The sequence below is a fragment of the Rana temporaria genome, chromosome 6 (assembly GCF_905171775.1).
Source record: "Rana temporaria chromosome 6, aRanTem1.1, whole genome shotgun sequence".
Lineage (NCBI taxonomy): Eukaryota > Metazoa > Chordata > Amphibia > Anura > Ranidae > Rana > Rana temporaria.
Genome location: NC_053494.1, coordinates 14,483,378 through 14,555,466, shown reverse-complemented (window position 1 = coordinate 14,555,466; position 72,089 = coordinate 14,483,378). Strand labels below are relative to the sequence as shown.

At 47.0% G+C, this 72,089-nt stretch overlaps 1 protein-coding gene across 1 annotated transcript; it reads left to right on the top strand.

Moving 5' to 3' along the window:
- Positions 1 to 18,809: 18,809 nt before the first annotated feature.
- FBXL16 (F-box and leucine rich repeat protein 16) lies at positions 18,810 to 65,148 on the top strand. Its single transcript, XM_040356296.1, has 6 exons — positions 18,810 to 19,465; positions 50,653 to 51,347; positions 58,551 to 59,059; positions 60,003 to 60,087; positions 61,552 to 61,615; positions 63,947 to 65,148. The coding sequence occupies exons 2-6, from the start codon at positions 50,661 to 50,663 to the stop codon at positions 64,093 to 64,095; spliced, it is 1,494 nt and encodes a 497-aa protein (XP_040212230.1). The 5' UTR covers positions 18,810 to 19,465; positions 50,653 to 50,660; the 3' UTR covers positions 64,096 to 65,148.
- The last annotated feature ends 6,941 nt before the right edge of the window (positions 65,149 to 72,089 follow it).

The following is a 72,089-nucleotide window of genomic DNA, read 5'->3' as shown; positions in this document are numbered from 1 at the left end:
GTAGAAACATAGCCCCCCTGCCTTAGTCCCGCCTCATGTAGAAACGTAGCCACCCTGACTTAGTCCCACTACACCTGCCTTAGTCCCACTGTATGTAGGAACGTAGCCACCCTCACTTAGTCCCACCTTATGTAGGAACGTAGCCCCCCTGCCTTAGTCCCGCCTCATGTAGAAATGTAGCCACCCTGCCTTAGTCCCACTGTATCTAGGAACGTAGCCCCCCGCCTTAGTCCCACTTTATGTAGGAAAGTAGCCCCACGCCTTAGTCCCACTTTATGTAGAAACGTAGCCCCCCTGCCTTAGTCCCACTTTATGTAGGAACGTAGCCACCTGCCTTAGTCCCACTGTATGTAGGAACGTAGCCCCCCTGCCTTAGTCCCACCTCATGTAGGAACGTAGCCCCCCTGCTTTAGTCCCACCTCATGTAGAAACGTAGCCCCCCTGCCTTAGTCCTACCTTATGTAAAAACGCAGCCCCCCTGCCTTAGTCCCGCCTCATGTAGAAACGCAGCCCCCCTGCCTTAGTCCCACCTTATGTAGAAACATAGCCCCCCTGCCTTAGTCCCGCCTCATGTAGAAACGTAGCCACCCTGACTTAGTCCCACCACACCTGCCTTAGTCCCACTGTATGTAGGAACGTAGCCACCCTGCCTTAGTCCCACTGTATGTAGGAACGTTGCTACCCTGCCTTAGTCCCACTGTATGTAGGAACGTAGCCACCCTGACTTAGTCCCACTGTATGTAGGAACGTAGCCACCATGCCTTAGTCCCACTGTATGTAGGAACGTAGCCACCCTGCCTTAGTCCCACTGTATGTAGGAACGTAGCCACCCTGCCTTAGTCCCACTGTATGTAGGAACGTAGCCCCCCTGCCTTAGTCCTGCCTCATGTAGAAACGTAGCCACCCTGCCTTAGTCCCACTGTATGTAGGAACGTAGCCCCCCTGCCTTAGTCCCGCCTCATGTAGAAACGTAGCCACCCTGCCTTAGTCCCACTGTATGTAGGAACGTAGCCACCCTGCCTTAGTCCCACTGTATGTAGGAACGTAGCCACCCTGCCTTAGTCCCACTGTATGTAGGAACATAGCCACCCTGCCTTAGTCCCACTGTATGTAGGAACGTAGCCACCCTGCCTTAGTCCCACTGTATGTAGGAACGTAGCCCCCCTGCCTTAGTCCCGCCTCATGTAGAAACGTAGCCACCCTGCCTTAGTCCCACTGTATGTAGGAACGTAGCCCCCCTGCCTTAGTCCCGCCTCATGTAGAAACGTAGCCACCCTGCCTTAGTCCCACTGTATGTAGGAACGTAGCCACCCTGCCTTAGTCCCACTGTATGTAGGAACGTAGCCACCCTGCCTTAGTCCCACTGTATGTAGGAACGTAGCCACCCTGCCTTAGTCCCACTGTATGTAGGAACGTAGCCACCCTGCCTTAGTCCCACTGTATGTAGGAACGTAGCCCCCCTGCCTTAGTCCCGCCTCATGTAGAAACGTAGCCCCCCTGACTTAGTCCCACTGTATGTAGGAACGTAGCCACCCTGCCTTAGTCCCACTGTATGTAGGAATGTAGCCCCCCGGCCTTATTCCCAGTGTATGTAGGAACGTAGCCCCCCTGCCTTAGTCCCACCTCATTTAGAAGCGTAGCCACCCTGTTTTAGTCCCACTGTATGTAGGAACGTAGCCCCCCTGCCTTAGTCCCACTGTATGTAGGAACGTAGCCACCCTGCCTTAGTCCCACTGTATGTAGGAACGAAGCCCCCCTGCCTTAGTCCCACTGTATGTAGGAACGTAGCCCCCCTGCCTTAGTCCCGCCTCATGTAGAAACGTAGCCACCCTGCCTTAGTCCCACTGTATGTAGGAACGTAGCCACCCTGCCTTAGTCCCACTGTATGTAGGAACATAGCCACCCTGCCTTAGTCCCACTGTATGTAGGAACGTAGCCACCCTGCCTTAGTCCCACTGTATGTAGGAACGTAGCCCCCCTGCCTTAGTCCCACTGTATGTAGCAACGTAGCCACCCTGCCTTAGTCCCACTGTATGTAGGAACGAAGCCCCCCTGCCTTAGTCCCGCCTCATGTAGAAACGTAGCCACCCTGCCTTAGTCCCACTGTATGTAGGAACGTAGCCACCCTGCCTTAGTCCCACTGTATGTAGGAACGAAGCCCCCCCTGCCTTAGTCCCACTGTATGTGGAGGTAGAAGGACACAGTGGGTGTGTATGGATTGTTTTTGGAGAATAAAGAAGATTCCGTTTCAGCATCACTTGAACTTTGCAGCTTTCTCTGGTGATCCTGCCTGTGAGTTTCCTGTTATGGGGTGACAACCGTCTCCCAATTGGTCTCCTGTGTTGTCACCCTGTGTCCTGTATCCTTGGTGCAGCCTGTGTACTGCCAGGAAGAGGTCCCTGTGATGGTGGGGAATAGATGTAATGAATGTGAGGGACCACAGGGGCCGCTAGTTGGCCAGCTGCATGGCGGCGGTCCCATCTCTGTTGGTAAACATGTCACACGGACACCTGTTTTGGCGTCTCCGGCGCTCCAGTCACTTCTCTGCGTATGAAATCATCCACCTGTCTGCCGTCAGTTAAATAAACAGGATTTTACCTTCCCGTCAACAGAGGCCTCCGCTAAAGAGACCCGACGGAGTCACAGAACCAGTTCTGGTGTGATGTCGCCCCCCCCCCCCCCCCCCGGGCCCCATCTTTAACCCCTTTTTCTCTTCGATCTCCACACCCCTTATGGACCAGAGACATTTTTTAGGCTCCAGGATCTACATAACGGGGTCATCTCTGATCCGGAATCTCAGGCCTGGAAGTAGATGGTGACCCTGGATGATGCCCGAACAACGACGGTGCCGTCCTTCTGGAGGTAAACGTAGATGAAGGCATTGTCAGGGGGAGTGGTCGCCCGGCGCATTTTTTTTTATGTCGTTTGCGTTCGGCTTTTTCCGGCGGAAAGTTACCCCTGCTATATGAGGGGTATGTGCGGCGTATCCTATGTTAAGTATGGCCGTCGTTCCCGCGCCGAGTTTTGAAATTTTTACGTCGTTTGCGTAAGTCGTTCGGACATAATTCACGTTAACATCGAAACCAATGACGTCCTTGCGACGTCATTTGGAGCAATGCACGCTGGGAAATTTTGTGGACTGCGCATGCGCAGTTCGCTCGGCGCGGGGACGCGCCTGATTTAAATATTATACGCCCCCTACCCGCCGAATTTGAATTTGGCCGGGGGATTTACGCTACGCCGCCGCAACTATACAGGCAAGTGCTTTCTGAATAAAGCACTTGCCTCAAAAACTTGCGGCGGCGTAACGTAAATCAGATAGGTTACGCGGATCTAAAGATCCGCCAGCCTATCTGAATCCGGCCCACGGTATTTAAGGAGGCCTAGCCCCCTGCTGACAATCCAGGTTGGGGATTGGTCAGGGCACCTTAGAACACTCCAGACAGCTCCACCTCTCTTCCGCACCTTCCTTCTAGAAGCCTCTAGAAGCAGAAGGGAGGTAACTGAAAGGTGAAACTAGCTGTGAGTCACCAGCCTACTCTAGGGTGACCACATTTCAAAACTGCCATTCAGGGACACACCCCCACCCCCCTTCCAAAAAAATCAGCTTGCGCTGTAACGTGATTGGACATAAGAGGTGGGATTTATGATTTCTCCAATCACAATCAGGGGGCGGGGATTGTGCTCCTCCAGGCATTCCCGGCCAGGACAAGTACTGTCAGTGACTAAAGTGGTGATGTGGTGGCTTAGGGGGGTAATCATACAGATTAGTGCTCGATTTTTATTTGGGGGGGGTGGGATTTTTGCTGCTAAATAATGCTCATACATCGTGGGGGGGCATAATTTGGTGTTTTCGCCGCAGGCTCTAGATGACCGTGTCCCGCCACTGGTTGGGGGGAAGATAGAAAAAGAGGGCGGTACGAGACAAAAAGCTGTATATGTGAGAGATGGCCGTCTATGTTTATGCCAGCGCATGGGGGCAGGGTTGGCCTATTAAAAGGACCGATGGCGACTGGACTGGATTTTTCATCCGGTCCGCCAGTTCCCTGTCCAATCACAGGGTGCCGCTGTGACATCATCATGATGGTCAGAAAACATGGTTCATAAAATAAGTCAAAGCACCATTGGCCATGATCCTGGGCAGCCAATCAGAATTCATCATTTCACCGATCGGTCATCGCCATGGCTCCTGGCGCTGCCTCGCAGAATAAGCCCCTTTTTTTTATATCATCCCATACTTCCCCCTCCTCCACCTCCTGTGGATTAATTCCATATATTTCACCCATCTCATTCCCGTCACGTCGTGCGCCGAAGCTCGCCGCTCGGAAAGGAAAATCACATGGACCGCGTCCAACGCGCAGAAAGGGGGGATCCGATTTTATGTTTATTTAATGGCACGCCGAGGAGCCGGGGATGAAAATAGAAACGCGATTAGCATCATTACAGGGGAAACCTGCGAGCCGCGGTGCTGTCGCCGTCCCCCGGGCACGCGGAGGGTTAAACCCGGCGAATTGTTCCTGCTGGTGACCTGTATATTTTATATAGACACCCATTTTATTTATCCCGGAGAGAACGGCTAAAAATAGACACAGACTCTGCTCCCCTCCCCCTCCTCCCTCCCTCCCTCCCCGCTCTTCTTCTCCATCCCGGGAGCCAGGGAAATATCCCGTTGCCAGGAGACCGCTGTTACTGGGGGAGACAGCCATCGCTAGGCGACAGTGGTTGCCTGGGTGACGGCAGGGGTCTGAATCATCCGCACTGCAGTTGGACGGAGCGTTGTGTACATCCAATGAGGAGGCCGTCCCCAGATAACGACTCCATCTTCCCTGGATGTACATCAGAGATATATATATATATATATATATATATATACTGTATACAGAGATAGACCCTTCCCTGGATGTACATCAGAGATATATATATATATATACTGTATACAGAGATAGACTCTTCCCTATATATATATATATACTGTATACAGAGATAGACCCTTCCCTATATATATATATATACTGTATACAGAGATAGACCCTTCCCTATATATATATATATATACTGTATACAGAGATAGACCCTTGCCTGGATGGACATCAGAGATATATATATATATATACTGTATACAGAGATAGACCCTTTCCTATATATATATATATATATATATACTGTATATAGAGATAGACCCTTCCCTATATATATATATATATATATATATACTGTATACAGAGATAGACCCTTCCCTGGATGTACATCAGAGATATATATATATACTGTATACAGAGATAGACCCTTCCCTGGATGGACATCAGATATATATATATATATACTGTATACAGAGATAGACCCTTCCCTGGATGGACATCAGATATATATATATATATACTGTATACAGAGATAGACCCTTCCCTGGTTATACATCTCCCCTCATACCAGGAGGAGGCACAGGGATCATATATTATATATATATACTGGTATGATATAGATGGATAAATAGATAGAGATACAAAAGATACACGGATAATTATAAGAACGTTTAATAGATAGATAGAGGACGGGTAGATGATTATGAAATGGATAGATTAGATACATAGACTAGACTAAAAAATTATACACAGATAATTATTAGATAGATAGATAGATATACAGATAATTATGATAGTTAGATACATAGATAATAAAGAGACTAATAGATAATGGATGGATAGAACGAGGATAGATAGATACATAGATAAATAAATAGATACTGTTGATAGATAGATAGATAGATAGATAGATAGATAGATAGATAGATAGATAGATAGATAGATAGATAGATAGATAGATTATGAAATGGATTGAGTATGTACATACCGTAGAATAGATTAAAAATGATACACAGATAATTATAAGATAGATAAATAAAAGGATATACAGTATATGAGATAGTTAGATACATAGATAATTAAGAGACTAATAGATAATGGATACATAGATAAATAAATAAAAAGATACACAGATAATTAATAGATAGATAGATAGATAGATAGATATAGAGATAGATAGATAGATAGATAGATAGATAGATAGATAGATAGATAGATAGATAGATAGATAGACAGATAGATAGATAGATAGATAGATAGATAGATAGATAGATAGATAGATAGATAGAGAGATAGATAGATAGATAGATAGATAGATAGATATAGAGATAGATAGATAGATAGATAGAGAGATAGATAGATAGATAGATAGATAGATAGATAGATAGATAGATAGATAGATAGATAGAGAGATAGATAGATAGATAGATAGATAGATAGATAGATAGATAGATAGATAGATAGATAGATAGATGAGTAGATAGATAGAGAGATAGATAGATAGATAGATAGATAGATAGATAGATAGATAGATAGATAGATAGAGGAAGGGTAGATAATTATGAAATGGATTGAGTAAATACACAGAATAGATTAAAAAAGATACACATATAGGGCCAGATTCACAGACAGCGGCATATCTTTGAGCGGGCGTAGCTCATCTCATATGCGATACGCCGACGTAACATAGAGAGGCAAGACCAGTATTCACAAAGCACTTTCTCCGTAAGTTACGGCGGCGTAGCGTAAATGGGCCGGCGTAAGCCCGCCTAATTCAAATTTGGAAGGTAGTGGGCGTGTTGTATTAAAATTAACCGTGACCCCATGTAAATGAATGGCCAAACGAACGGCGCATGTGTGCGCATGCTCAGAATCACGTTGCATATACTCCCTAAGATACGACGGCTCAATGCGTACGACGTGAACGTAACCTACGCCCAGCCCCATTCACGTACGACTTACGCAAACTACGTAAAATCCGACGGCTGTTCCGCCGTCCATACCCTAACATGACTTACCCCTGCTTTATGAGGGATAACTTTACACCGGACATACGCCTTACGTAAACGGCGTAGCTTACTGCGACGGGCGCAAGTACGTTCGTGAATCGGCGTATCTAGGTCATTTACATATTCGACGCGTAAATCAATGGAAGCGCCCCTTGCGGCCAGCGTAAATATGTGCCCAAGATACGAAGGCGTAGGATGAAGCCACATTTCAGGCGTATCTTGTATTAAGAGTCAGGCGCATAGATACGACGACGCATCTGTGCACTTACGCTGCGTATCTCAATATACGTCAGCGTAAGTGTTTTTCTGAATCTGGGCCATAGACTAGACTAAAAAATGATACACAGATAGATACACAGATAGATAGATAGATAGATAGATAGATAGATAGATAGATAGATAGATAGATAGATAGATAGATAGATAGATAGATAGATAGATAGATAGATAGATACCGTGTTTCCCCGAAAATTAGCCTGGGTCTTATATTAATTATGCCAACAAAAAGACACAGTAGGGCTTATTTTCGGGGTAGGTCTTACCAAGTAATGTGCTGTCTTCTCTCCCCCTCTCCCTCCCTGCCTGCCTGTCAGGAATCCCAAGTGTGAACCGAGTTAAAATGCTTGTACAATCCTATAATCCACTCTATTACAGTAGTATATCATGTACAATGTGTGTGTTTCTGTAATATAATTGTGCCAAATACATTTGTTATAGCGCCACACTTCTGTTACCCGCCGGAGCTCTCTTCCCTGCAATTATATTACAGAAACACACACATTGTACATTATATACTACTGTATTATAGTGGATTAGAGGATTTTACAAGCATTTTTAACTAGGGCTTATTTTCGGGGTAGGGCTTATATTGCAGCCCTCCTGGAAAATAACGCTAGGTCTTATTTTCAGGGTAGGTCTTATTTTTGGGGAAACAGGGTAGATAGATAGATAGATAGATAGATAGATAGATAGATAGATAGATAGATAGATAGATAGATAGATAGATAGATAGAAAAGATACACAGATAATTATGAGAACGTTTGATAGATAAAATTGGATAGATAGCTAGACAGATTATTATCATATAAATAGATAAAAAAGATACATGGATAATTATGAGATAGCTTGATACATAGAATATTATGAGACTAATAGATAGTTAGATACATAGAGAATTATGAAATAGATACATTAGATACATACATAGATTTAAGAAAAAACACAGATAATTATGAGACAGATAGAAAAAAAGAAATGCTAGTTTCCTGGCTGTTCTGGTCAGTGACCGGCGGAAAGAGACGTTCTTCTGACTTTTCTCTGGTTTCTATGATCTGTATCTTGTCCCGGGTCAATGACTCAGAAGAACAGAAGGTCCCCACATGTCCCAGGTCTCAGAGGTTTCATTGCTCCATGGAGACCCTTGTATTGTCCTCAGGCTGTGGGCGGGATCCATGGATGATTGACATCCACTGACACTTCCTGCCTACAGCAGCTTGGCTGGGGGGGTGACTCCAAGACTACATGAACACCCAGGACTGGCATGGTGCTTTGTAGCTCCAGTAAGAAGGAGGGACACAAACAGATCGGGCAAGGGCAGGTGTAATTCCATGCCTAGTGTGGTCAGTTAAAAACAGTAAGGGGTGGTATCTGAGGACAACTGGCAGGATCATCGGGTAATGATCTCCTGGAATCCTTAACCACTTCCATACAGGGCACTTACGCACCTTCCCGCCCAAGCCAATTTTCAGCTTTCAGCGCTGTCGCAATTTGAATGACAATTGCGCGGTCATGCTACACTGTACTCAAATTTTTATCATTTTGTTCCCACAAATAGAGCTTTCTTTTGGTGGTATTTCATCACCTCTGCGATTTTTATTTTTTGCGCAACAACTAAAAAAAGACTCTGCCCGTTCTGACACGATCGGTTATTTAACTGATGGTGTGTGGGCGCGACGGACCATCAGTCAGCTTCATCGGTTAACCTATGACAACGGTCCTTCAGACCGTTGTCCTCTGGTTAACCTATCGTGTGTACGAGGCTTGAGAGGCTGTTCAGTGTTAGGAAATCAAATTTTTCATTTGCTTTCCTAACACAACGCTGAGTGAAATGTGAGCGCCCAGCATGGTGCCCGCTGTTCACCTTTTTGGAAGCCTATTAAAGCCTATGGCTCTAATCAGGTGCTTCCAAAAAATACCTTGCTACTGTAATTCACCTGAAAAGGGGGCAATGTATTAATCTATCTATGGTGATAGACAGGTGGCAGGAGAGAAGGGTCGGCGCCCGTGCGACCCTTATGGATGCACCGCCACGGTCTGCTGTAAGTAATCAGTCAGGGGCATAATAATGTGGATCAGCCACCTGTTTTTACCATCCTATGTGTAAATGAGGCCCATCATAGCTGACATCAATCTGGTCCCTGCCCGACCAGTCGTGTGCGATGACGGAGTCGCCATCTTCCCAGAGTCCTTTGCTTCTGTTTGGTTCTCTGTGAACGTGGCTGCATACTGGATGGCAATAACAATACAGGGGAGGGGAGGGGAGAGGCAGGCAGAGCGGGAAAGCGTGCCGTGTGAGTTTGTTGCTATTTTGGGACGCGCGCTCATTTCCCCCTTCCCATCACCTTACACCAGAGAAACCTGACCAGACTCTTAAATAATCGAGCAGGGAAGATCGGGAGACAGACAGCTACAAAGCAAAGGCTTTCACAAGGTGTCTGCACAGCACGAGAGCAGATGATGCCGGGGTCATTGTGATGCCGGGGTCATTGTGATGCCGGGGTCATTGTGACCTCCTGGCGCTCCCAGGTGGGATTTTGGGGAGACGGGGGAATTGAAATTAAAAATATGTATTCAGGAGCCGGGGCAACGAATAAAAGCGGCACAGCGAGAGGGGGAGCGGCACGCTGCTATTCTAGGGAATGGAAACAATAATATGTGTCCTGCTAAAGAGAACCTGTTAGCGGGACAAAAGAATGCGTTGAAGAAAATTAGTTATAGGAATGACAAGATGGCGGCTGGATGGGCAGGGGTGAGCCAACAGCCAAATTGATAGGGGGGGCGATCCGACAACCAAATAGATGGGGGTGATCCAATGATCCGACAGCCAAATGGATGGGTGGGGGCAAACCGACAGCCACATGGATGGGTGGGGGCGATCTGACAGCCAAATGGATGGGTGGGGACGATCCGACAGCCAAATGGATGGGTGGGGGCGATCCGACAGCCACATGGATGGGTGGGGGCGATCCGACAGCCACATGGATGGGTGGGGACGATCCGACAGCCAAATGGATGGGTGGGGGCGATCTGACAGCTAAATGGATGGGTGGGGACGATCCGACAGCCAAATGGATGGGTGGGGGCGATCCGACAGCCAAATGGATGGGTGGGGGCGATCCGACAGCCACATGGATGGGTGGGGGCGATCCGACAGCCACATGGATGGGTGGGGGCGATCCGACAGCCAAATGGATGGGTGGGGGCGATCTGACAGCTAAATGGATGGGTGGGGACGATCCGACAGCCAAATGGATGGGTGGGGGCGATCCGACAGCCACATGGATGGATGGGGGCGATCCGACAGCCACATGGATGGGTGGGGGCGATCCGACAGCCACATGGATGGGTGGGGGCAATCCGACAGCCACATGGATGGGTGGGGGCGATCCGACAGCCACATGGATGGGTGGGGGCGATTCGGCAGCCAAATAGATGGGTGGGGACGATCCGACAGCCAAATGGATGGGTGGGGACGATCCGACAGCCAAATGGATGGGTGGGGGCGATCCGACAGCCAAATGGATGGGTGGGGGCAATCCGACAGCCAAATAGATGGGTGGGGGCGATCCGACAGCCACATGGATGGGTGGGGGCGATTCGGCAGCCAAATAGATGGGTGGGGGCGATCCGACAGCCAAATGGATGGACGGGGCCACTGTGCCCATCAAACGCAGCCACTGTACCCATCAAACGCCCCCGCCCGGCACTTACTTTTCTCGGGTCAGCGCCGTCCTCTACGCTCCCTCCTCGATGTCTTCTCCCCATCCTCTTCTGCTATGATTGGACACCTGATAGGCGTCCAATCACAGCGCCTGTTGCTTCAGCCAATCAGGTGACAGGTAACCAGACCCAGTGCACCTGATTGGCTGAGAGGCGGGTCAGTGTTAGGGAGGCGATTTGTTTGATTTCCTAACACAACACAACGAGTAAACAACAAACGCACAGCATTGCGCCCGCTGTTTACCAATTTGGAAGCCTATTGGAGCCCACGGCTCTAATCAGGCACTACCAAAAACACCTGCGCCGCTGTAATTCAGGGGGGGACACCTGAATAGGGGGCGGCAGCGGCGACAATAGATAGATTCGTGCAATGCATAAATCTATCTATTGGAGATTGACGGGTGCAGGAGAGAGGGGGCGTCGCTCCTGCGCCCTCTATGGATGCACCGCCACTGCATGTTAGTGGAGAAGGTGTGCGTCTGTCTTCCTTCCTGTCCTAAAATTTGAGAAATGTCGGAGCGGCTCCTTAGTCATTTATTGGTCATTAAGGGAATTAGGATCCAACTATTATCTGCACATTAGGAAGCAGTAATTATCCTGAGCGGGGGCAGGGAGGTGGGTATACGTCCCATTAATTCTAACCACCAGGTATCTGTGACAGCCGTAAATCTTGGCGTGTTTTAATAGGCATTTTACAAGCATCGGGGCCTCGTCCCAGTGACATGACCTTGTATCTGTCATCAGTCATCATCCACACTGCGTCTTCTCTGATCTGAAAGGGGAACGCCGGGCACAAACCCCCCCCATCACTTAAATCTATTCCTGGGCCACAAAGGATAGAAATACGCCCGGGGTGCACCAAATTCATTTACAAACCCAGGTATAAATTCGCGAAAGTAGCGATGACATCATCATTGTGCTGTACATAGCCTGTGCACAGAGAGGAGAGCTGTGGGAGGGGCCCATCAGACCACACCCACTATAAAATGTCTGCAGAAAACTACAGGAGGGGGGCGGAGACAAGACCAGTCACTGTGAACAAGGAGAGAGAGCGCAGAGCTGTGGGAGGGACCAAACAGGCTCCACCCTCTACAAGCTGCCTGCAGAAAACTACAGGAGGGGGCGGAGACAAGACCAGTCACTCTGAACAAGGAGAGAGAGCGCAGAGCTGTGGGAGGGACCAAACAGGCTCCACCCTCTACAAGCTGCCTGCAAAAAACTACAGGAGGGGGCGGAGACAAGACCAGTCACTGTGCACAAGGAGAGAGAGCGCAGAGCTGTGGGAGGGACCAAACAGGCTCCACCCTCTACAAGCTGCTTGCAGGAAACTACAGGAGGGGGCAGAGACAAGACCAGTCATTGTGCACAAGGAGAGAGAGCAGAGCTGTGGGAGGGGCCCATCAGGCTCCACCCACTACAAGCTGCCTGCAGGAAACTACAGGAGGTGGGCGGAGACAAGACCAGTCATTGTGCACAAGGAGAGAGAGCAGAGCTGTGGGAGGGGCCCATCAGGCTCCACCCACTACAAGCTGCCTGCAGGAAACTACAGGAGGTGGGCGGAGACAAGACCAGTCACCGTGCACAAGGAGAGAAAGCAGAGCTGTCAAACAGGCTCCACCCACTAAAAGCTGCCTGCAGGAAACTACAGGAGGGGGCGGAGACAAGACCAGTCACTGTGCACAAGGAGAGAGAGCGCAGAGCTGTGGGAGGGACCAAACAGGCTCCACCCTCTACAAGCTGCCTGCAGGAAACTACAGGAGGGGGCAGAGACAAGACCAGTCATTGTGCACAAGGAGAGAGAGCAGAGCTGTGGGAGGGGCCCATCAGGCTCCACCCACTACAAGCTGCCTGCAGGAAACTACAGGAGGTGGGCGGAGACAAGACCAGTCATTGTGCACAAGGAGAGAGAGCAGAGCTGTGGGAGGGGCCCATCAGGCTCCACCCACTACAAGCTGCCTGCAGGAAACTACAGGAGGTGGGCGGAGACAAGACCAGTCACCGTGCACAAGGAGAGAAAGCAGAGCTGTCAAACAGGCTCCACCCACTAAAAGCTGCCTGCAGGAAACTACAGGAGGGGGGCGGAGACAAAACCAGTCACCCTGCACAAGGAGAGAGAGCAGAGCTGTGGGAGGGGCCCATCAGGACACACCCACTAAAATCTGCCTGCAGGAAACTATAGGAGGGGCCGGAGACAAAACCAGTCACTGTGAACAAGGAGAGAGAGCGCAGAGCTGTGGGAGGGACCAAACAGGCTCCACCCTCTACAAGCTGCTTGCAGGAAACTACAGGAGGGGGCGGCGACAAGACCAGTCACTCTGCACAAGGAGAGAGAGCAGAGCTGTGGGAGGGACCAAACAGGCTCCACCCTCTACAAGCTGCCTGCAGGCAAGTACAGGAGGGGCGGAGACAAGACCAGTCTTTGTGCACAAGGAGAGAGAGCAGAGCTGTGGGAGGGGCCCATAAGTATGGACGTCGGGACAGCGTCGAATTTTCCTTAGTTTACGTTGTTTGCGTAAAACGTTCGCGAATAGGGCTTTGCGTAAATTGCGTTCACGTCGAAAGCATTGACTATTTGCGACGTGATTTCGAGCATGCGCACTGGGATACCTCCACGTATGGCGCATGCGCCGTTAAAAAAAAATGTCATTTACGTGGGGTCAAGATGAATTAACATAAAACACGCCCACATCTTAGTCATTTGAATTTCGCGCCCTTACGCCGACACATTTACACTACGCCGCCGTAACTTACGGCGCAAATTCTTTATGGATACGGAAATTACGCTCTAAGTTACGGCGACGTAGTCTATCTGAGATACGCTACGCCTGCCTAAAGATAGGCAGATCTTTGTGGATCTGGCCCTATAACTTTTGCGCAAACCAATCAATATACACTTATTGTGATTTTTTATCAAAAATATGTAGAATACATATCGGCCTAAACTGATGAATACATTTGTTTTATATATTTTTTTTTTTTGGATATGTAACATATATAGCAAAAAGTAATATTACATTTTTTTTTGGGTCTTTTCTTGTTTCTAGCGCAAAAAAATAAAAACCGCAGAGGTGATCAAATATCACCAAAAGAAAGCTCTATTTGTGGGGGGGAAAAAAGGACGTCAATTTTATTTGGGTGCAACGTCGCACGACCGTGCAATTGTCAGTTAAAATAACACAGTGTCGCAAAAAATGGCCCGGTCATTAACCTCTTGACCACTGGGCACTTAAACCCCCTTCCTAACCAGACCAATTTTCAGCTTTCGGTGCTCTCACAATTTGAATGACAATAACTCAGTCATACAACATTGTACCCATTTGAAATTTTTGTCCTTTTTTTCACACAAATAGAGCTTTCTTTTGGTGGTATTTGATCACCTCTGCGGTTTTTATTTTTTGCGCTATAAAAGAAAAACGACAGAAAATTCTGTAAAAAAACAAACAAAAAAACTTGTTTCTGTCATATTCGCAGGTTATTTCTCACACACAGCATATGCTTACCACGAATTACACCCCAAAACACATTCTGCTATTCCTCCCGAGTATGGCGATACCCCATGTGTGCGACTTTTACACGGCGTGGCCACATAGAGAGGCCCAACATGCAGGGAGCGCCATCAGGCGTTCTGGAACACCCAGACCAATTCTTACAATTACATAGAACCCCAAAACATTATATATGCAGAGTATTGGGGTATTGCAGAGTATTGGGGTATTGCGGAGTATTGGGGTATTGCGGAGTATTGGGGTATTGCGGAGTATTGGGGTATTGCGGGGTATTGGAGTATTGCGGGGTATTGGAGTATTGCGGGGTATTGGAGTATTGCGGGGTATTGGAGTATTGCGGGGTATTGGAGTATTGCGGGGTATTGGAGTATTGCGGGGTATTGGAGTATTGCGGAGTATTGGAGTATTGCGGGGTATTGGAGTATTGCGGGGTATTGGAGTATTGCGGGGTATTGGAGTATTGCGGGGTATTGGGCATGGGGGGTATTGCCAGAGCATGGGGTATTTGCAGAGTATTGCGCAGGGATAGCTGAGCTGGGATGGATCTGTGACTGCAGTTGTCCAGTCACAGCAGTGCTGACACCCCGCGTTCCCCCCCCCCCCTCTCCTCTCGCACTGTACCGAACGGTACAGAGAGGGGAGGGAGGAACCGGCGTCATCAAATGACGCCGGTTTGTTGACAAGTGATCGCTCCGTCATTTGACGGAGCGATCACGTGGTAAACGGCCGCTATCAGCGGCAATTTACCGTGATCCGTGATGCGCCGGGTCTTCTAGACCCGGTGAGCACGGACACTTCCGCGAGCGCGCCCCAGGGGACGCGCAAACGCGGAAGTGCACGAGGACGTCCCAGGGACGTCCTGTCACAGTAACTCGACCGCGCTGTAGCAGTATTTTTGCTATAGCGCGGTCGGCAAGAGGTTAAATAAAAAATTCCAGTATATATACACACTATAGTTTCTAGATGCTATACAGTAACTTTTGTGAAAACCAATCAATATACACTTATTGGGATTTTTGTTTTACAAAAAATATGTAGCAGAATAAATATTGGCCTAAATTGATGAATAAATTTGATTTAAAAAAAAAAAAAAAAAAAATTATTGAATGTGTTTTATGGCAGAAAGTACTTTTTTTTTTTTTTTTTTTTTTTTATTGTCCGGGGTTTCTGTTGTTTATAGCACAAAAATAAAAACCGCAGAGGTGATCAAATACCACCAAAAGAAAGCTCTATTTGTGGGGGGGAAAAGGATGCCATATTTTTTTGGACAGTATCGCATCACCGCGCTGTTAAAGTAGCGCAGTGCTTTATAGCAAAAAATGGCCTGGTCATGAAGGGGGGTAAATCTTCCACAGGTCAAGTGGGTAATCCCATAAAGTAAATAAGAAAGGAATGTGGGACTTTGGGGAATCCAATAAGAAATGTAAACAATTTGTGTGATTTAAAAATAAATAAAAAACGTAAGTGAAATTCAAGAGTCCCAACATAATAAATCAAGAGGATCTTCTTTCTTCCACCACCCCATGTACTAAACCAACTCCCCACAGTGATATCCACCACCCCATGTACTAAACAAGCTCACCACAGTGATATATCCACCACCCCATGTACTAAACCAACTCACCACAGTGATATCCACCACCCCATGTAATAAAGGAGCTCACCACAGGCAAATGCTGGAAATGTTATAAACCAGCTAACAGCACATTCCCCTCTGGGAGTGATGATCTGCAGACTCTCATTTCCATGTGTCTCCACTCACACAAGTATAATTGGCCTAAACATAGAACGTGTTTTTTTCGCTTTGACCACGATTCCTGGCCACGAGCGCAAACCCGGTGTGTGGTGACGTCACGTCCAAGCCCCCGCCCTACGGGTTTCGTCATCCGACGTCTTCCATGGGTTAACAGTTTGTATAGTGTATTCATTTCTACATTGTATTGGTTCGTAAAATTTAGCATTTTTTAAGATTATCAATTTGTCTGATGTATCAATTTTTCTTTCAACGCATCAATCTGTACAAGATATCAGTTGGTGTGATGTATCTTTTTTTTTACTGGCCAGAAACCAAATATGCAACCGTATGTATCAATATGTCTAATTTATTGATTTCTTTGATGTATCGGTTTGTATGATGTATTGATTATTATGATATATATCAGTTTCTAAGATGTATTGATTTCTGTGATGTATCGTTTTTTTACAATGTATCAGTTTGTACGATGTATTGATTTCTATGATGTATCCATTTGTATGATGTTTTGATTTTTATGATGTATCGGTTTCTACAATTTATCGGTTTGTATGGTGTTTTGATTTCTATGATGTACCGGTTTAAACTGTGTATTGATTTATATCATGTATCAATTTGAACGATGTATTGATCTCTATGATGTATCGGTTTAAACTGTGTATTGATTTATATGATGTATCAGTTTGTACAATGTATGGATTTCTATGATGTATTGGTTTCTATGATGTATCAGTTTCTACAATGTATCAGTTTGTACGATGTATTGATTACTATGATGTATCCATTTGTATGATGTTTTGTTTTTTATGATGTATCGGTTTTTTACAATGTATCGGTTTGTGCGATGTATTGATTTCTATGATATATTGGTTTGTACGGTGATTTGATTTCTATGATGTATCCATTTGTATGATGTATTGATCTCTACGATGTACCGGTTTCTATGATGTATTGATTTCTATGATGTATCGGTTTAAGCTGTATATTGATTTCTATGATGTATCAGTTTGTACGATATATACGTTTTTTTTATGTATCAGTGCATACAATGTATTTATTTCTATGATTTATCAGTTTGTACAATGTTATAACTTCTATAATGTATTGATTCGTATGTTGTATTGATTTCTACAATGTATCAATTTGAACAATGTATTGATTTTTATGATGTATCGGTTTCTATGATGTATTGGTTTGTTTGATATATTGATTTCTATGATGTATCCATTTGTATGATGTATGATGTATCTCTACGATGTACCAGTTTCTATGATATATTGATTTCTATGATGTATCGGTTTAAGCTGTATATTGATTAATATCATGTATCAATTTGAACGATGTATTGATTTCTACGATGTATCAGTTTCTATGATGTATTGATTTGTATGATGTATCGGTTTCTACAATGTATTGATTTCTATGATGTATTGATTTCTATGATGTATTGGTTTCTATGATGTATTGATTTCTATGATGTATTGGTTTCTATGATGTATTGATTTCTATGATGTATTGATTTCTATGATGTATCGGTTTGCACGATGTATCGGTTTCTATGATGTATTGATTTCTATGATGTATCGGTTTCTATGATGTATTGATTTCTATGATGTATCGGTTTCTACAATGTATTGATTTCTATGATGTATTGATTTCTATGATGTATTGGTTTCTATGATGTATTGATTTCTATGATGTATTGGTTTCTATGATGTATTGATTTCTATGATGTATTGATTTCTATGATGTATTGATTTCTATGATGTATTGATTTCTATGATGTATCGGTTTCTATGATGTATTGATTTCTATGATGTATCGGTTTCTATGATGTATTGATTTCTATGATGTATCGGTTTCTACGATGTATTGATTTCTATGATGTATTGATTTCTATGATGTATCTGTTTGAACGATATATACAAATTTTTATTTATCAGTGCATGTATCAGTGCATACAATGTACTGATTTCTATTATTTATCAGTTTGTACAATGTTATAACTTCTATAATGTATTGATTCGTAGGATTCGTAGGATGTATTGATTTCTATGCTGTATTCGTTTGTACGATGTATTGATTTCTATGATGTATTGCTTTGTATGACGTATTGATTTTTTGGATATATTGATTTGTACGATGATTTGATCTGATTGTGCAATGTATAAATTTGTATGATGTATCGATTTTATGATGTATTATTTATTTTTTTATGATGTAGCAGTTTGTGCGATGTCTCTTTTTATATATTAACCAAATATGCAACCACATTTAACAATTTGTCCGATTTCGTATTTTTGTTTATCCTTTTTCATCCACCAGTTGCAGAGATTCTCCGCCACCCTGCAAAAATTTGCGCATTTGAAGAACGCAAACGCTCATTCTCGCTCTCGCCCTGACGCGCAATGCCGGCGCCGCGTCCCAATCGTTTTGCAAATATTGGCCCGCGGTTGCTTTTGGTGCTGCCTTATTAAATAAACCTCTCGATTTGTTTTATTTCTGAGGAGCAATCCGCTCACCGTCTGCCTCTCTGGAGGAGAAGAGAAGGGGGGGTGGGGGGGGGCGCAGATCGGCATGTAATAGGCACCTTACTTTCCGATTTTTCTGTATTGCTAAGGAGGAGGAGGAGGAGGGACAGTGACAGAGGAGAGGAGGGGGTGGAGGGGAATGACAGAAAGGGAGGAGGCCAGCCTGGAGTCATGTATTATTGATAATGATGGTGATGTCTCTTTAACCAGAGCGCTGTTTGACACCCTGTGTGTGTGTGTATGTGTGTGCGTGTGTGACAGAGGGTGGGGAGTCCTCGGCGTTTCATGTCGGCTTTTACCCATCGCTGCCCGTGACGCCACCGCTGCCTGCTGGGTGAGGAGATCTGGTTCCCCTCCAAGCCATTATTTAAAGGATTGTGTTTTTTTTTATCCTCCTCTTCCTTGGATTGGCTCCATCTTGTGTCTTTGCACCTGCAAGTATCTCCAGCTGTCGCCCCCCCTCCCCCCTCCTCCTCCTCCTGCGTTTGGGTGAATGGGACCCCCAGGCTGAGCCGGGATCCCTGTGGATTTCCAGCGTCTCGGGCTGTCATCTCTGCCGTTCTGGGATTCGGGATGTTGGCGTGACCTATTTCGGAGGCTGATGGTCTAGTGTGGAGATCGGGGGAATTGTCGTCTTCGGACCCCCCCTCCTCCCTCTTTTTCTTACAAGGCCGGGACCCCCCTTCTTCATACAAGGCTGGGGGGGGCTTCCAGGAAGGAAGGTGTGTGCGGCCCCCATCGGTACCTGGTGACCCCCCCGGAGTCCGTAGAGGAATGATGCCGTGAGCTGAGCCGGCGCTGTTGACGGTAAGATTTGGTGATTGTACGTGCCATCCATATTGTCTTCACTCATCTGCCTTATATACAGGCCATACACCTCCCTAACTACAGCTAGACCTATCCCTAATATACAGAGCCACCTACCTCCAGACCTATCCCTAATATACACAGTCACCTACCTCTAGACCTATCCCTAATATACAGAGCCACCTACCTCTAGACCTATCCCTAATATACACAGTCACCTACCTCTAGACCTATCCCTAATATACAGAGCCACCTACCTCTAGACCTATCCCTAATATTCAGAGCCACCTACCTACATCCCTATCCCTAATATGCAGAGCCACCTACCTACACACCTATACCTAATATACAGAGCCACCTACCTACACCCCTATCCCTAATATACAGAGCCACCTACCTACACACCTATCCCCAATATACAGAGCCACCTACCTCTAGACCTATCCCTAATATACAATCACCTACCTACCTCTAGACCTATCCCTAATATACAGAGCCACCTACCTCTAGACCTATCCCTAATATACAGTCACCTACCTACACCACTATCCCCAATATACAGAGCCACCTACCTCTAGACCTATCCCTAATATACAGAGCCACCTACCTCTAGACCTATCCCTAATATACAGAGCCACCTACCTCTAGACCTATCTCTAATATACAGAGCCACCTACCTCTAATCCTATCCCTAATATACAGAGCCACCTACCTCTAGACCTATCCCTAATATTCAGAGCCACCTACCCCTAGACCTATCCCTAATATACAGAGCCACCTACATCTAATCCTATCCCTAATATACAGAGCCACCTACCTCTAGACCTATCCCTAATATCCAGAGCCACTCACCTCTAGACCTATCCCTAATATACAGAGCCACCTACCTCTAGACCTATCCCTAATATACAGAGCCACCTACCTCTAGACCTATCCCTAATATACAGTCACCTACCTACACCCCTATCCCTAATATACAGAGCCACCTACCTACATCCCTATCCCTAATATGCAGAGCCACCTACCTACACCCCTATCCCTAATATACAGAGCCACCTACCTCTAGACCTATCCCTAATATACACAGTCATCTACCTACACACCTATCTCTAATATACAGATCTACCTACATTAGATCTATCCCTAATATACAAAGTCACCTACCTACACACCTATCCCTAATATACAGAGTCACCTACCTCTAGACCTATCCCTATTAGATTGTAAGCTCTTCTGAGCAGGGCCCTCTTAATCCTCTTGTATTTTATTGTATTGTAACTGTATTGTCTCCCTTGTATATTGTAAAGTGCTGCGTAAACTGTTGGCGCTATATAAATCCTGTATAATAATAATAATAATATACAGAGCCACCTACCTACACACCTATCCCTAATATACAGAGCCACCTACCACTAGACCTATCCCTAATATACAGAGCCACCTACCTCTAGACCTATCCCTAATATACAGAGTCACCTACACACCTATCCCTAATATACAGAGTCACCTATCCCTAATATACAGAGTCACCTACCTCTAGACCTATCCCTAATATACAGAGTCACCTACCTCTAGACCTATCCCTAATATACAGAGCCACCTACCTCTAATCCTATCCCTAATATACAGAGCCACCTACCTCTAGACCTATCCCTAATATCCAGAGCCACTCACCTCTAGACCTATCCCTAATATACAGAGCCACCTACCTCTAGACCTATCCCTAATATACAGCGTCACCTACCTACACCCCTATCCCTAATATACAGAGTCACCTACTTACACACCTATCCCTAATATACAGAGTCACCTATCCCTAATATACAGAGTCACCTACTTACACACCTATCCCTAATATACAGAGTCACCTATCCCTAATATACAGAGTCACCTACCTACACACATCCCTAATATACTGAGTCACCTACCTCTAGACCTATCCCTAATATACAGCGTCACCTACCTACACACCTATCCCTAATATACAGAGTCACCTACTTACACACCTATCCCTAATATACAGAGCCACCTACCACTAGACCTATCCCTAATATACAGCGTCACCTACCTACACACCTATCCCTAATATACAGAGTCACCTACCTCTAGACCTATCCCTAATATACAGAGTCACCTACCTACACACCTATCCCTAGTATACAGAGTCACCTACCTCCTAGACCTATCCCTAATATACAGAGTCACCTACCTACACACCTATCCCTAATATACAGAATCTCAATCACCTAGCTCTAGACTTATCCCTAATATACAGAGACGCCTACCACTGAATATATTCCTAATATACAGAGTCACCTACCTACAGACATATCCCTAATATAGAGCGTTACCTAGAGACCTATCCCCATTATACAGAATCACCTAGCTAGGTCTAGACCTATCCCTAATATACAGAGTCAGGTATCAGGACACAGAACCCTCCTCCTAATATACAGGTATAAGGGCACAGACCTCTTCTCCTATTACACAGGTATCAGGAAACAGACCCCCCCCCCCCTTACCATTAATCTACACTAGAAGGATTTAAATGTCAGGTTCTGTGTGTGGGAGCTCCCAGGGTTTTCTATGGCACAGGTAATCGGGTCATGTGCTCTGTAGATGTACAGGTTACTCTTTGCAGGTCACGAACACTCCTGAGCACCTATAGACTTCTATAGATTGTCTCCAATCATATTTGGCTGTGGGACACAGTCCTGTAGTCTTCAATGGGACCATCTCCCCTATTGGGACACAGTCCTATAGTCTTTAATGGGACCATCTCCCACCTTGGGATACAGTCCTATAGTCTTCAATGGGACCATCTCCCATCTTGGGACACAGTCCTATAATCTTCAATGGGACCATCTCACACCTTGGGACACAGTCCTATAGTCTTCAATGGGACCATCTCCCACCTTGTGACACAGTCCTATAGTCTTCAATGGGACCATCTCCTATCTTGGGACACAGTCCTATAGTCTTCAATGGGACCATCTCCTATCTTGGGATACAGTCCTATAGTCTTCAATGGGACCATCTCCTATCTTGGGACACAGTCCTATAGTCTTCAATGGGACCATCTCCCATCTTGGGACACAGTCCTATAGTCTTCAATGGGACCATCTCCCACCTTGGGATACAGTCCTATAGTCTTTAATGGGACCATCTCCCACCTTGGGACACAGTCCTATAGTCTTCAATGGGACCATCTCCCACCTTGGGATACAGTCCTATAGTCTTCAATGGGACCATCTCCCATCTTGGGATACAGTCCTAAAGTCTTCAATAGGACAATCTCCCACCTTGGGACACAGTCCTGTAGCCTTCTATGGGATCGGCTCCAATCACCTCCGGTCTTAGGACACAATACTATAGACTTCGATGACATCATCTTCTGCCTTCGGACACAGTACTAAGGACTTTGTCTATCGTGTTTGTCTCCGGCATTGGACATAGTCCTGGAGACTTCTATGGGATCGGCTGCAATCATTAATTTCTGGCCTTCAGACAGAGTAATGTAATCTTCTCCTCTTTGAACTTCTTTGGCCTGGGGGACACAGTATTATAGGGATCTATGAGATCATCTCAGGTCTTGGGTCACAGTCCTATAGGCTTCTATGCAATCATTGTTGATCATCTCCAACTTTAGGGCAGAGTACCATAGACTATTATGGGATTGTCTCCAGCCTTTGGATACAATCCTATAGACTTCTAGAGGATTGTTTCCTGCCTTGAGACACAGTACTATAGACTTTTTTGGGATTGTCCTTATTCTTCTCTGACCTTCGAAAAACAGTATTATAGGACTTCTATGGGATCTTGTTTGATTGTTTCCAGCCTTATTACACATTCCTATAGAATTCTATGCAATCATATCTGGCTTTAGGACACAGACCTATAAACGTCTATCGGATTGTTTCCAATCAACTCTGGCCTTGGGACACAGTACGATAGAGGATTGTTTCCTGCCTTCAGAGATAAGCCTGTAGACTTCTATGGATCGTCTTCGATCATCTCTGGCCTTTGGACACAGTCCTGTAGACTTCTATAGATTGTTTCTGATCATCTCTGGGACATAGTACTAAAGACTTGTATGGGATCATCTTTAATCATCTCCAGCCTTTGGACACAGTCTTATAAACCTCTATTGATTGCCTCTGATCACCCCTATCCTCGGGAAACAGTAATATAATCTATGGGGTCCTCTTTGAACCTCTTTGGACTCGGGGACACAGCATTATATACTTCTATGGGCTTGCCTTGGGTCACAGTCCTATAGGCTTCTATGGGATCGTCTTTGATCATCTCCAACCCTCACAGTACTATAGACCAGTGTTTCTCAAATGCAGTCCTCAAGGTGCCCCAACAGGTCATATTTTCAGGATTTCCCTCAGGTGAAACGGCTGTGGTAATTACTAAGGCAGTGAAACTGATCAAACCACCTGTTCAAAATAATGGACAGCCTGAAAACATGATCTTCTGGGGCGCCTTGAGGACTGGAGTTGAGAAACACTGCTATAGACTATTATAGGATTGTCTTCAGCCTTTGGACGCAATCCTATAAACTTCTATGGAATTGTTTCTGGCCTTGGGACACAGTCCTATAAACTTCCGTGGGATTGTTTCTGATCATCTCTGGCCTTGGGACACAGTACTATAGACTTCTAGGGGGTTGCTTCCTACCTTCAGACACAGTCTTGTAGACTTCTTTGAGATCTTTTTCAGCCTTCAGACACAGTCCTGTAGACTTCTATGAGATCATCTCTGGCCTTGGGTCCTATAAACTTCTATGGCCCTGTACACACATCGTTTTGCTCGTCGAGTTCCTTGTGAAGCCGCCGAGGATCTCGGCGAGCCAAGTTTCCCCATTGACTAACGAGGAAATAAAGAACATGTTCTCTATTTGGCCCGATGAGATCCTCGTCGGTTTCCTCGGCCAAAAGTGTACACACGACCGGTTTCCTCGGCAGAATACGGCTCCGATCGAGTTTCTGGCTGAATTCTGCCGAGAAACTCGGTCGTGTGTACGGGGCCTATGGGATTTTTCAATCATCTCTGGGGCACATTACTTTAGACTTCTAGAGGATTGTCTCCTGCCTTTAGACACAGTCCTGTAGACTTCTGAGGATCGTCTTCGACCATCTCTGGCCTTTAGACATATCACTGAAGATTTCTATGGATTGTTTCTGATCATCTCTGGCCTTGGGACATACCGGTAGTACTGAAGACTTGTATGGGATCGTCTTTGATCATCTCCAGCCTTGGGACAGTTTTATATACTTCTATGGGATTGCCTCCTGCCTTGGGAAACAGTCTTGTAGACTTCTAGGGTATAGTCTTTGATTGTCTCCGGCCTCGGGACACAATCCTATAGATTTATATGGGACTGTCTTTGCCTCTGTACACAGGTGTGGCCAGGACAGTGAAGACTTGCGACGATGGATGTAAACAAACAGTGTGGTCGCAGCTGTCGGTAGAAGGTAAGTGGAGGGGGAGGGGGGGTACGTTAGGTCAGGGGAAGGGGGCAAATTGAATCAATGCACCTTATTTTAAAGCTCACTTGTCCTTGAAGGTGATCATATTTAAATCTAATTGAAAAATACAGTCAATAGAGTTGATTGACTTACAGGAGACCTGTACTATATCATTCCACCATCTGCTGGTTTTGAATAGAGTGAGAAAGTCTTAGGCCGCGTACACTCGGTCGTTCCAAACCGATGAGAATGGACCGAGGTTCAGTTTCATCGGTCCAAACCGACGGTGTGTATAGCCCATCGGTCTGTTGTCCTTCGGTCCAAAATTTTAAAACATGCTTCAAAATCGAACCGATGGCCCGCTGCCCGATCGGTCCAAACCGATGGTTAGTACAGAAAGCATCGGTTCAAAACCGCGCATGCTCAGAATCAAGTCGACGCATGTTTGGAAGCATTGAACTTCGTTTTATTCAGCAAGTCGTGTGTTTGACGTCACCGCGTTCTGACCCGATCGGTTTTTGGAACGATGGTGTGTACGCACATCAGGCCACTTCACACGCCCGCCAAGGAACTCGGCGGGCGAAACACATCGTTTTCCTCGTCGAGTTCTTGTTAGGCTTGTCGAGGAACTCGACAAGCCAATTTTCTCCATTCCCGGTCAAGGAAAAAGAGAACATGCTCTCTTTTTGGCTCGTCGAGTTCCTCGACAGTTTCCTCGCTGAAAAACGATTCTTGATGGATTCTGCCGAGGAAACCGGTCGTGTGTACGAGGCCTGAGGCCCAGATTCACAGAGAGCAAGGCGCACATTACGCCGCCGTAGAGCAAACACCATACGTCACACCAATGTAGCGCGGAGAGGCAAGCATTGCATTCAGCAAGCCAGTGCTCCCAACGCTTCGCCAGCGTGGTGTGGGTTTCGAAGGCGCACGGCGGCGTAGGTGGAAGTGGGCGTGACCCCATGCAAATGATGGGCTGAGCGCCAGACAGGTACATATCACGAACTGCGCATACGCCGTGACGTGGATGTATCTATTGATACGCGGCGTAAGTTCAAAGATGCGCCGTCGTATCTATGCCCCTTATTCACAAAACTAGATACGCCTGAAATATGGCTTCAGCCAACCGACGTAAGTTGCCGTACGCCATCGTATCTTGGGTGCATATTTACGCTGGCCGCAAGGGGCGCTCCCATTGATTTACGATTCGAATTTGCAAATGAGTGAGATACGCCGATTCACGAACGTACTTGCGCCCGGCGCATTAAATGCCCCACTGCCGCTTACGACGAGTTACGCCGAGGGAACCCAGCGTCGGATGAAGCCTTGTTTCAGGCGTATCTTGCTTTCAGAGTCAGGCGCATAGATACGACGGCGCATATGTGCACTTACGCAGCGTATCTGGAGATATGTCGGCGTAAGTGCTACGTGAATCCGGGCCTTTGAGTCTATGGGATTTTGCTATGCATGTAGGGCTTTTGGGTCTATGGGGGTTCTACTACACATGTCATGAAGGCGCTTAATGCCAGGCTGGTGCTAGAAAGCCGGTGTGAAGTCGGAAGGAATTGAGGCAATGCCCATGCTGCAGTCATGACAGGTTCTCCCCTGATGGCAGTTTTGGACAGGAGCAGAACCTGCTCCCTCCGACCTTTCCACCGCAGACGATTTACCTTCCACCATACATATTGTATAAGAGGTTACGTACGTCAGGCATTCTTTGAATAATTTAAAGCACAAAAATCCCCTGAAGAATATCAGAATGTGGTTTTCTCACCTGCCAGACGTGTTCAACAAGTGTCCTCTTTATTTACTAGCATCACCCCATAGGTGTCAGGAGGGGGATGAGGAGGGCTTATAAAATGTATGCAAATCCTAACAATGATCATCTCTTATTTGCGCCTTTATGGTCACATCATTGAAAGAATTTTGTTTTTTTTCTGCTCCAAACGCCCTGGTCCCGCGTTTTTTTTACAGCTCAAAAACGCCTATGCCATTTGCAGCTCAAAAACACCTATGTGGGCATGATGCCATAGAATAACATGGACAGGCGTTTTTAAGCTGTAAAAAACGCTCAGAAAAGTGGCTGTAAAAACGCCAGTGGAAATGAAGCCTTATGCGGCGTACACACCATCACTTTATGTGATGAAAAAAAACGACGTTTCTAAAAACGTCACTTTAAATGACCGTGTGTGGGGGAAAACGTCATTTTATGTCTTGTGAAAAACGTAAAAAAAAAATTGAAGAATGCTTCAATTTTATGTGTCGTTTTTCAAAACGTCGTTTTTTACTTCACAGAAATGTGTAGCAAAAAACGACGTTTAAAACAACGTTTTTACACCCGCGCATGCCCAGAAGCTAGTTATGAAGCGAGCTTCAATGGAAAAACGTGGTGGAACGTAACCTCGCTTTGCTAGAGCATTGTGAAAAAACAATGGTGTGTAGGCAACGTCGTTTTTGAAAATTGAAGTTTCAAAAACGTCGTTTTTTACTTCACAGAAAATGTCGTTTTTTTTCATCACATAAAGTGATGGTGTGTACGCGGCATTAGGCTTCATTTCCACTGGCGTTTTTACAGCCACTTTTCTGAGCGTTTTTTACAGCTTAAAAACGCCTGTCCATGTTATTCTATGGCATCATGCCCACATAGGCGTTTTTGAGCTGTAAACAAAACGTGGGACCAGGGCGTTCTGTGGCTCCAGCAATAGAGCTGTAAAAACGCCAGACATTAAAAACGTGCAAAAAACGCAAATTTTTTTTTTTACAAAATAAACATGGACAGGCGTTTTTAAGCTGTAAAAAAGACTAAATAAAGTGGCTGTAAAAACGCCAGTGGAAATGAAGCCTTATCAGTTGCATTGTTCCCAGGTCTCTATTGAGATTACAAACACCTCCTCTGTGTTATGGAGCAGAGGATTGGGGGAGGTGTTCTGTAGTCCTGTCCTAAAGTGACAGCACTGCTTCTTGTTTAGCCAGTGCGTTGAAGGAGGAACCCCCTTCATCTGGACATTGTATTTTGACAGCAGGACCCTGGTGCTGTCGGAATACACAGATCAGCGGCTGCAGCTGTTTGCTGGCAGTACAGGGGAACGACATGCTGTCAGTTAATTTAATGATTTTTTTATAGGTGGCAAGGTGGTATGACTTGAATGTGTGAGTTAGTGGCCTTCGTGGCTGGAGCCCAAATGACTGCACCGGGCCGCACACTGCGAGGAGAACATCTTTTCACTTGCCAGTGACCCAGCGCTGAGTCATTTTGAGGGAAATAGCGTTGAATATTGATTTTCCTCCACCAGTTCTTTAACCACTTCAATACCGGGCTTTTATACACGTATCAATACCGCGCCTAATCTGGCACTTCTCTCCTACATGTACAAATCATCATTCTTGTGCTAGAAAATTACGCAGAACCCCCAAACATTATGGGCTAGATTCAGATAGCCCGCCGTAAGTTTGTGCGGGCACGCTACGCCGCCGTAACTTAGTGAGGCTGGAGCTGGATTCACAAAGAACCTGCGCCCTAAGTTACGGCGGCGTAGCGTAAATCTGCCGGCGTAAGCGCGCCGAATTCAAATTCTGAAGAGGTGGGCGTGTTTTATGTAAATAAAACATGACCCCACGCAAATGACGTCTCTAACGAACGGCGCATGCGCCGTCCGTGAACGTATTCCAGTGCGCATGCTCCTAATCACGTCGCAAATAGTCAATGCTTTCGACGTGAACGTAATTTACGCAAAGCCCTATTCGCGAACGACTTACGCAAACGACGCAAAATTTAACGCTGTCCCGAGGTCCATACTTAACATTGGATACTCCTCATATAGCAGGAGTAAACTTACGCCGGAAAAAGCCTTACGTAAACGACGTAAAAAAATCCGCCGGGCGCACGTACCTTTCTGAATCGGCGTATCTAGCTCATTTGCATATTCTATGCCGAAATCAACGGAAGCGCCACCTAGCGGCCAGTGTAAATATGCACCCTAAGATACGACGGCGTAGGAGACTTACGCCGCTCGTATCTTAGCCTAATTTAAGCGTATCTGGTTTCCAGAATATGCTTAAATTTACGACGGCGTAGATTCAGAGTTACGACGGCGTATCTACTGATACGCCGGCGTAACTCTCTCTGATTCTAGCCCTATATATGTTTTTTTAGCAGACACCCTAGGGAATAAAATAGCGGTCATTGCAACGTTTTATCTTGCACGGTATTTGCGCAATCATTTTTCAAACGCCTTTTTTTTGGAAAAAAATTGTTTCATGAATTAAAAAAAAATAACAAAACAGTAAAGTTAGCCCAATTTTTTTGTAAAATATGAAAGATTATGTTACACCGAGTAAATAGATACCTAACATGTCACGCTTTAAAATTGCGCACACTCATGGAATGGCGCCAAACTTCGGTACTTAAAAATCTCCATAGGCAACGCTTTGAATTTTTTTTACAGGTTACTATTTTAGATTTACAGAGGAGATCTAGTGCTAGAATTGTTGCTGGCACTCTAACGCACGCGGCAATACCTCACATATGTGGTTTAAACAGCATTTACATATGTCGGCAGGACTTACGTGTGCGTTCGCTTCTGCGCGCGAGCTACCGGGCACAGGGCGTTTTATTTTTATTTATTTTTTACCAATTTTTTTTTTTGCCCTTTTTTTTTTTTTTTTATCACTTTTATTCCTATTACAAGGAATGTAAACATCCCTTGTAATAGGAAATGTGTGTGACAGGTCCTCTTTATGGAGAGATGCGGGGTCAATAAGACCCCACATCTCTCCTCGGGGCTGGAAAGCATGAAATCGGTGAAAAAAATTTCACCGATCTCATGATCAGTGTTGTTCACTAGCCGCAAACGCGGCTTTGTTTACTTACGGGTACCCGGGCATGACGTCATCACATCACGCCCGGGCCTACGACGGTCATAGAGATGACTGGTGACCATCTCTATGCTTCCTGCCTGCACCGGACGATTCCTTCTCCGGGCACCCGATGGCACGGTAGAGCCCGGAGAAGCACCGGATGGTGGTGGGAGTGGGGGGATGTCCCCTCCCGCCACCTATAAGAACGATCAAGCGTCGGAACCGCCGCTATGATTGTTCTTATGGTGTGCAGGATCGCCGGCTGAAGACATGGATATCTGAATGATGCCTCTAGCTGCAGGCATCATTCAGATATCCCCGCGCAAAGCCAGGACATCATATGACGTCCACCCAGGATGGGAGATCCCCTCTGTGGACGTCATATGACGATTGGCCGGTATTGAAGTGGTTAAACATATTACACTTTACTTGCTTCAGTTTCGAAGACATAAAGGGAAGCTGCTGTATACTTTGCGGGGCCTCGCACACCGGTGGTCTAGGCTCAGTCCATAGGAAGGTTCTGTTAGGCAGCAGGCACTGACATAGGGGTCCCTGCCACTTAGAAGGTTAGACCATATAGCCACCATTTCACCCTCATGAGAGGGCCTCCATCACCAGCTCCTCTTCCGAACGGGCTGCTCCTCCCTCCTTTTTTTACTATCCATCAGACATGATCCAGTCCATAAGCTCCCTGCCACTATGACAGGTAGTCCATACATCCTCCCAACAGAATCTCCTCCTCAATGTAAAAATATAAACTTAGCCTACCTGAAAAGTGGACAGAGTCAGTCAGTAGAGCTGTGGACAGTATCAGTAGGGCAATGGAAGGTGTGTGGACAGTGTCAGTAGGGCAGAGGATGGTGTCAGTAGGGCAGTGGACTGTGTCAGTAGAGCAATGCATGTGTTAGTAGGGCAGTGGAATGTGTCAGTAGGGCAGAGGTTGGTGTCAGTATGGCAGAGGTTGGTGACAGTAGGGCAGTGGACGATTATCGGTAGAGAATTGGAAGGTGTCAGTTGGGCAGTGGATGGTGTCAGTAAAGCAGTGGATGTGTCAGTAGGGCAGAGGTCGGTGTCAGTTGGGCAGTGGACGGTGTCAGTAGAATAGTGGACGGTATCGGTAGGGCAGCAGGGAGAGTGGGGGACTCAACTTCTGATGGTGGGGTGGCTCTTGACATCTAATGTAAAGGGGAGGGGATGCGCTGGACATCTAATCTTACAGATACAACCGACCCTTTTGAGGGCAATCATAATGTTGATGCGGCCCACAATGAAATTGAGATTGACACCCCTGCTCTATTGGATTGAGATCTGGAGTCAACAAACCAAAGACACCTTCTTTCATTGCCCCGTGGTCCAGTTCTAATGTTCGTGTGCCCATTGTAGGTGCATTCGCATGAAAAACAAAATCCAGCACATTCCCACCGACCGGGGCGGAGCTCTGCCTTGTTCACATAGGCATAGTCCCATCCAGTATGTCTCCTCTTAGATCAGCGTGTGCCGGCCGACATCCATTGGCCCACACCTGCTGATTGGCTTCTGCTGTGACTAATCACAGCACAGATGGTGCGGCCTCTACCCTAGGGTGACCAGACATCCCCAGTTTCAGAGGACAGTCCCCTGATTGAGGACACTCCCCGGACCAAGTCTGTCCCTGGTTTTGTCCCCAGTTTGGATTTAATAGGGGGCAGGGGCAGTTTCAAAGACAGTCAGTGCAGAATTAAAATAACATTTTTTGAATATCACACCCCTGCTCCGCCACTCCTACTAGCATAGGGGGGTGTATTTTTCCCATTATCTGTGCCCCTTTCTGATGATCATGTGCTGGTCGGGGGGCGGGGGGGAATATTTCTTCAGTTTCGGGCGCATGCCTATTCAGCTCCGCCCACATGTTCTTCTGCCTTGGCTCAAATCCTGGCCAGCCATCTGCCTATCTCCTTGCCTTCCCTGGCGGAGTGATCTTCCTCCGCTCCCCATCCAGAAGTAGGCGGGGCCCGGAGAGTGAGACTTGAGAGGCTGTGAGGTGGGCGGCGACGGGCAGAGAGTCGCTGGTTGCCACCATTACTAGTAAAGAAAAAATATGTCCCCGGATTTAATTTTAAAGATCTGGTCACCTTACTCTACCCGGGAAGCGCTGGATCATGTATCTAGTATGTGATCGAGCGCTGGAGAGACAATTTGCTGCCGTACGCCTACGTGAGGCGGTCGGCAAGCAGTTAACTCCACCGGAGAACAGGAACCTGGAAATGCTGTTTGGCAGACGTGTCTGGGTCGCAAGGCTATGCTGAACAGAATTACAAATCTTTTGGCAGCTCAAACATTTCCGATATGAATTTTGAATGTGTATTTTGCCGTTCCCCCAGCGATGAGCTGTAAGTTCCCCAGCAATGTAATTAGATGGCCCTTTTCTATTTCCTCCCCTTTAGTCCCCGGACAATACTCCGGCATGGAGGCAGCGGGGCGCCATAGTGTATCGGCCCTGTTCAGGGATTAGGAATGATGGAGCTGTACTATGACCTCACCTCCGCTCTCTACTCACTCCCGTCACTCCATTCATCTCAGCACAGGAAGTGTGTCATTACCATAAAACATGGCACCGTCAGGTCCTTCTCATTTAAAATGACTAATTATAACACAGGCTCACTCAATCCGCCCTCCCGGGGAAAGGCAGGATGGATGGTAAACCATCACTAGACGAAGCTTCTCTGGATGGTGACTCTTCTCCATCCATCCCCCTCGGCTCTTCACATCGGCTCGATATCTCCATCAATTTATTTTCAGCTATTGCTTGTTATTGTTTTACATCTGACATCGTGCCGTATCTAGGGGGTGGCGGCCCAAGTGAAAGTCACAGTGAACATAGCGATGAGCGAAATGATCTCAGCTAAATTGATTTTGCAGCGAAATTGCCGAGTCTGCTGAAGTGGACTGAAATTAGAAATGCAGGGTAGAGCTCAGCCCTGAGGTCGGGGAGGTTGAGCCTCTAGTGATTAACAATTCCAACTGTCATGGACTGGGGTCCATATGTACTGAGAGATGGACAGGCCAAGTGATTGAAAGAGCTTTCCACAGGCTGTGTCCAGACACAGGTGTCATGGAGATGCACAGGGGAGGCACAGAGGCACACTAGGGTGACCACGTGTCCCGGATTGCCCGGGACAGTCCCGCATTTTGCAGGTCTGTCCCGGGGCACCTTCATTCCAGGACAATACAGTGTCCCGGAATGAAACTGACACAGCCACCCCCCGGGCCAATCTGATGCCCCCCAAAAAAGGGCGCCACATCACCGCTTTACTCACTGACAGTACTTGTCCTGGCCGGGAATGGCTGGAGGAGCACAGTCCCCGCCCCCTGCTTGTCATTGGAGAAATCCTAAATCCCGCCTCTTGTGTCCAATCACTGTGCTGTGATTCGTTACAGCCCAAGCTGATTTTTGGGAAGGGGGGGTGTCCCTGAATGGTAGTTTGGAAATGTGGTCACCCTAAGGCACACTGGGGCATACCCAAAAGCTTGGGGGGTGCACGAGGGCACTTGGAGTCACAGGAGTGCACAGGAGCACACTTGCATACAACGGGGTGTGCAGGAGCACAGAGGAAACATGGGGACTCATGGGAGACACCGGGGTGCCTTTTGAAGTACAGCGTCACGCAGGGGTGCATTAGGAGACACAGGGGTGCACAGAGAAACTTTTGGAGGCACAGGGTCACACAGGGGTACATTTGGAGACTTGGGGATGCACAGAGTTATGAGTGAGGGGGGGAGGGTGCACAGAAACACACTGGAGACAGGGGGGCACACTTGAAGATACAGGGTCACAAAGGGGTGGACTTGAAGGCAATGGGGCAGAGGGTGCACTTGGAGATACAGGGGGTGCACAGTGGAAAACTGGAAACATGGGGGCACACTTTGAGGTACAGGGTTACCCAGGGGTGCATTTGAAGAAATTGTGGTGCACAAGGCACATTCAGAGACACTGGGGCACATTTGGAGACACAGGGGCACACTGGAGACATGCAAATTGCACTTGGAGGCATAGGGTTGACTATGCACCCCCATGTCTCCAGTGTGTTCCTGTGCAGCCCTGTGTTTCCAAGTGCACCCCAGAGTGACACTCCTAGTGTGCACCCATATCTCCATTGCGCCTCTGTGTATCCTCATGTCTACGAGTGCACCATGTGCTCCTCGTGCCTCCAAATGCACCCCTGTGTCACACTGTGCCTCAAAATGCACCTTTATGTCTCCAGTAAGCCCCCATGTCTTCTATCAGGACCTTCAGTAAGTCAACCCCAAGTAAGTGGATGACTCCACCACAATTCCTTTTTCCCCTGCTGTGGTCCTATTTTCCCCTCCGTCTCCGTGTGTAGATTCGTCTGTATGAGTGGCGGGGTCCCTCCTTCGTGGGACAACGCCACTCATACGGACGAATCTACACACAGACGAATCTACACACAGATCATTCCGGGACACTGTATTGTCCTGGAATGAAGGTGCCCGGGACAGACCTCCAAAATGCAGGACTGTCCCGGGCAATCCGGGACACGTGGTCACCCTTACGTCGGGTACTAGGGAATATCACCCATAGGAGAGTTCTAGTGTCATTTTTTTTACATGTTTTGTTGTACAGTTTATGTTTTTGGTTTGTTGCATACATGTACACCATCCTTTTGGTGCATGCTTTTTTAACATTTGTATTCATGTTGTTAATGGAATAAAATACTGGGGTGGATTCAGGTAGGGGCGCGCACTACTACGGAGGCGCAGCGTACCGTTTTTACGCTACGCCTCCGTAAATTACCTGCGCTACGCTTCATTCACGAAGCAGTAGCTCCGTAATTTGCGTGTGCGCTCCGGAAAACTGCCCGGCGTAAGCGCACGTAATTTAAATGATCCCGTAGGGGGCGTGGATCATTTAAATTAGGCGCGTTCCCGCGCCGAACGTAGTGCGCATGCTCCGTCGGGAAACTTTCCCGACGTGCATTGCGGTAAATGACGTCGCAAGGACGTCATTTGCTTCAACGTGAACGTAAATGGCGTCCAGCGCCATTCACGATTCACTTACGCAAACAACGTATTTTTTTAAAATCGCGACGCGGGAACGACGGGTATACTTAGCATTGGCTGCCCCTGCTAATAACATGGGCAGCCTTACGCAGAAACCGGCGAACGCAAACGACGTAAAATGCGAACGCAGGGCGCGCGTACGGTTGTGAATCGGCGTGAGTATGCAATTTGCATACTCTACGCTGACCACTACGGGAACGCCACCTAGCGGCCATCGTAAGACTGCAGCCTACGATACGACGGCATAAAAGCCTTATGCTAGTCATATCTTAGGCTGCAGTCGGCGTATCGACCTTTCTGACTCAGGAGCAGTCGATACGCCGGCCCAACTAAGCAATTGCGCTGCGTATCTATGGATACGCAGACGCAATTGCTTACTGAATCTACCCCACTGTTTCTACATATCAGTGTCTGGCTTTCAAAATCCCATCCTAGGGGGGAACAATCTTTTTGTTCACGTTACAATATAAGATGTTATTCCCAGAAGAGGGGGGCAGGCTTTGAAGTGCATGCTGGGTGTTGTAGTAAGAAAGCCCAGCACTGGCTCCTCCTGTGCAGACTGGCATTGTCTCTACACACAAGGAGGAGCTCAGAGGCCCGGATTCTCAGAGGACTTACGACGGCGCAGCGCCATGTATGCCGTCGTAAGTCCGAATCCGAGCCGTCGTATCTATGCGCCTGATTCTTAGAATCAGTTCCGCATAGATATCCATTAGATCCGACAGGCGTAAGTCTCTTACGCCGTCGGATCTTAACTGCATTTTTTTTTTAACCGCTAGCTGGCGCTTCCGTCGAATTCCGCCTTGAGTATGCAAATTAGCTAGATACGCAAATTCCCGAACGTACGCGCGGCCGACGCAGTTAAGTTACGACGTTTACGTTAGGCTTTTCCCGGCGTAAAGTTGCCCCTGTTACATGAGGCGCAGCCAATGTTAAGTATGGCCGTCGTTCCCGCGTCGAAATTTTAAAAAGTTACGTTGTTTGCGTAAGTCGTCTGTGAATGGGGCTGGACGTCAATTACGTTCACGTCGAAACCAATGACGTCCTTGCGACGTCATTCGGAGCAATGCACACTGGGATATTTTACGGACGGCGCATGCGCAGTTCGTTCGGCGCGGGGACGCGCTTGATTTAAATGATACACGCCCCCTACCCGCCAAATTTGAATTCCACCGGGTGATTTACGCTACGCCGCCGCAACTTACGGAGCAAGTGCTTTGAGAATACAGCACTTGCCCGTGTAAGTTGCGGAGGCGTAACGTAAATCAGATACGCTACGCCCGCACAAAATTGCGCGGCTGTACGTGAATCTGCCCCAATGTGTTTATCCTCTGAGTCATCCAGAGGATTACTTATGTTAATAGATTTCCCTTGTTGGGAGGTATGGGTGAGGGCTGTTGTGCGGTCGCCGGATTGCTCTCACAGCGAACATTTTAAGGCTGCATTCACACCTTAGCGTGGCGTTTTGTACCGCGATTTCCCGCGACAAATTGCGGCATTTTTTTCCGCGATTTGTAGCGACAAAACGCAGCGTTTTTTATCGCGGTTTTCGCTGGAGGGGTGATTTACACATTGTCGGCTATGCCGAACGCCAAAGCCGCCTGAAAAAAAGGGTCAGGGACTTGTTTTGAGCTTCAGGCGTACGGCGTTTCGGCGTTCGGCGTGGAGATGTGAACCATCTCCATAGAGAACAATGTTAAATCACCCCTCCAGCGTATTTTAGGCTGCAATAGCGTCGGGCTTCAGGCGTTAAAACGCCTAGATGTGAATGGAGCCTAATAGTGGACACTGAAAGGCCCATTTTTCCCATTTCTTGGAAGGTGGAAGGAAGACATCCAAATAATTATTTTGTAAATAGCCGATGCACAGGAAGTGCCGGCATATCGATGTAAGTGGTTCTGTCAACAGAATGGGATTTATGGCAGCTCAGGCCTTATGGGGGCTGTAACAGCTGTTGCCGGGCAACAGGCATCACATAAGCCTCCAAAATGATAGGCCCCGCTTGCTGTCAGGCCTTAACTGCTAACGTTGCGGGGCAGGCAGAGGTAGAAAATAAAGGAGAAGAAGAAAAACAAAATATATAGATACACGGCCTACAAGCATCAAGTAAGCCTCCAAAATGATAGGCCACACTCGCTGTCAGGCCTTAACTGCTAATGTTTATATATATATGTGTATGTTTATTATTATTGCTAATGCTAGGGGCAGGCTGAGTGGCCAGTCCATAAGTTTATATGTGTGTGTGTGTGCGTGTGTGTATAAATAAATATATATATATATATATATATATATATATATATATATATATATATATATATATATATATATAATATACTGTGGGCCGGATTCAGATACATTGCAGTATCTGTCGGCGCGGCGTAACGTAGCTCAGATACGGTACGCCGCCATAACCTAGGGCGCAAGTTCCGTATGCAGAAAGAACTTGCGCCCTTAGCTACGGCGGCGTAACGTATGTGTGTCGGCGTAAGCCCGCCTAATTCAAATGGGGTCGATGTGGGCGTGTTTTATGTAAATTCACTGTGACGTATTTTACGAACGGCGCATGCGCCGTTCGTGAAAAAAAAACAGTGGGCATGCTCGAAATTACGCCGCAAGTCGTCATTGCTTTAGACGTGAGCGTAACTTACGTACAGCTCTATTTCGCGAACGACTTACGCAAACTACGTAAAATTTTCAAAACTCGACGCGGGAACGACGTCCATACTTAACATTAGCTACTCCTCATATAGTAGGGGTAACTTTACGCCGGAAAAAGCCTAACGTAAACGACGTAAAAAAATGCGACGGCCGGACGTACGTTTCTGAATCGGTGTAAATACCTAATTAGCATATTCCTCGCGTAAATATACAGAAGCGCCACCTAGCGGCCAGCGTAAATATGCAGCCTAAGATACGACGGTGTAAGACACTTACGCCGGTCGGATCTTAGGGAAATCTATGCGTAACTGATTCTATGAATCAGTCGCATAGATACGACGGCCCGCCCTCAGAGATACGACGGCGTATCCGGAGATACGCCGTCGTATCTCGTATCTGAATCCGGGCCACTGATAATAAGATAGATAAGATAAATACTGTAATGTGTCTGTGGTGACATAAGCAACCTATAAACCAGAGAAAAGCTACCTGTGGCCACTCTCAGATACACTGGTACTACTAGTAGGTCTTAACCAGTGGCGGTGCGTCCATAGAGGGCGTAGGAGCGCCGTCCCCTCTCGCTCCTGCACCGCCACTGAAAAACAATACATAGATTCATGCATTGCATGAATCTATGTATTGTCGCCGCTGCCTTCCACTATTCAGATGGCCGGCCCCCTGGCGAGCGCCGGCCATCTGAATAACGGCAGCTGGGTGGCTGTGGAAGTGTCTATCAGAGCCAGTGGCTCTGATAGGCTTTCCGATTACAGCCTGAGGGGCATTTTAGGGGCAAACTGGCGGCAATTGATGAGCACAGTGGCGACAATGGCATGGCACAGTGGCTGCGTTTGGCATGGCACAGTGGTGACAATTGATGGGCACAGTGGCGATAATGGCATGGCACAGTGGCTGCGTTTGGCATGGCACAGTGGCGACAATAAGATGGGCACAGTGACGACAATGTCATGGCACAGTGGTGAGAATTGATGGGCACAGTGGCGACAATTGATGGGCACAGTGGCTGCGTTTGATGGCATGGCACAGTGGCGACAATTTTATGGCACAGTGGAGACAATTTTTAGGCACAGTGGCTGCGTTTGATGGGCACAGTGGCTGCGTTTGATGGGCACAGTGGCGGAAATTGATGGGCACAGTGGCGGCAATTGATGGGCACAGTGGCGGCAATTGATGGGCACAGTAGTGGCAATTGATGAGCACAGTGAGGCTGCAATTGATGTTTTTTTTTGTTTGTTTTTTGCGCCCCCCCCCCCCAAAAAAAAATGTGAGCATTCACAGTACCAGTGGCGGTGCGTCCATAGGGACGCTCCCCCTCTGGCTCGCTCACAGCCAGTAAAATATACAGATTCATACACTGAAAGAATCTGTATATTTTCGCCGCCGCCGCCCACTTTTCAGGTGGCCGGATGTTGAGCGCCGGTCAGCTGAATAGCGGCAGCTGACTGGCTGTGTGGAAGTGCCTATCAGGGCCAGCGGCCCTGACGCTGTAGTCGGCTTCCTGAAGCTCATCCTCGGGACGTACCGGCCGTACGTTGGAGGATAAGACTGACAGGCGTCTCAGCCAATCAGGTAACCTGATTGGCTGAAGCGTCATCAAAGGCGGGACGAGGGACATCGAGGGAAGTAGAAGCCATAAAGGTAAGTGCCAGGGGGGGTACTGGGCACGGTGGCTACAAGTGGGGGCACAGTGGCTACAAGTGGGGGCATAGTGGCTACACGATGGGGGCACAGTGGCAACAATTGGGGGCACAGTGACTACAATTGGGGGCACAGTGGCTACAATTGGGGGCACAGTGGCGACAATTGGGGGCACAGTGGTGACAATTGGGGGGAACAGTGGCAACAATTGGGGGCACAGTGGCAACAATTGGGGGCACAGTGGCAACAATTGGGGGCACAGTGGCAACAATTGGGCGCACAGTGGCAACAATTGGGGGCACAGTGGCGACAATTGGGGGCACAGTGGCTGTGTTTGATGGCATAGTGGTGACAATTGATGGCACAGTAGCTGCGTTTGATGGTATGGCACAGTGGCTGTGTTTTGATGGCACAGTGGTTGCCTTTTGATGGCACAGTGGTTGCGTTTTGATGGCACAGTGACTGCATTTGATGGCATGGCACAGTGGTGACAATTGATAGGTACAGTGAGGCTGCAATTTTTTTTTTCGTTTGCGCCCCCCCCAAAATTTTGTGCATCAGCCGCCACTGCACAGTACCATTGTATACTAGGCTGTCTAATAAGAAAGCCCAGCACTAGTTCTGCACTTGAACACTAGCGCCACCTAAAAGGAGGATGGTTTTGTTGTCTGCATCATCCAATTGTGCGTCTATGTTTAACCCAAGACACGCTGGGACTAGTAGGTCCCAACTTTTGACCAGACAGAACATTTCAAAGTTCTCAGTTGTCCTTGTCTTCGCCCAGAACAACTGCTAATAAACACAGGACTGCCATAAACGTCTCCAGCCAATCACAGCTACAGCAGTCACCAACCATCGACCCGAAGGATACTTTTATTGCTTTCTCAGTAAAGTTCCTTGCCCATTGAACTGTCTGCATCCGTAACTCCTTTCCATTTTTATTACCACTCTCTGGCTCTTTACTTGGCTCAGGGTGGAAAAAATAAAAACCTTGCAGACTCCAGTCTATGGTTGTATATTTATTTTATTCGTTGAAGAGGTCATTTATTTGCACCGTAGCGTGCGGCTAATTCTGACTTTTGTCTCCTGCAAGTTAAAAGAGTCCACGTTATGGAAAAAAAACAGTTTGATGCTTCATTAAAAATGAATTTGGAGAGAGCCTAACAGCCATCGGGGGCGGGTGAGCAGCAACAATTAGACGGTAACCTTTACCCTTCCCGCCACTAAAAAGGTATCGACATTAAGAGGCTTTAAAGATGGAAAAGTGAACTGTGGTTTGGCGAGGTAACTTTAGCGTCGAATGATATGGATCGAATGTGTGCAGTATCATGCCCAGCATAAGAATACATTTGAAGAACAGAGATATCAGGACTCGCAGAAAAGCTATATAATGTAATATATTATGCCACGTTAGCGGCCATCATAGGCTAAAGAAGACTAAAAAGTGACAGTTGGCAGTTTTCTTCTATTGGGTTACTGAACAGGAAATCAGTTTGCATAGATAAAGGATTTCCTCTCATCATACTACCTTAAAGGGGTTGTAAACTTTTGTGTTTTTCACCTTAATACATCCTATGCATTAAGGTGAAAAAACACCTTTCAGTGTCCAGCCCCCCCCCCTTTTTACTTGCCGCCTGAGCCCTGAATTTCCATGGGTGCGATCCAGCATCCCTCTTTTCTTAGGCTTCTCGGCTCTTCATTGGATAGATTAATAGCTGTGCAGCCATTGGCTCCCGCTGCTGTCAATCAAATCCAATGACGCGGGCCCCGGGGCCCGAGTCATACACTCAGCGGCTATGTATGCCGAGTGTATGACACGGGAGCGCGTCCGCAAGGTAACCCCAGGGGCGGACTGACCATTGGGACTCTCGGGCACTGCCCGAGGGCCCCATGCCACTAGGGGGCTCCATCAGGGTTGCCAAGCTCAATAAAACCAGGGACAGTATGTAAAAATCTGTGTTTTTTTTTACATCTGTCCCTGATATGTCCAAAACCGACATGCTTTTGATGTGAAAATCCTGAGATTTTAGCTGCCCCGCCTCTGCACTGCCTCCTGGCGTGGTGGCCATCTGTAAGCCCGGGGGCCCCATAATCTTCTATTGCCCGGGGGCCCCATGAATTGTCAGTCCACCCCTGGGTAACCCCCTTGGGGGAGAGCTTCCCAGAGGGGGTTATCTATTGCGGGGAGAAGCCAAGAGAGCTTCTGGGACACCAGAAGAGGAGGATCGGGGCCACTCTGTGCAAAACGAACTGCACAGTGGAGGTACGTATGACATGTTTGAATATACTACTGAAGATGATGCCCATTGACATATTGTAGTCCTAAAGGACATCTCTATAAAGCAGCAATGATGTGCTACTTATTTGTAGCCTAAACCCATTTGGATTTTTTGTCACCACTATACATGCATTTAGGGATCACCTGCGCATGTTCTACATTGGTCACATTGTCTCCCTGGTGGGGATGACAGATAAGGGCATGTGTTTCCTATATAGGAAACCTGATACTTTGTCTACTATTGGCAGAGTGTAGGCCTGCTTTAAAGATATGTTAACATTATTGCTGAATTGAATAAAAAGAAGGGCTAACAGACTTACGTTTCCTGGAGAAAATGCTGCCATGGGCTCCTTCTAATACTGGTTGCATAATCATCTGGGCACTGTGATTGGTGCTGAAGGGAAATGATCAAAAATGTCTCCATTCAGTAGGGATCATGTGACCAAATGTCAGAAGTTTTTGTTGGAGGGTGACCTATGGCTGGAGGAAGGCGGGACTGTGGCTGGAGGTTGGTGACCTGTGGATGGAGGAGGGTGACTTGTGGCTGGAGGAGGGTGGGCCTGTGGCGGGAGGTGGGTGACCTGTGGATGAAGGAGGCTGGGCCTGTTGTTGGAGAAGGGTGACCTGTGGCTGGTGGAGGGTGTGATGGTGGCAGGAAGATGGGTCTGCGGCTGGAGGAAGATGGGTCTGCGGCTGGAGGAGGGTGACCTGTGGCTGGAGGAAGGCGGGTCTGTGGCAGGAGGTGGGTGACCTGTGGATGGAGGAGGCTGGGCCTGTTGTTGGAGGAGGGTGACCTGTGGCTGGAGGAGGGTGGGCCTGTGACTGGAAGAAGGTGGGTCTGTGGCTGGAGTAGGGTGACCTGTGAATGGAGGATGGTGGGCCTGTGGCAGGAGGAGAGTTACCTGTGACTGGAAGAAGGTGGGCCTGCGGCTGGAGGTGGGTGACCTGTAGCGGGTGGTGGGTGACCTATGGATTGAGGAGGGTGGGCCTGTTGCTTGAGAAGGGCGGCCTGTTGCTGGAGGAGGGCAGGCCTGTGGGTGGAGGAGTGTGACCTGTGACTGGAGGAAGTCGGGCCTGAGGCTAGAGGAGGGTGACCTGTGGTGGGAGGTGGGTTACCTGTGGATGGAGGAGGGTGAGCCTGTTATTGGAGAAGGGTGACCTGTGGCTGGTGGAGGACGGGCCTGTGGCGGGAGGAGAGTGACCTGTGACTGCAAGAAGGCGGGCCTATGGCTGGAGGTGGGTGACCTGTGGCGGTAGGTGGGTGACCTGTGGCGGGAGGTGGGTGACCTGTGGATGGAGGAGGGTGGGCCTGTGGCTGGAGGAGGACGGGCCTGTGGCGGGAGGAGAGTGACCTGTGACTGGAAGAAGGCGGGCCTGCGGCTGGAGGTGGGTGACCTGTGGTGGGAGGTGGGTGACCTGTGGATGGAGGAGGGTGGGCCTGTTGCTGGAGAAGGGTGGCCTGTTGCTGGAGGAGGGTAACTTGTGGCTGGAGGAGGGCGGGCCTGTGGTGGGAGGACAGTGACTGGTGGAAGGCGGGCCTTAGATTGGAGGAGCATGACCTGTGGTGGGAGGTGGTGACCTGTGGATAAAGAAGGTTGGGCCTGTTGCTGGAGAAGGGTGACCTGTGGCAGGAGGAGGGCAGGCGGAGAGTAGTAAAGCAGGCCTGTTGCTCGAGCAGAGCGACCTGCAGCTGTAAAAGTGTGGCCCTGTGGCTGGAGGAGAGTTTAACTGATGGCATGTCATGTTGGGACCTGGTTTGTGGCCACAGATGGAAAATCCTGGATTATTTGGGCATATGAATATGTTATTTGAGTATAGACAAGTGAAAAGGGTAAAAGGGAGTTAAAAGCAAAAAGGGTTCCTCCTAACAAAACCAAAAGATAACACATAAGTATAGTTCTACTTAAAAATTACACTTTATCACATTTCAGATCCAAGGTAATTGTTGCAATCCTTCTTGCTCCAGAACTTTTCCCGAAAACTCCAAAAAAGAGTGATTGGGTAACGCGTTTCGCTGCACATGTAACACTGTATGTGAAGTGTGAAGGAGCACAGTGTGTTACATAAGGGGGTTCAGGGCATGTTTAATAATCTGCGAGAGAAGAAAAAAAAAACTTTGCAGTCTTAGCTTTGCCGTGATCACAGGGAACGGGCACGGGTTAAAAAGTGTGATTTGGATTTTTAGTTGGTAACGTAACGCCGTGTGAGAAGAACGCGGGGAAGGTGAACAAAGGTATTCTACATCTGTGCCACAGAATAATAAGAAGATTCTAAAAGGGACAGAGAGGGAGAAAGAAGGAGTACTAAGTTCACACCTCGGGATCTCTTCTCTACTGTTTCACATTTCTGGAACACATGAATCTCATGCAAAAAATAATCCAACAGGCTGGTTGTCCTGAAGTTGATCGATGGAACTACTTCAGGACAACCAGCCTGCCCATAGATGGATCAAATCTCAGCTGGGCCCTGCTAAACCAGCCAAGATTGAATCCATCTTTGGCCGGTTTAACTTCCTGTTTGAGCTGACAACGCTGCCTCTGCTGCACTGAAATGCCAAGCAGTGTTGTCAGCCCTGCTGGTGTTCTCTTCTGAAAGACTACAGAACATCTCCCCTTCATCTCCATAACAGAAGGGGGAGGGGTAGTCTGCTGTTTACTGCTTGCATTTAGGTTATATCTCTCCCTGCAAAAGAAGACCCACCACGGTAAAATGGAATCCTTGAAACAAGGGCAATGGGACTCTCTCTTGTCCCTACCACAATGCATTGGGTGCTCTGATCTGTGGCTTCTGGGTCTACACCAGAGCACCCAACTCAAGGTGGATGGGCTGGTGTCCCTAATGGCAACAACAAGGCTACTTTGCCACTTTTTCCCTTTGTTTTAACCTGGTAAAGTGCGAATAACAAACTTCTCATTTTAAGGTGACTACGCTCACTCACTCCACTGTATCTATGGAGGGAGCAATGATTCTCAGCTGTGGCTCCTTGGTCTTTACCAGAGCATCCAACAAGGGGGATAAGTCAGTGACCCTAATGGCAACAGGGCTACTTTGTCATTTTTTCTCTTTATTTTTTCACCTGGTAAAGCGTGAATAACAGACTTCTCGTTCTAAGGTGGTTACGCTCACTCACTCCACTGTATCTATGGAGGGAGCAATGATTGTCGCCTTTGGCACCTTGGTCTTCACCAAAGCCCCTCACAAGGTGGCTAGGCTGGTGCTCTTAGTGGCAATATGGCTACTTGGTCACTTTTACCCTTTTTTTTACCTGGTAAAGTGTAAATAACAGACTTCTCGTTCTAAGGTGGCTATGCTCACTCCACTGTATCTATGGAGGGAGCAATGGTTGTCACCTGTGGCACCTTGGTCTTACCAGAGCACCTCCAAGGGGGATAGGCCCGGCGCGCTTAGTATTAATAGGGCTACTTTGCCGCTTTTCCCATTTATTTTACCTGGTAAAGTGCAAATAACAGACTTCTCGTTCTAAGGTGGCTACGCTCACTCACTACACTGTATCTATGGAGGGAGCAATGGTTGCCACCTGTGGCACCTTGGTTTTCACCTGAGCACCCAACAAGGGGGATAAGTCAGGGACCCTAATGGCAACAGGGCTACTTTGTCATTTTTTCTCTTTATTTTTTTTACCTGGTAAAGTGTGAATAACAGACTTCTCGTTCTGAGGTGGCTACGCTCACTCACTCCACTGTATCTATGGAGGGAGCAATGGTTGTCATCTGTGGCACCTTAGTCTTCACCTGAACAAGGGGGATAAGTCAGTGACCCTAATGGCAACAGGGCTACTTTTTTACTTTTTCTCTTTATTTTCACCTGGTAAAGTGTGAATAACAGACTTCTCGGTTTGTGTGTGTAAACGCACAAATCCCTGTGCCGTCAGAGGAGAGGAGACATGTCGTTTGTTCCTAGTAAGTAGGAACAGCGAAACGTCTCCTCTCCTACTCAGTCCTATCCCCATACAGTTAGTACACATTTAACCCCCTTGATCGCCCCCTTGTGTTAACCCCTTCCCTGCCACTGACATTTACACAGTAATCAGTGCATTTTTTATAGCACTGATCGCTGTATAAATGTCAGTGGTCCCAAAAAGTCTCCGATCTGTCCGCTGCAATGTCGCAATACCGCTAAAAATTGCAGATCACCGTCATTACTAGTTAAAAAAATAAATTAAAAAAAATGCCATAAATCTATTCCCTATTTTGTAGACGCTATAACTTTTGCGCAAAACAGTCAATAAACGCTTATTGGGATTTTTTTTTTACCAAAAATATGTAGAAGAATACGTATCGGCCTAAACTGATGAAGAAATTATTATTTTTTTTTTTAAATTTGGGGATATTTATTATAGCAAAAAGTAAAAAATATTGGGCCAGATTCTCAAAGACTTACGACGGCGTATCTCCAGATACGCCGTCGTAAGTCCGAATGGCCGCTGTCGTATCTATGCGCCTGATTCAGAGAATCAGTTACGCATAGATTTGGCCAAGATACGAGCGGCATAAGTCTCCTACGCCGTAGTATCTTAGGGTGCATATTTACACTGGCCGCTAGGTGGCGCTTCCATTGATTTCCGTGTTGAATATGTAAATGAGCAAGATACGCCGATTCACGAACGTACGTACGCCCCTCGCAATTAGTTACGCCGTTTACGTAAGACATACGCCGGCGTAAAGATAAAGCTGGTCTCTAGGTGGCGCAGCCCATGCAAGGTATGGACGTCGGAACAGGCGTATCTTTTTACGTTGTTTACGCAAGTCGTACGCGAATAGGGCTGTGCGTAAGTTACGTTTGCGTCGTAGGCAGTGTTCGACGTATCTTAGGCTTTCTATCCGACGCATGTGCACTGGGATACGTCCACGGATGGTGCATGCGCCGTTCGTTCGAAGCATCATTTACGTGGGGGTCATGCTTAATTTACATAAAACACGCCCACCTCTTCCACATTTGAACTACGGCGCTTACGCCGGCCGATTTACGCTACGCCGCCGCAACTTAGGACGCAAGTGCTTTGTGAATACAGCACTTGCCTTTCTAAGTAGCGGCGGCGTAGCGTAAATAAGATACGCTACGCCCGCACAACGTAATGCCGCCCTATGTGAATCTAGGCCATTGACGCTCTATTTTTGTTTAAAGCCCAAAAAATAAAAATCGCAGAGGTGATCAAATACCACCAAAAGAAATCTATATTTGTGGGGAAAAAAGGACGCAAATTTCGTTTGGGTACAGCGTCGCACGACCGCGCAATTACCAGTTAAAGCGACGCAGTGCCGAATTGTAAAAAGTGCTCTGGTCAGGAAGGGGGTAAAACCTTCCAGGGCTGAAGCGGTTAAACACCTTTATAGTCAGCACTGGAGTAAATGTCAGAAAGGTGATTGGCCGGGAAGTCCTGTACAGTGATATGTGATTGGCGGACACAGGATCCCGTACCCGGGCGTCGCTTTTTTTTGCGCTGCGTTTGTTGAATAATGCAGTTTGTTTGGATTTTGTTCCAATCTATTCTCTTTCTCTGCCTCCCACGCCGTCTATTTTCAGTGCCGCATTCATCTCTTTCCTGCTCTCCTCCCACCTCTTCCTCTCCACTGACAGTCCACCATCTTCTTTCCGAGGGATGTCCCCCAACCCCCAACCCCACGCATTATCGTTCGTGAAGCAGCGAGTCACGCCACAGTGAATAATTGCTCAGCGGGGATTCGCAGGCTGTGGATTAGCTCGGAGTCGATCGACGTGATGTCATTCTATTCACAGCCTCGTCTCGCTGACCCCGGGAGAAACGCTCCAGCTATTGTAAAGGGGAGCTGCGGACTCATTAGTATGAATGGGATTGGATAGCAAAAATCCTCCCTTGCAGTGGTGCTGCTGCCCTCCGGTGCTGCAAGGGTTAAAGGTTCGATTGTGCTACGTTCACACCTATGCGCTTTTTGGGTGCGTTTTGCAGAAACGCACTACGGTCCACTTGAACATGGTTTCCTATGGATGTAGTCCACATCTGTGCTGAGTTTTTTTGAAAAGGGTTGGGGTCTTTTTTTTCCCACCGCAGATTGCGTTTTGCCTGTAATAGACTTTAATGGCGTCGAAACCAAAACGCAAGTGTTGAGTTTTTTATGCGTTTTGTGTTTTTTTTTTCCTTTTAAAAACACTGGGCCAGATTCAGATAGGTCAGCGGATCTTTAGATCCGCGTAACCTATCTGAGTTACGTTACGCCGCCGCAAGTTTTTGAGGCAAGTGCTTAATTCAGAAAGCACTTGCCTGTAAAGTTGCGGCGGCGTATCGTAAATCCCCCCGGCGAAATTCGAATTCCGCGGCTAGGGGGCGTGTAAAATTTAAATCAGGCGCGTCCCCACGTCGAATGAACTGCGCATGCACCGTCCACTAAATTTCCCAGCGTGCATTGCTCCAAATGACGTCGCTAGGACGTCATTGGTTTCGGCGTGAACGTAAATTACGTCCATCCGTATTCGCGAACGACTTACGCAAACGACGTAAAAAATAAAAAATTCGATCCGGGAACGACGGCCATACTTAACATAGGATACGCCGCATATAGCAGGGGTAACTATCCGCCGGAAAAAGCCGAACGCAAACGACGTAAAAAAAAATCGCCGGGCGGTCGTTCGTTTCTGAATCGGCGTAACTCCTCATTTGCATATTCCTCGTGTATACAAACGGAAGCGCCACGTAGCGGCCAGCGTGAGATTGCAGCCTAAGATCCGACGGTGTAAGTCACTTACACCTGTCGGATCTTAGGGAGATCTATGCGTAACTTGATTCTATGAATCAGGCGCATAGATACGACCGTCGGAACTCAGAGATACGACGGCGTATCAGGAGATACGCCGTCGTATCTCTATCTAAATCTGGCCCACTGTATATATGGTCGCTAAGGAGCGGGCCCGGGAAGCCGGCCGCAGCGTCCTTAAAGCGGAGTTCCACCCAAAAATAGAACTTCCGCTTTAAGTGCTGGTGACCCCCTGACATGGCACGTTTGGCATGTCATTTTTTTTGGGGGGTGGGGCGGATACCGCACGTTCACCTCTCCCACGCGTTCACCTGTCCCGCACGCTCGCCTCTCTCACACGTTCACCTTTTCCGCACGTTCACCTCTCCCGCACGTTCACCTCTCCCGCACGTTCACTTTTTCCCTCACTGCGTTTTGGTCTGAACGGGCCATAAACATATTTTCAAGGGAACTTTTATGGGGGGAACTGAGGGACTCGGCGCTGATCTAGGCAAATGGAGTTTCAGCACCCTGGACAGCAGCTTTAGAACTGTGAATGGACAGAGATCTGTTATCCAACATTTTCAGGAAGAGTCGGGAATGTCGTTCTTCACAGTCCCCCGGCCCTTTACGTTTGTTATTTAAAGCTGAACTCCATGGAGATCTTAGGGACAAATGAATGCAATTAATTAAATGTAATCACGAGAACACCATTAAATGCATTTTTAACCACTTCAGCCCCGGAAGATTTGACTGCTCAATGACCGGGCCATTTTTTGCGATTAGGCACTGCGTCGCTTTAACTGACAATTGCGCGGTCGTGCGACGTGGCTCCCAAACAAAATTCACGTCCTTTTTTTTCCCCACAAATAGAGCTTTCTTTTGGTGGTATTTGATCACCTCTGCGGTTTTTATTTTTTGCGATTTAAATTAAAATAGAGCGACAATTTTGAAAAAAAAACACTGGGGGCCGGATTCAGATACATTGGTGTATCTTTCCGGGTGGCGTAACGTATCTCAGATACAGTACGCCGCCGTAAATTAGGGCGCAAGTTCTGTATTCAGAAAGAACTTGCGCCCTTAGTTACGGCGGCGTAACGTATGTGTGTCGGCGTAAGCCCGCCTAATTCAAATGTGGATGATGTGGGCGTGTTTTATTTAAATTCATTGTGACCCCACGTATTTGACGTATTTTACGAACGGCGCAAGTCGTCATTGCTTTAGACGTGAACGTAACTTACGTACAGCCCTATTCGCGAACGACTTACGCAAACGACTTAAAATTTTCAAAACTCGACGCGGGAACGATGTCCATACTTAACATAGGATACGCCTCATATAGCAGGGGTAACTTTACGCCGAAAAAAGCCTAATGTAAACGACGTAAAAAAATGCGCCGGGCGGACGTACGTTTCTGAATCGGCGTATCTACCTAATTAGCATATTCATCGCGTAAATATACGAAAGCGCCACCTAGCGGCCAGCATAAATTTGCAGCCTAAGATCCGCCGGTCGGATCTTAGGGAAATTCTGCCGTATCTAGCTTTCTGAATACAGACAGAAGATACGCCGGCGCTTCGTAGCACTTACGTGGCGTATCAATAGATACACCGGCGTAAAGGCTATCTGAATCCCGGCCAATATCTTTTACTTTTTGCTATAATAAATATCCCAATTAAAGAAAAAATTGAGCCATGGAGCACATGAGGGACCCGGGCAACAGAATGAAGAGTAACAGGGAAAGTAGGGGTGGCTAATATTAGTACCGATCCCCTATATTTTCCTCATGTGGCAGCTGAATGTTGACAAAAGGGAGAGGAGGAGAACCCTACTTTCAGCTGCTGCAGGAGAAAAATACAGATCGGTTCCACTAAATCCCACCCCCCGCCACCTCTCTTGTCCAGGTTCTAAGGGTCGGCAAGGAAGGATTGTAGTTTACCCGTCACCTGCCCACCATTGACAGGTTGCCAACCCCAGGATTAGGGTGTGCCCAGGCACACCTGGCACACCCCTTGCGCACGCCTATGTATAGCGTCTACAAAGTAGGGGATAGATTTATGGCTATCTTCTCCTCACACGTCTCCATGCACAGCAAGGAAAAGGACCGGATCGCCTCCTCTGCTGCCGGCGGGTACGGTAAACGGCGGAGGGCACCGGAGAGCGGCAGGAGGGGGGCGGGGCCCTCTGCCGCCACCGATAAAAGTGATCTCACAGCGTATCCGCCACAGAGACCACTTTTATCTTGTAGAGGACCGCCCACTGAAGAAGAGGATACCGGGGTTATGGTAGCTAACTGCTAACTGCTACCATAACAACGGTATTCCTCTTCAAATCGCGTATAATGACGGTGGGTGGCCCGGAAGTGGTTAAATATACTGTACGTTAACATTTTAAAGTGTATATGAAATTCTAGTGACTAGGTTTTGATATACAGAATAATAAACACTAATATGTATGTATTTTTTGTTGCTTCTTCCACAGCTGTCAACATGTCTAACTCAAATAACGGAGACACCAAGGCCCAGTGCTTGCCCCGTAACGGGCTGGTGAAGATCCCCAGCCCCACCAATGGCCTGGGCTCTGCCAGCATCACCAAAGGAACGCCAGCTGTCAAGAACCGAATTTGCCAGCCCGCCTCAGTGCCATCTATTTTAAGTCAAGCCTTCCCCAAGCACACAGAGCATGTCAATCCTTCAGTGTTACCCATTTTGCCACCACCTCCGACCCACACCATCCCGCTGGGTCACAGCCCTGGAGAAGAAAACCCCCCTTTTCCTTGCGGCCTCTCCATGGAGAGGGTTCAGAGCCTGGGCATGGACTGTCACCTGGCCTTCGACGAAAAGATCCTCAACCGGCTCTTCTGTTACTTCTCGGCCTGCGAGAAATGCATTCTTGCGCAGGTCAGCAAGACGTGGAGGCGGGTGCTGTACCAGCCCAAGTTCTGGGTTGGAATGACCCCAGTTCTGCACGCCAAGGAACTTTACAACGTGCTGCCCTCGGGGGAGAAGGAGTTTGTCAGTCTGCAGGGGTTTGCGGTGCGTGGGTTTGACTCGTTTTGTTTGGTTGGGGTTTCAGACCTGGACATCTGTGAGTTCATTGACAACTATCCCCTGTCTAAGAAAGGGGTCAAGTCTATAAGTCTGAAGAGGTCAACAATCACCGACGCTGGCTTGGAGGTAAGGAACCCTTTACATAATATGGGGATCTTCATTCCTTGAGAATCAGAAATTTGAGGACATTAGCAAAAATTTGAAGGAGTCTACCATGTATGGTTACTTTCTTTGGTCGGCAGACCATTGGTGGGCATTTGTTGTGTACTAATTGGCCTTTAGCTTTAAGCTGTGTTAATCAAGTGATGTGATGCAATGGTTGGAAAAACAGACACAGAATGGTTTTCACTAACTCCCTTTTAAAGCAGGGCTCTAAGGCCCCTTTCACACTGAGAAGTTTTTCAGGCGGTACAGCGCTAAAAATAGCGCTGCTATACCGCCTGAAAAACTCCTGCCTAGCAACCTCAATGTGAAAGCCGGAGGGCTTTCACACTGAGGCGATGCGCTGGCAGGAGATAAAAAAATCTCCTGCAAGCAGCATCTTTGGAGCGGTGAGAGGAGCGGTGTGTATACCGCTCCTTCACCTCTCCTTCCCATTTAAAACAATGGGAGACCACGGTAATACCGCCCGCAATGCACCTCTGCAGAGACCCATTGCGGGCGGTATTAATCCTTTATCGGCCGCTAGCAAGGGTTAATACCGCATCTCTAGCGGCCGAATCCCACGGCAATTCCGACGGTATAGCGGCCACCGCGCCTCCCGCCCCAGTGTGAAAGGGGCCTTAAAGTGGTTGAAAACCCTTTACAACCACTTTTACTTACAGGTAGCCTAGATTAAGGCCAGGGCCGTCTTTATAGCATCATGGGCCCCTGGGCAAAGTAATGCTCTGGGGCCCCTACAATGGAGACAGTGCAGGTAAACAGGAGGTAGGAGGCAGACAAACGGAGCTTCCCCTTTTGGGTGGAGCTCTGCATAAACCCTTATGCCGCGTACAGATGGTCGTTTTTTTGATGAAAAAAAACGTCGTTTTTAAAAACGTCATTTAAAATGACCAAGTGTGGGGAAAACTTTGTTTTATGTCTTCTGAAAAACGACAAAAAAAATAAATCCGTACATGCTTGAATTTTTTGTGTCGTTTTTCAAAACGTCGTTTTTTGTGTCAATTAAAATGATAGTGTGTGGGCAAAACGACGTTTAAAACTATGTTTTTAAACCCGCGCATGCTCAGAAGCAAGTTATGAAGCTAGCTTCAATGGAAAAGAGTAATGAACGTAACCGCGCTTTGCTAGAGCATTTTGAAAAAAGCAATGGTGTGTAGGTAACGTCGTTTTTGAAAATGAAGTTTCAAAAACGTTGTTTTATTTCATGATTTAAAATGTTGTTTTATTTTATCACAAAAAACGACCGTCTGTACGCGGCATTACAGACCACTTTATGCTACAGGTAAGTCTATAATAAGGCTGTAAGGTTCCTCCAGAGGTTGGTAGGGGTTCCTTGATCTGTGGTCGATTGTCCTCCCATTTGATGGTGTCTCCATAGTTCCTAGGCCGACACCACTCAACAAAGCCAGCAGCATGAAACTAATGGACTTTAAGCTTGTTGTCACACTTCTGTCTTTGGCAAGTGGTGTCAGCCCAGAAACTATGGAGACACCATCAAATAAAAGAACAATCAACCAGTAGGAAGAATGCAACCCTTACAATGAGGGTCAGAATGTAACCATTACCGACGGCTGGTAAGTAATGGTAGCATTACGACCATCACTGTTAGGGTTGCATTCTTCCTACTGACCACCAATGTAAGGGACATTTTTACCATTGTCCCCCAATGAATTGATTTTAGTAAGGGTTCCTGGAGACATAAAAGTTATTTTAGGGGTTCTTCTGGGGAAAAAAAAGCTGAGCTGAGTTGAGCTGAGTTGAGAAAAGCTAGACTAAAGTGTAGCGGTACACCCCGTAGGAGCTGCTAAGTGATGTGGCCCACCTTTCACACTGCCCAGCCCGGTGTTCACTTCTCAGTCACTCTCAGGCAGAAAACATGTTGTCACATGAAAAAATAGAAGAAAAGATTTACACAAATGCGAGGGTTGTACAGATTCATACACCCCGTGTGAGTGAGGCCTTGGACTTCTCCATGAAGGACCTCACTGGCGGGAAGAGTTCTCATTTCTCCAGCAGAGAAAGCCTAAAGAAAGCTGGAAAGACTTCTCCGACCTCTGAAGACAAAAAGAGTTCCAACCTCCACTCATAGCCAGTCCAACACGCGCCTCAAAAACATACCGGCCTCCAACCTCCCCTTATAGCCGGTCCAACACACACCTCAAAAGCCTTACGCCCTCCAAACTTTACAACACAATCAATTACTTTATGTCGATTGACAATACATAGATCAAACATATCACCTGTAAAAACGTGATTGAGATGTTGGTGGTAAACAGCCTGCTAGGCCCAGGGGGAACCAAACCAAGTCCTCCAAAAGCTGCCTCATATCCAAAAGTTGCCAAGAGTGTAAATGTAGACATTATGCTTTAAGGTTAATCAAAAATATCACATTCTAAAGGGAAAGGTAGAACAAGGGGAGGGGGTGTATGGAAGGGGCAGAGAGGGAGGAAAGTAGGGGGGATGGAAAGTTGCGGGTAAGGAAGGGGTGTGGGGGTTCCCCCAAACCCTCACCCCCTTCTTCCTCCAACCTTCCCTTCTCCCCCCTTTCCTCCCTCTCTCCCTCTTCTATACTCCCCATTTGTTCTACCTTTCCCTTTAGAGTGTTATATTTTTGATTAACCTTAAAGCTTAATGTCTACATTTACACTCTTGGCAACTTTTGGAGGGCCTAGCAGGCTGTTTACCACCGACATCTCAGACACTTTTTTTTACAGGTGATTATGTTTGGGCATTGTATTGTCGAACCTTAAAGCTTCTGCAGAAGATGCAGAAAGGTAAATAGAGGGCTGATGGGAAGACCCTCCAGTTACTGGAGTGGCAGCCGCCACCAGTGTAGGGACCTGTGTTGGCACAGCCGTACCTGGTCCCTGGGAGGGTTCCTCTGACTTTTTGTTTAGTCTTCTTCTAGGAACAGCCAATTGTCTTGTTTGTCCAGCTACATTGATAGTTGGTGATTTAGAAGCTGCAGAAAGGTAAATAGAGGGCTGATGGGAAGATCCTGCAGGTACTGGAGTGGCAGCCGCCACCAGTGTAGGGACTTGTGTTGGTACAGTCGTACCTGGTCCCTGGGAGGGTTCCTCAGACTTTTTGTTTAGTCTTCTTCTAGGAACAGCCAATTGTCTTGTTTGTCCAGCTACATTGATAGTTGGTGATTCAGAAGTTTCAGAAAGGGAAATAGAGGGCTTATGGGAAGATCTTGAAGTTACTGGAGTGGCAGCCGCCACCAGTGTAGGGACCTGTGTTGGTACAGTCGTACCTGGCCCCTGGGAGGGTCCCTCAAACTTTTTGTTGAGTTTTCTATTAGGAACAGCCAATTGTCTTGTTTGTCCATCTACATTGATAGTTGGTGATTCAGAAGCTACTTATGAGAATCTTTTAAGAGATTGATGACGTAGTGGATTCCTGTCATGATGGCTTGAAATGAAGATCCTCTACCTCATATTCCCTAGAAAATCGTCCTCTTCTCATCACCTAGTTTAACATTTTTTCCAACATTTTGGCCATCTTCAATCCCAAGAAAGCTGCACCCCTCCCGTTTAAGTGCAATCCGTCACTACTATAAAGAAGGTAACGGCCTGAAAAGTCAGTCCAGTTCGCCATGAAGCCAAACCCCTCCTCCCTACACCAGTTTCTCAGCCACTTGTTAAGCACCATAAGCTCGTGCTGTCTCTGTGATGTGGCTCGAGGTACAGGCAGTATTTCAGAAAACATTGCCTTGGGGGACCTTTTCTTCAGTATGGCCCCCAAGTCCCTGAAATCATTTTGTAGGGCGCTCCATCTTTCTCTAACTTTGTCATTGATACCGATATATACCATGACAGCTGGGTCCTCTCCAGCGCCATCCAATAATCTGTCCATGCAATCTGCAATGTTCCGAACCCGAGCGCCCGGTAAGCAACATACTGTTTGGCGATAATGGTCTTTGTGACAGATTGCCCTCTGTATTCTTCCAATAACTGAATCCCCTACCACTAGTATGTGCCTATCCTTTCTGGTAACCTTGCCCCCATCTTTGTCACATGCTGGTGGAGTTTCTGTGTGAAAGTCACATGCTGGTGAATTCTTTACGCGATTGTCACATTCTGGAGGGGTCTCATTGTGAATGTCACATTCTGCAGGAGACTTATTGTGATCGCGAAATTCTGGAGTAGTCTCATTGTGAATGTCACATTCTTGAGGGGTCTCATTATGAACATCACATTCTGGAGTAGTCTCGTTGTGAATGTCACATTCTGGAGTAGTCTCATTGTGAATGTCACATTCTGGAGTAGTCTCGTTGTGAATGTCACATTCTGGAGTAGTCTCATTGTGAATGTCACATTCTGGAGTAGTCTCATTCGGAACATCACATTCTGGAGGAGTCTCAGTGGTAACGCCACTGTCTCAACAGAATCGTTGCACGCTGAAGGAGTCTTGATGTGAATGACACGAGGTTGTTTTAAAGAAATTCCCAACTTTTGGACTATTTTCTTTGCCTGAGCGTCTTTTTCCTAGAGTGATAAGAATAGGGTTCTTCTATTATTAATTTTCTGTGTCTTATTTTGTATTATAAGTGCAATTGCTATGTATTTTGTATTTTTCTATTAAAATATCATTACATTTATTGGGTTGTGCCTACAAAGTCCAATTTTTCTCCGTTAAAGACATGGTCACATGTTTTTTTCACAAATCTATTTTCTTTGCCAACAGAGCTGCACCCTGTTCATTTAAGTGCAGTCCATCCCTGCTGTAGAGCAAGTAACCAATTGAAAAGTCAGTCCAGATCTCCATGAAGCCAAACCCCTCTTTCCTGCACCAGTTCTTCAGCCACCTGCTAAGCTCCCTAAGCTCCTGCTGCCTCCTTGGTGTGGCTTGAGGTACAGGCAGTATTTCTGAAAATGCTGCCTTGGAGGTTCTTTTCTTCAGTATAGCTCCTAAGTCCCTGAAATCATTTTGTAGGGCGCTCCATTTTGTTCTAATGTTGTCTTTGGTTCCAATATGTACCATGACAGCTGGGTCCTCCCCAGCCGCATTCAGCAATCCGTCCATCCGATCTGCAATGTCCCGAACTCGTGCGACCGGGAAACAATATACTGTTCGTCGATCACCGTCATTCTGACAGATTGCCCTCTCTGTCCCTCTAATGGACAGAATCCCCTACCACCAGGATCTTCCTATCCTTTTCTGTAAGCTTGCCCTCATCTTCATGGGAGGAGATATTCCCATGGCTGCGCTGTTTTTTGGTGGGTTCCCAACATGTACGTCACATTGTGCTGGAGTCTCATCATGAATGTGACATTCAGGTGGTGTCTCCATGTGAACGTCACATGCTGGTGAAGTCTTTGTGTGAACGTCACATGCTGGTGAAGTCTCCGTGTGAACGTCACATGATGGTGGAGTCTCCGTGTGAACGTCACATGCTGGTGAAGTCTCTGTGTGAATGTCACATGCTGGTGGAGTCTCTGTGTGAACGTAACATGCTGGTGGCGTCTCTGTGTGAACGTCACATGCTGGTGAAGTCTCCGTGTGAACGTCACATGCTGGTGAAGCTTCCGTGTGAACGTCACATGTTGGTGAAGCTTCCGTGTGAACGTCACATGCTGGTGAAGCCTCCGTGTGAACGTCACATGCTGGTGAAGCCTCCGTGTGAACGTCACATGCTGGTGAAGCCTCCGTGTGAACGTCACATGCTGGTGAAGCCTCCGTGTGAACGTCACATGCTGGTGAAGCCTCCGTGTGAACGTCACATGCTGGTGAAGCCTCTGTGTGAACATCACATGCTGGTGAAGCCTCAATGTAGTGTTCATATTCTGTCTCGCTCACTAGGGCAGTCCTGCCTTGTGAGCGGTCTCTGCAGTAAATACTGCGTACATCTGCAATAAAAAAAGAAGAATCAAGTTTAGCACTTTTTTACACCTACAAAACTGCTAGGGAGCATACACACAGCCAGGATTCCTGGCCAAATGCTCTCTTGGCAGTTTTCCTGACGGGAAAACCGGTCGTGTGTACGAGGCTTTACGTTTTTTGTTTTTCTTTAGAAAGCAGCCAAAGCCTGAAAAGAAAAGCCTGTCCCTTGCCAGTATGCAGTAGAGAAGGATCCTTGCTGCCTATGTGGAAGCAGTGGTCTCCCTGCCAAGGTCTTATTGCTGAGTCTCTGCAGAGGTCCAACACGCCCCCCTGGTGTGTCAGAGCTACAGTTCAACAATCAGCAAAACACATGCTCCCTGCTGATTGGAGAGCTCTAGTGACTAGCAGGGGGTGTGTTGGACCTCTGCAGAGGTTCAGCATGAAGACCTTTGGAGGGAGATCACTGCTTACAAAAAGACTTGCATAGGTGCATACTTGAGAAATCTCCAAAAATCCAGACAACTGCACTCTACGAGGACATCCAACTTTATTTAATAATAAAATCACCTGTCTACAGCACATAGACACTGTGGAAACAAGGAAAAAGGGTAAACACGTTTTGTGCTATTCAGCATTTACTCATGACGAAACGTGTTGACCCCTTTCCCTGGCTCCCACAGTGTCTATGTACTGTATTCGGGTGATCCTTCTCTACAGCATGCTGGCAGTGGACTTTTCTGCTAAGGCTGTGACTGCTTTCTAAAAAAAAAAAAACAATAATAGGACTTTGAATACCTTCTCAGGCTTCACACTGGCAGAGGACAGGCTTTTTTTTTACTTAGGCTGTGGTTGCTTTCTAAAGAAAACAAATTGTAAGACTTTGAGCATCTCCTCAAGCTTCACACTGGCAGAGGACAGGTTTTTCTACTCAGGCTGTGGTTGCTTTCTAAAGAAAACCAATAATAGGACTTTGAGTGCCTCCTCAAGCTTCACACTGGCAGAGAACAGGCTTTTTTACTTAGGCTGTGGTTGCTTTCTAAAGAAAACTAATTGTAAGACTTTGAGTGCCTCCTCAAGCTTCACACTGGCAGAGGACAGGCTTTTTGTACTTAGGCTGTGGTTGCTTTCTAAAGAAAAACAATTATAAGACTTTGAGCGCCTCCTCAAGCTTCACACTGGCAGAGGACAGGCTTTTTTTACTTAGGCTGTGGTTGCTTTCTAAAGAAAACAAACTAAAACTTTGCACCCCTTTTGATTTGAAGAATCTAGAACAGATATATCCAATTAATCTGAAATTCCAGCAGGTCTTTAACTCTGAACTCTGTCTTTGTTTCCCACCAGGTGATGCTGGAGCAGATGCAGGTCGTGGTAAGATTAGAGCTCTCGGGATGCAACGATTTCACGGAAGCTGGCTTGTGGTCCAGCCTACACGGACGCATCACCTCCCTGAGCGTTAGTGACTGCATCAACGTGGCGGATGATGCGGTGGCAGCCATCTCTCAGCTCCTCCCCAACCTGGGCGAGCTCAACCTCCAGGCTTACCACGTAACGGACACTGCCTTGGCTTACTTTACTGCCAAACAGGGCCGGGCCACGCACACGCTGCGCCTTCACTCCTGCTGGGAGATCACCAACCACGGCGTGGTCAATGTGGTCCACAGCCTGCCCAACCTCTCTGTCCTCAGCCTCTCCGGCTGCTCCAAAGTGACCGACGACGGGGTGGAGCTGGTGGCCGAGAACCTGAGAAGGCTCCGAGGACTGGACCTGTCGTGGTGCCCCAGGCTGACGGACACGGCATTGGAGTACATCGCCTGCGACCTGCACAAGCTGGAGGAACTGGTCCTTGACAGGTAGGTGTGGAAGGTGACCATGAAAGTTACTTGTCACCCTGATATTCTAAATCTGATGGAAGGCAGAACTGAGCTTCATTCTTCGTATCTTAACCACTTCAGCCCCAGAGGATTTGGCTGCCAAATGACCGGGCCACTGTATGCGATTCGGCACTGCGTCAATTTAACTGACAATTGCGCGGTCGTGCGACGTGGCTCCCAAACAAAATATGCATCCTTTTTTCCCCACAAATAGAGCTTTCTTTGGTGGTATTTGATCACCTCTGCGGTTTTTATTTTTTGCGCTATAAACAAAAAAAAAAGAGCGACAATTTTGAAAAAAAAGCAATATTTTTTACTTTTTGCTCTAATAAATATCCCCAAAAAAATGTATAAAAAAAAACGATACGTATTCTTCTACTTATTTTTGGTAAAAAAACAATGTAATAAGCACATATTGATTGGTTTGCGCAAAAGTTATAGCGTCTAAAAAATAGGGGATAGTTGTATGGCCTTTTTATTAATATTTTTATTTTTGTTATTAGTAATGGCGGCAATCAGTGATTTTTATTGTGACTGAGACATTATGGCGGACACATCGGAGACTTTTTTTCTGCCAGAACAAATCTGGTACACCAATCGGAGCAAACTCAACACATCAGTCAAAATCATTGTATAGTTACAACAACATACACAAAATAGAAAAGATGTATATTATACAATGAAGTTGATGTTGAGAACAAATGCTAGTTGCCTGACCTCGTCTGGTTTCATAAAGTTCTGCACCACTGACCTGGAACATGGTGGCAGCTGATGGAAATCAGAGAGAAGCCAGAACTACTTACCTTTATCCTTGTGACTCACAAAGTACCATCAGCAACTGCTCTGGCAGGAAAGTCGTCCCCAGCATTGGAAAGTATGGCATGTCCAGGGAAATTACTCCTCTGTGTTATCCTCTCCGCAGGTGTGTCCGGATTACAGATACAGGACTGAGCTACCTGTCCACTATGACATCACTCCGCAGCTTGTACCTCCGATGGTGCTGCCAGGTGAGGAGATGGCCGCAAGAGGACAGAATTCTCCTATCCCCTACCCTATGCAGGAAGGATGCTGTATATATGAGAGATGGATTAAGGGATGGGGATATTGTATGAATGGATGGATGGAGAGATTGGATGGAGTGAGGGAGAGATTGGATGGATGGAGGGATGGAGAGAGTAAATGGATGGAGGAAGGGAGAGGATGGATGAGGAGAGGAGAGAGATTGGATGAGTGCATGGATGCATGGGTGGAGAGATTGGATGGATGGTTGGAAAAGGGGGGAAGTATGGATACAGGGAGGGAGGGATTAAATGGATGAATGGAGGACGAGAGAGATTGGATGGGTGCATGGATGGATGGGTGGAGAGATTGGATGGATGAAGGGAGGGGGACATTGGATGGTTGGATGGAAAGAGGGAGAGATTGGATGGATGGAGAGAGGGAGGGAGGAAGAGATTGGATGGATGGAGAGAGGGAGGGAGGGAGAGATTGGATGGATGGAGAGAGGGAGGGAGAGAGAGATTGGATGGATGGAGAGAGTAAGAGATTGGATGGATGGAGAGAGGGAGAGAGGGAGAGATTGGATGGATGGAGAGAGGGAGAGATTGGATGGATGGAGAGAGGGAGGGAGGGAGAGATTGGATGGATGGAGAGAGAGAGAGAGAGAGAGAGAGAAAGAGATTGGATTATGCATGGATGGAGCAATTGGAGGGAGAGACGAGATGGCTGGATGGAGGGAGAGTGGGAGAGATCAGATGGATAGATTGGAAGGAGAGAGGGAGGGATGGATGTATGGATGGAATGAGGGAGTAGGTGAGGGATGGATAGAGGGAGGAAAGATGGGAGGGATGGATGGATGGAGAGAGGGAGAGATTGGATGGATGGAGAGATGAAGAGATTGGATGGAGAGAGGGAGAGGATGGATGGAGGGAGGGAGGGATGGATGGATGGATGGAGAGAGGGATGGATGGATGGAGAGAGGGAGGGATGGATGGATGGAGAGAGGGAGGGATGGATGGAGAGAGGGAGGGATGGATGTATGGAGAGAGGGAGGGAGGGATGGATGGATGGATGGAGAGAGGGAGGGAGGGATGGATGGACGGAGAGAGGGAGGGATGGATGTATGGAGAGAGGGAGGGATGGATGGAGAGAGGGAGGGATGGATGTATGAAGAGAGGGAGGGAGGGATCGATGTATGGAGAGAGGGAGGGAGGGATGGATGGATGGAGAGAGGGAGGGAGGGATGGATGGATGGAGAGAGGGAGGGATGGATGGAGAGAGGGAGGGATGGAGAGAGGGAGGGATGGATGGAGAGAGGGAGGGATGGAGAGAGGGAGGGATGGATGGAGAGAGGGATGGATGGAGAGAGGGAGGGAGGGATGGATGGAGAGAGGGATGGATGGATGGATTTGGACATTCTTATAAAACAAATGAAAGCACATTGATGATCCCGTGTTTTGCTTTATCCTCAGGTGCAGGATTTTGGTTTGAAACATTTACTGTGTATGAAAAGTTTACGCCTCTTATCTTTGGCTGGTGAGTATCATCCAATGTTGTGTTGAATAAAGCAGATCTTTCGGTAATGGTTCATATAGATGAAGATAGTTCTTTATGATATTGGCTGTATGTTTGGGGTTGTTGTCCTGCTGCAGAATACATTTTGGGCCAATCACACACCTCCCTGATGGATAAGTATCTGTCTGTATTTCTCAGCATTGAGGACACCATTGATCTAAACGCAGCCCCAAACTTGTTAGGAACCACTAGCGGGGGTTAAAAGTGCCCCGCTATCAGCCAAAAAGCGCCGCTAAAACTAGCGGCACTTTACCGCTAACGCCCGCACCGCCCCTGTGTGAAATTGGTCTTACTGTGTGGGGGATGGTCTGACTGGAGGAAGAGATACATCTGAATAGCAGGAACACAAGATCTCTCTCTTCCTCTGTGACAGAACAGCGGTCTGCCTTGTTCACATAGGCAGACCGCCGCTCTGCCTCTCCTAATAACGATTGCAATAACAGCAAAAGCAGGCCTCCGGCGGTGGAAGAGGAAACAATGTACAGGTATGTTGTTTCGGGCAGCTGGGCCGCCCTGCCGCAGTATATGTAGGGCGGGCAGTCTGGAAGTGTTTAAGGGCAGGTAAGCCTGGAGGGAACCTATCCCTCCTTAAATCCACAGGGAAGCATGTGGCGCCCAGCAAAAGCACAATAGCAGCAAAGGCATCCAAGTGCATCCCTGCACCCAATTTACCCAACTGTACAAAAAAGTGGCAGCCACCCCAACCTATAACTGGCCTTTGCAGCAAGGTGCACATCACAAGCAAACAAAAGATTCTCCAGCTTTGAAATCTTTACCTGGGTGAGATTTGACTGATGCTAGTTTGAAGCCAAAGGGCGGTCACACCAAATATTGATTTGATTTAGAGCCGGTTCACACAGGGGCGGCACGACTTCGGGGGCGACTCTGCCAGGCGACATAAATACGACATCTAAGGCGACTTGCAAAATGACTTCTGTATAAAAGTCAATGCAGGTCGCCCCGAGTCGCCCCCGAAGTAGTACAAGAACCTTTTTCTAAGTCGGAGCGACTTGCGTCACTCCTATTAGAACGGTTCTATTCACTAGAATGGGACGCGACTTGTCAGGCGGCTGCGTCGCCTGACGAGTTGCCCCTGTGTGAACCGGGTCTTAGGTTTTTCTTCTGTTCACTCACTTTGCATTCTGTAAATTGATAAAATTAATACATAGATCGAAATTTGGGCAGGCTGGTTGTACCCAAGTAGGGGCAGGCTGATTGTACTCAAGACTGGCCAAATTTCAATCCATGTATGGGCAGGCTGATTGTACCCAAGTATGGGCAGGCTGATTGTACCCCACCAATCAACTTGGGTACAACCAGGATGTCAGATCTTCCTACATGCAATTTCTGCCAGCAGCAATAGCCACTAGCAGTCATCATCGTATCCTGCCGGCCGGTGCCTCCCCCTCCTGTAGTGGAAGAAAAGTTAATCGATCCATCAATAGATTGTCTTATTTTAGAGACAACCCTACACTTGGAAAGTCTACAAAATAACAAAAGAGGGTGCACCAGCCTAGTACATTATCCCACGCACCCTTTATTAGTAATCCACAAATAAATATACTCCCAAACCATGTAAGAAATACAGTGTATCAAAGCAAGCATTACTTCCAGGTTGCTCTGTACACTCGGCACACTACGGACCTTGGGAGAACACCACCAGGATCCTAGCTGGCTTACGTGTTGCGAGGGAAGGGTTTGGCTGTGAGGAAGAGGGCACTTCCCTCAAAACACGTAAGCCAGCTTGGATCCTGGTGGTGTTCTCCCAAGGTCCGTAGTGTGCCGAGTGTACAGAGCAACCTGGAAGTAATGCTTGCTTTGATACGCTGTATTTCTTACATGGTTTGGGAGTATATTTATTTGTGGATTACTAATAAAGGGTGTGTGGGACAATGCACTAGGCTGGTGCGCCCTTCTTTTGTTTGTTTATTTGTAGAGTGTTGTCGGGACTTCCCCAGTCCCAGGAGCAGTGCCGGGACAAGGTCATACAGCGCCCAGGGCAAAGATGCCAAACTGCACCCCCCCTTCCTTTAGGGTGAGGTTCAGGGCACCTCTATCCCTGTAATAAACATTGAGCCCAGGTTAGCCACCTCTCCTGCCCACCCCTTCCCCCGGTCCTGCCCAGGAGGGCTGCAAGGCGGTGTGTGACTTTAACCTGTGTAGTGAAGCAGATGCTCATGAAGAACTAGCACCCAATTTTCACACTCATGCGCAGGAGGTGTTTTGTTTTGGCTACACTTGGACAGTTCTAGGAGCCATGCTAACATACAAAATACTCTGCTGTTGTTTCAGGTTGCCCATTGTTGACAACCACTGGCCTTTCGGGCCTGGTTCAGCTACAAGATCTGGAAGAATTGGAACTCACCAACTGCCCAGGTGCCACACCTGAACTCTTCAAGTATTTCTCCCAGCACCTGCCCCGCTGTGTTGTGATCGAATAAGATGCAGGAGCTGACCTTTTAGAACCGTATCCTCCGAAAACCATTCCCAGCACTGACCATCTGATCGGAGACTTTGGCAGTAGGGGTGGTGGGCTAACACAGCCGAACCATCGAAATGTTGACAAGCAAGGAGAACAAGATCCTGGGAGATACTTTACACTCCGGTTTGTGAAGACCTCATTCCATGTTCCGAAGAAAAAAAGGGTTGTATATTTCCCACGCCTCATCTCTTGTCTTCTCTGTCGTGGACTGTTATGAAACTCACAAGTAGAGCCGGCTCCCATCTGATAAAAAAAAAAAACCCCATCAGCGTACTCTACAAGAATTCTATGGTGTGAGGTTGAGTCCAGCGCATTGTGGAATGTTGCTTCAAGTTCAGTGGTGGTCCTTCATGTTTTGGTTCCTAATGCTTCAGAAGATTATTATCTTAGATAGTCTGTTCCAGAGCATTCGTTGATTCTGGTTTTTGTTGATGTTCTAAGTTTGGAGCCATTACAGCTGACAAGATTTAAAGAAGAACGAGGAAATATATGAAGAATTCTTCTCACGAGGCACTGGCATCTATGGATGTGTTTCGTAGAAAGTAGGAGAAGTTTGAAGAAGGTTTTGCATGGCTGTAGAAAAAGTCTCAATGGCTTGTATCAAGATGGAGGGATTAAGTCGATTCATAGAAACCCATCCTATAACACAGTCCCGTTTTTGACTGTTTTACACCTTTTGTCAACCCATTTTCCCTATGGTGTAAACATTTCAGCATTTGACCATTGCTTCTAGCTCAGAATTTCTATATTTTTCCTATAGGCGTAAACCTCACAATAGCTTTCTTGGCATGAGTTCAGTCATGCTGTTTATAATAAGGTGGTGGTAGGCAACTTGAGAACGTTGGTTTGTTTTGGCCAACACAAGGAAGGATGAAGAAATGCATTGTTGCATCACGTTCAGGTACAGATTACCTACCACGACACTGGTCAGTCATAAGTTGCCTTGGATGGTCATCCTATGGTAGATGAAGTCATGAGTTGCCTTGGATGGTCATCCTATGGTAGATGGAGTCATGAGTTGCCTTGGATGGCCATCCTATGGTAGATGGAGTCATGAGTTGCCTTGGATGGTCATCCTTTGGTAGATGGAGTCATGAGTTGCCTTGGATGGTCATCCTATGGTAGATGGAGTCATGAGTTGCCTTGGATGGTCATCCTTTGGTCGATGGAGTCATGAGTTGCCTTGGATGGTCATCCTTTGGTAGATGGATCAAAAAACGAAGCCATTAAGCATGAAACAAAGAGTAGGGTGGATTATTGAAAGACATGGTGGGACCATTGACCAGAACATCTTCTGGAAGAAACCGCCTTGTACATACCTTTTGCTTCAACAGAGAGGATTCCTTCCTCTCTTGTACATCTTCCCGGCTTGCCCTAGTGCCTGTACATTACTGCTTGTGCTCACTTCACTGCGACCAGAAGATGGAGGACATTTGAATTGCATTACGTCCATCCATGGCTTGTGCCCTCAGCTTTACCAGGGAGAAGCAGTGTGGTTTGTTTCTTTTTTTTTTATTCACGGCGTTTGTGATTTTGACGCCTTTGTCCCAGATTTACAGGAACTGTGAGATGTCACACAACGATGTGATCGGTTTAAGGATGCTTCAGGGGTAAAAGGCTGTCTTCAACCAAATCTGATATGTCCGCTTTGTGTAGTTGCTGGCAAGACGAACCACATGCAGGCTTTTTCTATCTCTGAGGGACTCCAATGTTGAGATCATAGGTGTGCGCAGCCTATTGCATTAGGGTGTGCACCCCAAAGTTCAAACACACGTGAATGCCACCTGCTGTCACAGGTGGTGGTGGGAGACAGTTGATTGGGAGCATATTACAGTACACCCTAATGCCCTGTACACACGAACGGAACTCCAATTGGAAAAAACTTGTTTGAATACCGCTCAAGCCTGCCTTGCATACATACGGTCACACAAAAGTTCAGTGAACTTTTGACTGCCAAGAACGCGGTGACGTAAAAGACTACGAGGAGCCGAGAAAACAAAAGTTCTATGCTTCCATACATGCGTCGATTTGTTTCCGAGCATGCGTCGGAATTTAGCGCGTCGGGATTTGTACACACGATCAGATATTCCAATCTGATTTTTTCCCCGACGGGAAAATAGAGAACCTGCTCTCTATCTTTTTCCGGCAGTTTTTCCGTTGGAAAAAGTCAGATGGAGCATCTCATAGGAATTTTTCCAACGGGAAAACCAATCGTGTGTACGGGGCATAAATACGGGTGTAAAGTGTTCCTAAAGTTGAACCTAGACTTTAATATAATGGGGGCATTTACACGAGCCACCTGGCACACCCTGTGCGCATGGTTGAGATTTTTTCAACTAAAGCAACCATTACAAAGCCAAATAACGACATGTGCCCTCAGTAGGTTCTCAGTAATAAAGAAAAAAACAATAATTGGTGGATTCAACTGTGAGAAATGTACACCTTTATTGTGGACAAAGAAGAGAAGGGTGGGACTTTATATGAGGCATGCCTCCAAGGAGATAGCACAATTAAAATGAAATATGGTGATAGCCAGGGCTCAAGTCCTGCGGGAACGCGTGGGAATGGAGTTCCTGCACTTTTTTCAGAGCAGGAACTCAGTTCCCTTTGCAGGACTAGAGCAGTCGAGAGCAGCCGAGCCGCCCGAGCCAATCCTTCACTAAGCGGCGATGCCCAGCTCGAGTCACTGTCAGGGGCAGGCGAACCTTAGTAATCCATTATGTTATTGGGCGCTTCCTGTATATGGATTCATCGGGTGGTGTGCGGGTATTCCGTCATTTCCTCGATGCCGCAATGTCTCCTGGGAGCTTTTGTCATTGTTCCCAGGAGACATTGCGGATGTCTGCCGCGGGTTATCGTGGGATTTAGAAAGAACTTGCGGGTAACTTGTGAATACCCCCACACTACCCGATGAATCCATATACAGGAAGCAGCCAGTAACATAAAGGATTACTAAGGTACAGTGAATCTAAAATAATTTAGTAATTATGCATATGAGCGTATAATTTTTTTTTTTTTGGTGAGGGAGTGGATCTTGGGTGGGAGTTCCCACACTTTTTTCCCCAGGACTTGACCCCTGGTGATAGCCTAATATAATGGAACTATGAACATTACATGAAGGCATTGCATAACAACAATTGGCAGTCAGTAGCCACCTATTTCATACCTACTCCTGAAAAATGGCAGTCGCCATGAAACGCGTCGAGCCAATAGATGCCCCGTGTATATATTTTACACTATTATCATCAACTATCTTATATACCAATTGGATTGCACCAACTAACTAGGGATACAGCTATTTACTTTGGAGACACGCTTTTATGAATTTGGTCCTTTATAATGTATACAGTATGAATTTGTTGGTATTATTATTGTATTTTATGTACCAATAAATTACTGACTGCAAATTTTTTTTATGCATTTCCTTCATGTAATGTTCATAGTTCCATTATATTAGGCTATCACCAGATTTTAATCGTGCTCCTTGGATGCATGCCTCATGTAAAGTCCCACCCTTCTCTTCTTTGTCCAAGTATCGGGGATGGAGGCCTTTGGCTGTATACGACTCGCGCTCTCATATAAAGTCCCAACCTTTGTTTTTAATGAATTTACCTTTATTGTGGAAGTGCATTGAGACACAAACACCTGCGAGGGATCTCTTGCTATTGGAGTCTCCAGGAGATCTAAGACACGAGTGGACGACTCAATGGACCAATGCCTACACAAAACGAAGCAGTCAGTTTTTGGGTGATGGCCTTCAAGATACAATCAGATCATCCTTCATTGTCCCTTCTCGTATTCCTATTTCTGTCCATCTCTTTATCTATTGATCTTCTCCTCTCCCTTCTCTCTCTCATGTAACATGATGAATCTCTATGTACGTGTCCCATGATCTCTGCCTTGCATGTTTCTTTCCTTTCGTCTTTTTCAACTCTTCCCACTTCTGGAGAGCACCGTCTTTGGAACAATTTTGTGCTGTTTTCTCACCATGCTTTAAATATAATAAAATATATCACTCTTTAAAGTTTTCATCCAGAGAAAAAAAAAATGTTGTTTTTGCTTCAGTGTATTGTTTCTGTCATTTTTTTTATAGTCTTCCCATCTCTAGGGACAATACAAATGTGGGTAGATATGGGAGGATCGGTCAATGAAATGCCATTAATTAACAATTTTTATTTATTGTCTAGAGCAGTGTTCTCCAAACTGTTCTTCCCACCAATCACAAATGTAAGGGGCATTCTTCCCACTGATCACCAATGTAAGGAACATTCTTCTCACTGATCACCAATGTAAGGGGCATTCTTCCCACTGATCACCAATGTAAGGAACATTCTTCTCACTGATCACCAATGTAAGGAACATTCTTCCCACTGATCACCAAAGTAAGGAACATTCTTCCCACTGATCACCAATGTAAGGAACATTCTTCTCACTGATCACCAATGTAAGGAACATTCTTCCCACTGATCACCAATGTAAGGGACATTCTTCCCACTGATCACCAATGTAAGGGACATTCTTCCCACTGATCACCAATGTAAGGGTCATTCTTCTCACTGATCACCAATGTAAGGAACATTCTTCCCACTGATCACCAATGTAAGGAACATTCTTCAGACTGATCACCAATGTAAGGAACATTCTTCTCACTGATCACCAATGTAAGGAACATTCTTCCCACTGACCACCAATGTAAGGAACATTCTTCCCACTGACCACCAATGTAAGGGGCATTCTTCCCACTGATCACCAATGTAAGGAACATTCTTCCCACTGACCACCAATGTAAGGAGCATTCTTCCCACTGATCACCAATGTAAGGGGCATTCTTCTCACTGATCACCAATGTAAGGAACATTCTTCTCACTGATCACCAATGTAAGGAACATTCTTCAGACTGATCACCAATGTAAGGAACATTCTTCTCACTGATCACCAATGTAAGGAACATTCTTCCCACTGACCACCAATGTAAGGAACATTCTTCCCACTGACCACCAATGTAAGGGGCATTCTTCCCACTGATCACCAATGTAAGGAACATTCTTCCCACTGACCACCAATGTAAGGAGCATTCTTCCCACTGATCACCAATGTAAGGGGCATTCTTCTCACTGATCACCAATGTAAGGTGCATTCTACTTCTAAATGATCACCAATGTAAGGAACATTCTTCCCACTGACCTCCAATATAAGGATTATTCTTACCACTGATCACCAATGTAAGGAACATTCTTCCCACTGATCACCAATGTAAGGAACATTCTTCCCACTGATCACCAATGTAAGGGACATTCTTCCCACTGATCACCAATGTAAGGAGCATTCTTCCCACTGATCACCAATGTAAGGAGCATTCTTCCCACTGATCACCAATGTAAGGGACATTCTTCCCACTGATCACCAATGTAAGGAACATTCTTCTCACTGATCACCAATGTAAGGGACATTCTTCCCACTGATCACCAATGTAAGGAACATTCTTCTCACTGATCACCAATGTAAGGAGCATTCTTCCCACTGATCACCAATGTAAGGGGCATTCTTCCCACTGATCACCAATGTAAGGGGCATTCTTCTCACTGATCACCAATGTAAGGAACATTCTTCTCACTGATCACCAATGTAAGGAGCATTCTTCCCACTGATCACCAATGTAAGGGGCATTCTTCCCACTGATCACCAATGTAAGGAACATTCTTTCCACTGATCACCAATGTAAGGAGCATTCTTCCCACTGATCACCAATGTAAGGAACATTCTTTCCACTGATCACCAATGTAAGGAGCATTCTTCCCACTGATCACCAATGTAAGGGGCATTCTTCTCACTGATCACCAATGTAAGGAACATTCTTCCCACTGATCACCAATGTAAGGGACATTCTTCCCACTGATCACCAATGTAAGGGACATTCTTCTCACTGATCACCAATGTAAGGGGCATTCTTCCCACTGATCACCAATGTAAGGAACATTCTTCCCACTGATCACCAATGTAAGGGGCATTCTTCCTACCAACCCTCAATAAATTATATTTAGCAGGGGTTCTCTGAGACCTGAAAATAATTTCAAGGGTTCCTCTGGGGTTGAGAAAAGCTGCCCTAGTAGATGCCATACACGCTGGAGATCTGCATAGGGCATAATTTAGCATTTTACTTGTTTTTGGTTGCAGCAATCCTGCAGCAAAGAGAATTCTACTGCCAACTCTATGATTTGATCACGGCTAGTGGGATGCAAATGTTCCTAACAAGCTGGCAAGGGTGGAGTCTGGGAGGACCTGTCATTACAACACGAACATGCGAGAAACAGGAGTGAAAATGCTCCAGTGATCCTCTAACTGTATCGCCTCCCATAGGTGAAAATTAAAACCTTGCACAACATTGGTAAAAATAACACAACCTCCCACATCATGTGTGCTGAGCTGAGCTGAGAAAAAGGTAGAATCTTCAGTTATGTAACAACAGCTATCATGATATATATGTCTGAAGTGTGGAACTCAGTAATGTGGAAAGAAAGAAAGTCACCAGCACTCCGATGAGATTCTCACACATTTTTCTGTGGAACGTCACATTAGTCAAATAGAGCGTCACCACGCCACTGTCTGCCTTCTGCAGACCTTAACCGCTTAAGGACCGCCGCACGACTAAATACCTTGGCAGAGCGGCACGGCTGGGCACATGGACATACAGGTACCTCCCCTTTAAGAAGCCCAGCCGTGGGTCGCGAGCGCGCCGTCCTGTGCTCCTTGACTGCGCCTGCCGGTGTCCCGCGGTCGGGTCACAGAGCTGAAGAATGGGGAGAGGTGAGTGTAAACACCCCCGCCTTCTCACTTTAATGTAAGATGTCAGTTCCAATAGCAGAACACCCCCTCCCCCTGCTTCTCAACTTTAATATTTAATGTGACATGTCATTTTGCTTAGGGCCCCAGGGAAGTCAGGATCGGCACTGGAGCCCAGCCTAAAGAGAACTGATCTGGGAGGTTATTCCGTGACACAGGCGCGGCTTCGTCCACCGATGAAGGTGAATAGGAAAAGCTGAAGTTCCTAAACATGCCCACCAGAGGTCACTGGAGTCCAGACATTACTCAGCCCTTGGCAGGCTTGGGGTCCCTGCTGTGCTCAGCTGCTGTTATGTCTGTGGCTGGTCTGCATCAGCCTGGGAGCTGAGCACACCATCGCTGAACTGATTTTCCACACACTGGATGCTGGGAAAAGCTACAGGAGGAAAATGCTGAGCAACAGAATGGGAATGCATGTCAGGGAGGAAGTTGAATTAACCCCTTCCGACTTATTCTAGAAATCTGTTTCCTCAGGGGCCAGAAATGGCTTTGTGAAGGACCGTAAAAAGGAATGGCTATTCTAGCATTACTGTAGGGAGTAAGGTCAAAGTAAGTATTACATTCCCAAAGAGTGGTGAACAGAGTCACTAATGCATTTATTCCCTGTGTATGGATTGTCAGCTAGAAAGAAGTGAACCATATTCAGATCTACATAACAGTGGGAAGGGTCATAGAAACCCATCTGGCCCATATAAAGTATATGTAGCGCCTGGTTACTTTCCAGAACCGGTGCTATGTTAAATTTAGAGGGGGTCAGAGAGTTAGTTAACTCTGACCATGTTGATTTGTCCAAATTTGGGTCTCTGTCTCGGCTTTGGCTGTGCTGTGGGTCCATTCTGTTGTTTCTGGGGTGCTGATCTCACCCCAGGTTGGCAGGTGGCAGCAGTGGAGTTAAGGATTGGGTGCTCTTACCCAGCAGCCTATCAGGAGGGTTTGGCCTTGCTGTGCATGCTGGGTGACAGTATTTATGGGGTAGACGACATCTTCTCACTGATCACCAATGTAAAGGTTATTCTTCCCACTGATCTCTGATGTAAGGAACATTCTTCCCACTGATCACCAATGTAAGGAACATTCTTCCCACTGATCACCCATGTAAGGGGCATTCGTTCC

What these genes read in the sequence shown, in the direction of transcription:
- FBXL16 (XM_040356296.1), top strand. Translation starts at nt 50,661, where the DNA reads ATGTCTAACTCAAATAACGGAGACACCAAGGCCCAGTGCTTGCCCCGT. An exon ending in GAGGAACTGGTCCTTGACAG is followed by an intron (nt 59,060 to 60,002) that starts GTAGGTGTGGAA and finishes TCCTCTCCGCAG; the next exon opens with GTGTGTCCGGATTACAGATA. An exon ending in ACGCCTCTTATCTTTGGCTG is followed by an intron (nt 61,616 to 63,946) that starts GTGAGTATCATC and finishes CTGTTGTTTCAG; the next exon opens with GTTGCCCATTGTTGACAACC.